At 41.4% G+C, this 72089-nt stretch overlaps 3 protein-coding genes across 4 annotated transcripts in view; all 3 read right to left on the bottom strand.

Moving 5' to 3' along the window:
* Positions 1-7093, bottom strand: part of LOC124275125 — an 8998-nt gene extending 1905 nt beyond the window's left edge. Inside the window, exons 1-4 of one of the 2 annotated variants that reach the window (XM_046710613.1) lie at positions 7055-7093; positions 3447-3483; positions 2444-2560; positions 1016-1135 (exon numbers count right to left, since the gene is read on the bottom strand). In XM_046710613.1, the coding sequence (XP_046566569.1) occupies positions 1016-1135; positions 2444-2560; positions 3447-3483; positions 7055-7090 (310 nt within the window). In that variant the 5' untranslated portion in view covers positions 7091-7093. The remainder of the gene's footprint in view (positions 1-1015; positions 1136-2443; positions 2561-3446; positions 3484-7054) is intronic. The other variant, XM_046710614.1, reaches the window with a different exon arrangement.
* Positions 7094-9827: 2734 nt separating this feature from the next.
* LOC124275175 lies at positions 9828-17398 on the bottom strand. Its single transcript, XM_046710673.1, has 6 exons — positions 17304-17398; positions 15432-15468; positions 13781-13897; positions 12339-12458; positions 10999-11124; positions 9828-9967 (listed from the first exon to the last, which is right to left on the bottom strand). The coding sequence occupies exons 1-6, from the start codon at positions 17358-17360 to the stop codon at positions 9828-9830; spliced, it is 597 nt and encodes a 198-aa protein (XP_046566629.1). The 5' UTR covers positions 17361-17398.
* A 7813-nt stretch (positions 17399-25211) lies between these two features.
* LOC124275174 (ras GTPase-activating protein nGAP-like) lies at positions 25212-59497 on the bottom strand. Its single transcript, XM_046710672.1, is given in 20 exon segments — positions 25212-27692; positions 30011-30213; positions 30712-31692; positions 31695-32060; positions 32417-32527; positions 32898-32988; positions 33364-33439; positions 33679-33827; positions 34148-34326; positions 34921-35000; positions 35133-35295; positions 35596-35728; positions 36279-36333; positions 38430-38515; positions 38932-39030; positions 46217-46318; positions 46813-47024; positions 54498-54602; positions 55018-55113; positions 59390-59497. Coding segments are annotated over 20 exon segments (3651 nt in total). The 3' UTR covers positions 25212-27436.
* Between the last annotated feature and the right edge of the window lie 12592 nt (positions 59498-72089).

Genomic DNA, 72089 nt, shown 5'->3' with positions numbered 1-72089 from the left:
CCATTTCTTGACGGAGTTTGGTTGCGTCCGTTTCCATGACGACATATGACGTTGTCAGACCACATAGAGCTCTCGTCGTCTCCGATGATGTCCGACGATAAAGCATAGGGACATTGGACTGGCCAGCTGACATGTCCCAAAACACAACATCTCTGAGATGCTCAAGGCCGGAGAGTGTACGCCAAAGGGCGCTCACCCGTCACCATGGGACAGTTTGAAATCCGTCTTCTGGCAGAATGATGGACAACAACCAGGACAGTTCCATACAACTCACTCAACAGTATGCCATCAAGTTGTCGTTCATCCAACATAATGGATACACCAAGTTCTTTCCTACACACCGGAAGTCAATGTTGACAAGTCATTTAAAGCCATTACACCTGTACTGTCACTTTAATCGGCTTCCTGGTTTTGTTTGTGACGACTGCATGTAAATAACGTACATATTTCCCGGTATGTTTAAAATAATTTTGATATAAAATGACATCACTTTAAAATCGGAATGCTACTCTATTTATTACTTCATGCAAACACAGCAAGTGGTGTTAGTGTTAGCCAACTGATGTGACTGTCGCAGGAACTACAAAATTAACGTTCTGGCAGATGTTTTGAACTTTTGGAAACCGGTGAATAAAAACTTTATAATGTCTGACATGGCGTGTCTACACATCGAATTTAGGGTTTGTAACCAGTCATAAAGAACATATTAATAAAACATGCAATTCTGAAAGTGTGCTTCGTATCTGAAGCAATGCAAAGAAAAATTCTGCCCGTTTCCCCACAAAACAATTCTCAATATTTGTTTTATAATCAAAGATCTATCTTTAATTTAGTTCAAACATAGGGAAAATACCTACTGCATGGTTAAACGATACTGGGAAATGTATCCCACAATTAAGCTGTCAGTCACCATTCAACAGTGAATAACGACAACTGATATGTTATAATGTCCACAATCACATTGAGATGAGAATTATATAGAGGCAACAAAAGCCAATGTATCAGAGGACTATACCTTGACCTTCCAGTTCACTTATAGCCTTCTCAGCGTAGTACCTGACGTTTTCGGCTTCGACTAGTAGGTCGTGACCCATGGTTCGCAGAGAATACAGCATGGTCGTCAGGACAGAGTCTCCTGAAATATCCAATAACGGTGGCACAAACAAGAGGAGCATAAAGTTTAATTCGTTATAACCGTAGTTTGTTCAAAGCATTTTGGAAAAAAAATAAGTGATCTAGACAAAAATAAATGAGTAAAGTAGACGTACTTTAATTCATTGCATTTAACTTATTTATAGTATATTCGTCCTCTGATGTACAATCAACCAGACGTGTAACTTATGTATAGTATAGTTGTCCTCTGATGTACAATCAACCAGACATGTAACTTAAGTATAGTATAGTTGTCCTCTGATGTACAATCAACCAGACATTTATCTTAAGCTTATGTAAAGTATAGTTGTCCTCTGATGTACAATAAAACCAGACATGTAACTTATGTATAGTATAGTCGTCCTCTGATGTACAATCAACCACCAGACATAACTTAACTTATGTATAGTATAGTCGTCCTCTGATGTACAATCAACCAGACATGTAACTTATGTATAGTATAGTTGTCCTCTGATGTACAATCAACCAGACATGTAACTTATGTAGAGTATAGTTGTCCTCTGATGTACAATCAACCAGACATGTAACTTATATATAGTATAGTCGTCCTCTGATGTACAATCAACCAGACATGTAACTTATGTATAGTATAGTCGACCTCTGATGTACAATCAACCAGACATGTAACTTATGTAGTATAGTATAGTTGTCCTCTGATGTACAATCAACCAGACATGTAACTTATATATAGTAGTATAGTCGTCCTCTGATGTACAATCAACCAGACATGTAACTTATGTATAGTATAGTCGTCCTCTGATGTACAATCAACCAGACATGTAACTTATGTATAGTATAGTTGTCCTCTGATGTACAATCAACCAGACATGTAACTTATGTATAGTATAGTTGTCCTCTGATGTACAATCAACCAGACATGTAACTTATGTATAGTATAGTTGTCCTCTGATGTACAATCAACCAGTGTGCTCAGTAGAGCTTCTGTAACCGGTTATTTACTGGACATTAAACAACACATTACAGAGTGGTGACTTCCTCTGGCTTCATCCATATACGGAACCACAAACATTGCAACATTTCTGTCTTTAAGTCAAAAGATGAACCCAGATTGATTTATGTAAAGCTCGGAAATATTGTCTCGATAGAGTATTGATTGATTCTTATTCAACACAAAGAGTGAAAATGGAAAACCATTGCATAATTATTTCCATCGACGACCATAATCGGCGGTACTATAGTTTTATTGTCGACGGCCAAGAGGAAGAGTATCTGTGCAAAAGACATTGTTTCGAACTGTCAAACCTTTTACCTGAAACATGTACGTCAAAATAGAGGGCGTCCTTGATAGCCCCTGATACACCCTTGAGCTCAGTACCCTCGTTTTTCAGACTTGTAACTGATGTCAGCAGCACGGAGTCAGACGGTCCTGAAATACAATAACCAGTTATGGCGAGTTGTTTCAACATACAGTATGAGAAAAACGTCTCTTAATATACAATCTACCATGAGTGAGTGAGTTTAAATCAACGTTGCATCAGCTATATTTTAGACATATGGCGACAAGGCCAAGTTAACACATACATACAAATTCATCATAAACATCTTTGTCCTAAAGCAGAATTTTATTTCATCCTTTCTTTTGGACATCTAAATCACTGTTATTGGTATATTTCGACATGGGCCAATATAGGACAAATAAACTTTTCTAAAAAGATGCATTTTACCTAAATATGAATGCATTTGAGAATTTTCTTTAGTAATCTGCATAAAGTAATTCATAAAGGTAAGAGGGTAACGTTTCTTTTGGCGTTTAGTGTATGCCTGGACGTGTGAAGCCTCTCCGAACTGAAAGTCCAGGTTCCCCTACCTGTATTTAACAGTATATGTTGGACATGCCCCCATATGAGACAATGCCCCGACAACCTGTGTTGGACATGCGAGGCGACCCCTTGATGATTCCTGGGTGACAACCTATGATGGACATGCGAGGCGACCCCTTGATGATTCCTGGGTGAGACTATGCCCCGCACAACCAATGATGGACATAAGTGGCGACCAGAATGACCCCTTGACCCCTAATCACGCACGGAGAGTATCAATCGCTCCCTTTCAGTCACCGATTTTTCTGGTCCAAGCTGCATTACTTACCATGACGACTCTAGCATGAAGAAAACTGACTCACAATAACAGATATTGTAGACTATGTACATGTGTACACAAGTATCAAGTGGAAGCTGGAATATAATTGTCCTCTGCTGTTGTTGAAGATGGAACTACGCATCTTTCACCCCAGAGTGAGAAGAAATACGTACTTGCGCCACCTTGTGCTGTTCCTCGTTGAACGGAGGCCTGTGACAGAAGAAACGGTCCTTTGATCTAATATACAGGAACATCACATACATCCTAGCTACATTGTACTTTTAGGGTCTTTAATTGCCGCTGCTATTTCATATTGTCCGACGGGCTGTTGTGTTCTGGTAACGGCCTTCTCGCTTTACGCAGAAGGTCCGGGTTCTATTCCCTTTGTGTCAATCAATCTTTATTCAGTACATAAAAAGGCCACAGAATTTACATTTAGAGTTTACATGAGTAGTTAGAAGTCATTTACAAATTATTTTCTATAACAAACCTTTTTCTTAAACTCATTGCGAAATAGATGTACATTGCCAGATTCTGCAATAATAATGTGGTAGAATCTGTTAACTATGAAATTAATTTTCATACACTTGTATGCTTTAGGTATTTCGTTCGTAGAGTCGTATAAACAGGACAGATTAGAAGGAAATGTAATTCATCCTCAACAGTATTCTTCTTACATAATTGACATATTCTGTTTTCTCTTTGTATACCTGTACACCTGCATTGTTTCATTAAAACATTCATGGGAAGAGCAACGAAAACGAGAGAGGGATATGCGTAACCTTTTTCGTCGATTTTTGCTAAATAGTCTTCAAAACGTATATCCGATTTCTATTGATTTTAATATAAACATTTTGTTGACAGAGGTAATGATTCCTACAAAGATTGGAAATACATATCTTTCATTCTTTGTGTAAATGATATGATAAAATTTGCATGGGACTGAACATTGTGATCACACCACACATAGCCATAACCTGTTTTGTACAACAACTCTCTAATATCAGTCACGCAATTTCTTTTCCCATTTTCGTCATACAATTTCATCATATCATAACAGTTTTCGGAAACCTGTGGCATGGTATATGCAGTAATCTTACCCAGTACTTTATGGCTTTAATAGAGGAATATATAAGCTATGGATATGTACCTAATTCTCCGTAAACCATAATATATATTACATGTGATCGGTTTTACACCAAGAAACCATTGCACGCATATAAATGAACTCTTTCAATAGTATCATACTGCTGTAATCCCCATATTTCAGAGCCATATAGAAGTATTGGTCTTATCTTCATATTGAATATTTTAAAGAATGTTTTTAAAGATATTTCACCTAAAGACCTCATATTTTCACAAACACAGATTAAAACGTTCAAGGCTTCAAGTACTGACGCTTGTGTTGTGTGTTTGGACCAGGAAAGATTATTAGAGAATATACGCCAAGGTACTTATAAACACTGGTACTTTGGAGTAGTTGCCCTTTATAACACTTTTTTTCTAATTTAGAAAGTTTTCCGCCTTTCTTAAAGACGATAATTTTGGTTTTGTCTCTGTTTACTCACAATCTATACTGGTCAGAAAATTTGTCTGATTTATCTATTTGTTTCTGCAAATCGCTAACAGCACTAGAGAATAATACAATATCATTGGCAAAGAGTAGCAGAAATAGCTGCCATGTGTGTATCTGGGTGTATTTGGACCCCATTCGTACACGTGTCACATATTTGCATGGCAAATTCATTCATGAAAAACGTAAAAAAGGAATGGGCTTAAAACACAGCCTTGTCTAACACCGAATTCACTAAAATAAGGTTCAGATAATTCATGCTTATTCCTTACACACATTTTAAAATTTTCGTATATACTGTTCAACTTTTTTTCATTTTACTACTAAGACTGTGCACAGAACCAAAAGCCTTTGCAAAATCCACGAATAATGCGTAGAAATGTCAACCTTTTGAGCTGAGATATATTTGTATTAGACTATGCAGTATAAAGAGAGTATCTGTTGTATATTCCTCCTAAAGCCCGCTTGACCCTCGTATATCTGATCCATGACATCAGCCCATGTAACATCTTTTGTTGATGATATAAGTAAATAAGTTGCCAAATGTACTAAGTACAGTTATTCCACGGTAGTTATTGGTATCATTCGGATCATCCTGTTTATAGATTGGAACAAGACTGACAACCAAGATTCAGGAAAGTTCCCAGTGTCGAGAATTATGATGAATATAAGCTCAAGGTATGGAAGTAAACGATCAGATGAATGTTTGAAACATTCCGGGAGGATGTTGTGTATTCCTGGTGATTTATTACACTTTAGATGTTGTATACTGTTTAATATTTCATCTCGGAGGCTACATCTGAAATGTTAATAGACTCAGTGTCGTTCACACAGTCTTGTCTATGTGGATCTGGGTTGTTATCAGAGGTAGAGAATAATGACTGAAAGTAGTTGAACCATTCGTCGATTTCAAGGTTGTTGTTTTGACTATTCTTATGAAATGGTGTTTTAAGTTCATTCCTGAGTGTGTGAAGTCTATTTATGGCGTTCCTGTCATGATATTGGAATAGCGCTGAAAGACATAAATAAAAGCTTTCTCAATGTTCATGGACAAGAGACCTTTTCACACTCATGACAAATCTCCGCTAAATGCAAAGTCGACTGCACAATTACAACAACATTATATACATGTATTTCGTTAGAACATGTTGGTGAGTGACTATCAAATAGTGATGACACCAGGTGTTCGCGACAAGCTGAAGGTAAAAAACCTTACTATTGTACTATTTGAAAATGCATAGCTACAAAAATACATAGCTACAAAAATACATAGCTACAAAAATACATAGGTACGAATACTGACACCTTGTCTGATGCTGATTTGGCACCGGCCTTCTTCCGACAGAGTGTTCAGAAAATATGTTCCTGTAAGGTTATTCTGGGTCATAAATAAGTCACTTTTAAGTAACCAACATATAGATTCCCTTGATCATGTTCGTTTATCTCTGCCTGATGCTATGTTAGTGCTGTACGGAAAGACTCCATTCGCTCGTTCTGGGAACGTTGACAGAAGCGCTTTCCTCAGTGTTGAGAGGGCCCTTTTATCGGTACTGGGAACGTTGACAGAAGCGCTTTCCTCAGTGTTGACAGGGGCCCTTTTCTCGGTACTGGGAACGTTTATAGAAGCCCTTTCCTCAGTGTTGACAGGGGCCCTTTTCTCGGTACTGGGAACGTTTACCCGTTCCTCAGTGTTGACAGGGGCCCTTTTCTCGGTACTGGGAACGCTGACAGAAGCCCTTTCCTCAGTGTTGACAGGGGCCCTTTTCTCGGTACTGGGAACGTTGATAGGAGCTATTTCCCTGTGCTGTTTAGGGGTTTTGTCTTTGTATTATGACCACTTTAAACTGCCTTATCAAACATCCTGGTGTCGGCTACCCCTACTGTAAACCGCCTAACTGAACAACACGGTGTCAGATACGCATGGTACAAAATCGCCGAATTAGAGTACATGGATACAGTTTTTGCCTAAAGGAGCCACAGCCGGGGATTATATAGTGTCAAACATAACAAATACTCTGAATACTCCAAACGGAACTACATTTAAACAGCCCCAGTTAATGGCACTACACATCAACAAATAGCTAGCTACTCCTGGCTCTCAGAATCGTTGAATGCATGTTGTAACGGAATGTCACCAACGTTTACCGTTCGGTTACCATGAGACTGATCACGTGTGAAGATAATACTAAGGTACACTGGTATACTTACAATAACACAGAGCAGAACACAGAGATGAGTACACATGCTGAATCTAAAAAACACTAGAGGTTTATCAGTACTTTGAGCCTTAATATAAGTGATCACGATAGCCATATGGCGGTCTCTCAGTCTAACTGCACAGTCCGTTGGAGACAAAATCATACCGATGAATTGCAATCTAACACAAAATCAAATAGACATAAAAGAATCAAACCAACGCGGACTGCAATAAAAACAACAGACCAACTCTTGAAAAAAATTGCATAATTTGTGTCACAAAATACAAAAGTTTAAGAAACTGTCATAATTTATTTGTGCGTTTTCCCAGTTTGTTACAAGGGCGCAGTGACAACTAAAGGAATTGCGGGGTCGTGCGAGGTCTGAGTATTGTACAGCCTGTGGTGATCAATACAGGAAGAAACATTATGGCTAGAATTAGCATTTTAGCATTTTATTTTAGCATTAAATGGGCTTCACGCATTGTATCCATGTAGGGAATCGAACCCGGGTCTTCGGCGAGACGAGTGAACGCTTTAACCACTAGGCTACCCCACCGCCTCTTGTTTCTATGGCGACAGTTCATGTAGTTCATGATAAATGTGTCAGGACAAGAGAGTTCAGGGTTCGAAAACAGTGCGTGTTGTGGTCTACTTTATCTCTTCTAACCTTTTTCTCATACGGCGATTGAACCTGCTATTTCACTGGTGTGCTTGATAATATGCGCATGGTAATGCACCAGTTATACACTCTTCAAAAAGAAACGCATAGGTGATTTAGAGAATATTTGACACATGTAGCTGCGGCAAAAACAATACAAATATACTATTTCTTTTTAAAACGACATGTTTGTGTGATTGTGAACAGCTTCAGCGCCAGAATGTTTGAAGAATAACGTCAAAACGTCACCAAGAAGTAAGCAGAAAAGCATGTGACACCGATCACTATAAAGGGCAAACGTTGTGTTTAATTTTGTCATTCGTTTTTGTCTGGAAAAGAGGAAATCATGATGCCACGACTGAGTGCCGCCAATCGAGACATCGCCATGAAGCTGGGGAGTTGCAGTCTGCAGATGCCCGACATTTCATCGTACATCACAGCACCAATCTCGCCTTTTGGGATCGTTCCCTGCAGACCAATTCCGACCGAGAATCGGCCGTCCAAGAGTTACCACTCAAGTCCAGGACTGCTACATGCATATTGTCATGGAGACTGCGCAACACATCCATGGTTTGAGAAGAATTTCCAACCAAACTGTCAGGAATCAATTGCGTGAAGTGGGGACTCGACCAAGAAGACGAATTATCGCCCCTGAGAGACTTCCATCGGAGCAATCGCTTGTGGTGATGTCGTAGAGTTCGGAACTGGAACCTTAGAAACTGGAGACGAGTCTGGTTCAGTGATGAATCACGATTTCTCCTTTAGATGGAACACAGATGTTTACCGTCGGAGAAATGAACGTTTTGCCCCTAAATGCATTCGACAGATTGACAGATTCGGTGGAGGTCATGTCATGGTGTGGGGCGCAATATCCAGCACTTAAAGATCTGATTTAGTGGTGCGCACTGGATTTTTACAACAAATCGGTACATCAACACCTTTGCACGTCACTTGCTTCCGATTCTGGACCGACAGAGGGAGTTGTTCCAGCATGAACACGTTACTGCACATTTAGCACGCGTCACGGTCACCTTGCCAATTCCAACGTCAATGTCTTGCCATGACTTCCCGATCATCAGATCTAAACCCGATAGAGCACCAATGGGATGTTGTTGCATTTGCGAACTCTTGTCTGTAGACGTGTGAATTTTCACCTTTATGCCATTAAAATTACATGAAATGATTGCTCTTAAACTAGCGCAATAAATTCTTCTAAAAATGGCTCATGCGTTTCTTTCCTTTTTTCTGAAGAATGTAGGTATTGTATTTACTGTGCCACGTCAGGGTACGCTGGTGACAGGCACTGACGTATATCCAGATCGATGGCAATGTATTCAGTTGTCAGTACCCAATTCCCCACAACGAGCACCTTCGGTGTCAGCAGCGAAAATAAGGTTTTTACTACTCGACGATTACTTGTGTTTTGTAAGATGTCATGAACGCGCGAATTTCAGCTATGTACATATGTACATATATCATTGACCGTGGACCAGTGGGAGAACCATTTCACTAATAGCTGTACTCCCAGGCGTGATTATGTAAACTAGCATGTTAGGATTTTATAAAGATTTGCTTGAAAGTCATTTAATAAAAGTGGTCAAACGTAAAATATTTTATATTTGGGATTCTAGTTTCTTGGTAAAGTACTGATTCTACTGAGTACTTTTGTTGGGTTGAGTCCCATGCAAGATGTTCTGTGTACAGTATACAACTAAAATTATTGTTTTAATCCTAATATCAAAAACCTCGTCGAAAATATCCCGAGTGTCAAGTTTTCAGGTTTGCCCAGTATAATAACTTAATTGTTGAGCAGCTCATCAAGTTGAAATATTTAGCTAGTTCCTTACAGCGTCTTTCATCATTGGGGTACCCACTTCACACATATTACTCGCGTTAACCAAATACCATATCACTAATCTGTGGTTTACAATCACCAAACTTAACCTTGTACAAATAACTACAAGATAAACTGCTGGCTTATAACTTTATTAATGCATGGTGGAATATGACATCTCCTTATTACCTTCTTTAAATCCTGTATTTCCTCTTTGCATAATTGAACTCATGAAGTGGTGTTATAGTTTAAGGTTGAACCCAACCAAACTTTTCCCACCAAATAACAAAGTTATCCAACGACCTTGCCACCTTGCAGTTGACTTGCAATGCCCTGAGCGTGAGTTACGACCGTTGCTGTTTGAGTGAGCAGTTCGTCACCGTAACCGGCTACTCTATTGAGCTCTGACATCAACGCATCGTTGGAGTGGCCTGAAATATCAATAATGGTAATAATGACTATATACAGAGCACCTGTATCCAGGCACGTGCATGCTCAAGGCGCTAACACAATATTTCCTGGTTAATCCAAGCTGCCTCTGAGACGCTAGAAGTTTAACAGTCATTGACTTATCCCACCGGGTACCCATTCGCTGCTGGGTGAACAGACGCGGTTTTGTTAACAAACTAAATTACCTAGGACGAGACCATATGTGTCACGTGTGAGTGATAATATGTTCAAGTTATGTATGACATGTCGTCTTTTATTGCACCTACCAGCAGAGTCTGTGTGTCTGAATATGGAAGACAGCGTACTTTACGGTCTCATATACACAACAGTCACGTGACAGATTAAAGAGATTAAGCGAGTGGAGATTAAAACATTTTCACCTCTATCACATATATGCTCAGAGGTTAAAATGTAACAAGGTAGAACTTGTATTTCTCTGCCTTCAGCTCGACAATACGGTATAGAGACGTGAGTATACGTCGGACTGTGGCGTGGTATCTCAGTAGGCTAGCCGCTATAGAACCATCAGTAGACCTGGCTAGCACAAGCTCCATCACACATTCGTGCATGCACGTCGTTCTATAAGTGGCATAATTTGAACCTGTAGTTAATTCCATATCATTTCACCTCGCGCATATCTACTGGAGAAATCATGACAATATCTTGATCCAACTTTCCAGGTAATCCGACTCGGGTGATACCGTTCTAATATTCTCTATAAGGTATATAATGATTTTAGATTTTGAGTGGTCAGGGCCATGTCTTATCGCACTCGTACTCAAGAGAGGGTTCATTTCTAGGGGTGGTACATTTTATACAAGGATTGTTTGTTCAGAAATTCGCCCGAAGTATGTAAATGTATTGTAAATATTAACCAAATGTAAAGATTTTGTGTTGCGAATTGAAACAGATCGTTTCATGGTGCCCAGTAAATAGATAGTCTCTTGGACACAGCCAGAAAATACATATTGGAAGAAATACTCTTTTTAAAAAGATGCCAAACGATACTTGCCTTCAGCTTTCGCTTTTTTAATAAAGTCTTGCATGGCGGCATTGAAAGAATTTATTTGAAGTTTGAATACACCAGCCTCGGATACCGTGTCAACCATGTCTTGCTGTATCGCAGAGTAAGATGGTGCTGAAATAGCCAGTTATAATGAGTTTTTAAATTTATATACGACATAGTAGTTGTTTCATATATCATCGACCTGTATCATCAGCGTCCATAGGTTGAGATGGGCTTGGCAATGCTGGGACGGACTACGCACAATTGGCGATACACCATTTTACACGAACCAATCACAATTTGGCCTTCGATTCAACAAGTGCAAAAAACGTTGTTGGCGACGTATCATCAATTAGTTTTTCAGATTAAGACCTGTTTTCCATGGTGGGGCCCTGGTGTAGGGCAGCAGTGCCACGTGACAAACGAACTTATCTGCCTATTGTCACCTGACGTTTGAGTAACCATTTCGTGACAGTTTTGTCGCGTCCGTTTCAATGACGACAGATGACGTTGTCAGACCACATAGTGCTTGGGTAGTCTCCGATTAGGTCCGACGATAAAGCACAGGGACATTGGACTGGCCAGCTGCATGTCCCCAAGGCCGGAGAGTGTATGCCAAGGGCCGAGCACCCGGCAACATGGCACAGTTTGAAATCCGTCTTCTGGCAAAATGGTGGCCAATACCCAGGACTGCTCCACACAACTCACTCAATGATCCACACAATCCACACTATGCCATTAAGTTGTCGTGCATGGATCTTCCAACATGGTGGCTACACCAGGTACCTCTTATACACCGGAAGTCAATGTTGACAGGGCGTTTAAAGTGATTACACCTTTACTGTCTGTTTAATCGGCTTCCTATTTCAGTGTGTGACGACTTCATGTAAATAACGTACATATTTTAATATACAAAATAATTTTTATATAACATGGCATCACTTTAAAATCTTTTATTTCTTCATACTGGAACATAGCAAGTGGTGTTAGTGTTCGAGGCGGGAGTCAGCCAACTGATGTGACTGTCGCAGGAACTACAAAATTAACGTTCTGGCAGATATTTTCACTTTGGAAAACTGGTGAAAAAAACCTTATGATGTCTGACATGGCGTGTCTACACAGCGCATTTAGGTTTTATAACCAGCTATTCAGAACCTATCAATAAAACATGCAATTCTGAAAAAAAATTCGTATAAATTTCTGCCCGGTTCCCCACCAAACAATTCTAAATATTTGTTTTATAATCAATGATCTATCTTACATTAACTTCAAACTTTGGGGATAGACAATTAGACAATACTGTGAAATGCATCATACAATTAAGCTAAGGTATTAGAGGACTTTACCTTGACCTTCTAGTTCACTTATAGCGCTCTCAGCGTAGGACCTGACCTTGTCGGCTTCGACTAGCAGGTCGTGACCCTTGGTTCGCAGAGGATACAGCATGGTCGTCAGGTCAGAGTCTCCTGAAATATCAAATGCTAAACCATGGTTACCGTAAACTATGGTTGTGATGAACTATATACTAGTTAGGACATTACAATGTATAAACAGGCTTTAGATCACCAACAACCTAAGGTAGATCACCATACTAGGGACCATGGGGACACTTCGCTACCTGCATGGACCCTACCTGCATTTACACCATCCCTTCAGCCACTAGTGATTGTAGTGAAATTTAGCCATTATTTAAAACAACAAATATTCTACGATTAAAATTTTGTAGGTCGAAATTGATTTTGAAAGTTTCGGGACATGTTTCCTCTCAGGAGGAAGACATAAGTGATATAGACAAGAAATACAGTTCGTCATATCCATCAGTTCGTAACAAGCGTGTTCGTTGTAGACGTACTTTAATGCATTACAGTTATGTACAGTCGTCCTGATGTACAGTCAACCAGTGTGCTCAGTACAGATTCTGTAACCGGTCATTTACAGGACATTAAACCATATGGACACAGTACAGATTAATGGCTTCGTCTGGCTTCATCTACATAGGGAACCACAAAGGCAAAGTCACTCCGATGCAACATTTCTGTTTTTAAGTTCAAAAGATGAACCCAGATGGATGTGTGTAAATCAGGGAAATATTGTCTTTGATCACGAAGCATGGTGAAATGTATTAATGTTTCTTATTGAACACAAGGCGTGAAAATGGAAAACCATTTCAGTATTCGAAAACAACTGGGATCTACTCTGGACTGACTGAATGACTGAGTTTTGGTTTTACGCCGCTTTTAGCAATATTCCAGCAACATCACGGCGGGGGACACCAGAAATGGGCTTCACACATTGTACCCATGTGGGGATTCGAACCCGGGTCTTCGGCGTGACGAGCCAACGCTTTAACCACTAGGCTACCCCACCGCCCCTCTACTCTGGACGTATGAAGGTGAAGTTTCGCCGAAATGTGAGCTAGTGTTTTGTTAGGACCTGTTTGAAAGGTATTTCTGTAACATCAAGACATATCAGCTCTATGTGGAGGACAGCACCGAAAACAAATGATACCAAAGGAGTTTACATCCGGTGTCTGCCTGAAGACCGGAAGTCGAGTCAAACCAAAAGGCGTTACAACATGGTACTTGTTGTCACCCTGCCTCGTGCCAAGGGAATATAACAAGGACTCTGTATACTTTGTCTGCTTGAGGCAACCATGTTTATGCACGGTATGATATATACATGTATTATAGAAAGTCATACTAGAGCATTTGGGTGTCTTGTATTGAACTCTCGTTCAAGAGAACGAGTCTCCGCACAACACACTGTGTCGTACTGTTGTGCGGTTTACCTGAAACATCCACGTCATAATAGACGGCGTCCTTGATGACCTTTGACACAACTTTCAGCTGAGTACCCTCGTTTTTCAGACTTGTAACTGATGTCAGTAGCACGGAGTCAGACGGTCCTGAAATACAATAACCAGTTATGGCGATGAGCGTTAACATGCAGTATGAGTAAACCGTCACTTAATGTGCAATCTACCATGAGTTGGTGAGTGAGTTCAAATTAACGTCGCAACAGCTTTACTTGAGGTGAGGTGAGGTGAAATTGGGTTCAACGTCGTGCTTGAGAATATTTCGCTCATATGACGACGTGCATGCGTGTGTATGTGTATGTGCGGCTGCTTGTACTAGCCCAGACTGAAGCTGGTTTTATAGTGCTAGCCCACTGAGATACCATGCCGCAGTGAAGCATGAATACCCCACTCAGACACATTATACTGACTCTGAGCCGACCAGTCCTTGTTGTACCCATTAATGCCGAAGGCCAGGCAGGGACCAACAAGTACCATATTCTAACGTCTTTTGGTATGACGCGGTCGGGGATCGAACCCGCGACCTTCCGCTCTCCGGGCGGACGCTCTAACCACTACACCACGGAGGCGGTCCAGCTTTACTTGAACCATATAGCGACGAGACCAAGTTAACACATACAATGTATATATACAAGTCCATCATACACATGGAGACACACTCAAAATTATTTCATCATATACAGAATTTACAGTTTACAACATGGGGTAAAATGAGTGAGTGAGGGAATTAAGTTTTACGCCGCACTCAGCAATATTCCAGCTATATGGCGGCGGTCTGTAAATAATCGAGTCTGGACCAGGCAATCCAGTGATCAACTGCATGAGCATCGACCTGCGCTATTGGGAACCGGTGACATGTGTCAACCAAGCCAGCGAGCATGACCACCCGATCCAGTTAGTCGCCTCTTACGACAAGCATGGGTTACTGAAGGTTCATTCTAGCCCGGACCTTCACGGGTCTGCCTCTGTACAGAGATATATGTATATCTTACAGTATGCATATTTCAGTGATTTTTCAGTGATTTTGCCTGGACGTGTACAGCGGTTGAAAACGCTATTTGTTGTTACCCCGGCTGGTGCTCGGCATTACCTGGAGGACAGGTAGAGACTTTTCACCGGTGTTTGCCTTAGTAATTTGACGTGCTAAATAGTCACAGAATAAGATTATCTGGTTGGCATATATCATATGTCCAGCAGGGAATCAGTGGTTATCGGTGAGATCCCACCTGTCAGGGGTTGTTCCAAGTTCAACCATCACTTTAGGGGTTAACTAAGGCGGCGCGGGTTACGCCTTGAGCTTCCCAGAAGCAATGTAACGAATCTCGACGAGAACGAAAGGCCCTACAGGTAGTTTAAATAGATGTGCAGGCTACCATCAACACCTTTGGGGGTGAGGGGTGGTATCAATCGCTCCCTTTCAGTCACCGGTTTATCTGGTCCAAGCTAAATTACTTACCATGACGACACAAGCATGAAAAATACTCACATACTACATATTTATTTTGTTATAGACTATATGCATGTGTACACAAATATCCAGTGGAAGCTGGAATATAAATGTTCTCTGTTGTTGTTGAAGATGGAACTACGCATCTTTTAAGCCAGAATGAGAAGAAATACGTACTTGCGCCACCTTGTGCTGTTCCTCGTTGAACGGAGGCCTGTGACAGAAGAAACGGTGCTTTGATCTAATATGCAGGTGACATCACATACATCCTAGCTACATTGTACTTTTAGGGTCTTTAGTTGCCGCTGCTATTTCATATTGTCCAACGGGCGGTTGTGTTCTGGTAACGGTCTTCTCGTTACATACAGAAGGTCCGGGTTATATTCCCTTAGTGTGTGAAATCTATTTATGGTGTTCCTGTCATGATATTGGAACAATGCCGATAATCCTTTAAAAGCTTTCTCCATATTCTGGATAAAGATCTTTTCACACTCATGATACATCCCATCTAAATGCAACTACAGCACTAGGTGTGAGTCGTTCGCGGGGTGGGAGGGTGGGGATGGGGGTCAGTGAGTTCGAACCACCATCACCACCCTACCCAACCCAACCCCAACCCCATCTTCGAAAATGCCTGGATCTGCCTATGGGCTATCTTTTCGTGTGCTCAGAAAATGTTTGTGTGTAAGGTTACAAACTCTAGGTCATAAGCGCCATTGTCGCTTCCATGTCACTTCTAAGATTCCTAATATGTAACCGTTTGCCACCAACATTTACCGTTCCGTGTACATTGTTCAGTTACCAAGAGACATTTGATGTGTGAAGATAATATTCAGACGCACAGGTATAGTTACAATAATAAAGAAAAGAACGCAGAGATGAGTACACATCTTGCCTCTACCAAAACACTAAAGGTTTATCAGTACATTGAGCTGTCATAGAAAATGTCGAAGTACCAGGATAGCAATATGGCGGTCTCTCAGTCAAACTGTACCGACACATCTTGTGTACTACTGATTTTGGTTTTCTTTGGACATGTTGTCAAAGCTGTTGAACTAATTTTGTTGGTTAAGTGTATAATTTGTCAAGGTGGAACTAATATGAGTACTGACTGACTGACTGAGTTTGGTTTTACGCCGCTTTTAGCAATATTCCAGCAAAATCACGGCGGGGGGACACCAGAAATGGGCTTCACACATTGTACCCATGTGGGGATTCGAACCCGGGTCTTCGGCGTGACGAGCCAACGCTTTATCCACTAGGCTACCCCACCGCCCCACTAATTTGAGTAAAGCATAGTAAACCTAAACATTTGGGTTAAAGCTGTTTGGGTGACTATCGTGGTATACTATAAGTTGTTCACTGGTCACGAGGGGACATGGGTTGATGTGCCCTCTATGTTTGTTTATGTTCCCTGAGCCCGAACATAGAGGGAACGTCAACCGATGGGACCCGAGGGACCAGTGAACAACTTATTTATCTTACCGAACACCTCGATGTTAATTTTGAACTGTTTGAAGCACGGTTATTGGATCATAATAAGGATTACCGGAGTTAGGGAACAACCCAAACACTACAAACACGAAGTGTCATTTAAACGAATTCCGACAGTTCGGCATTTCAAGCGGGTAACATCGAAAATGTATGGTTTTACGCCACTTTTAGCACTATTCCAGGAATATCATGGTGGGGGACTCTAGGAATGGGCTTCACACATTGTACCCATGTGGGTAGACGAACCCGGGCCTTCGACGTGACGAGCCAACGCTTTAACCACTAGGCTACCCCACCGCTCCTAACCAGGTTTCGAACCCTGATGAATAGGTTTCGGGGTTCCAACTTCGAACAGTGAATTGCGTCGCGTAAGACGACTGGTTCGCGTGTCTCCGCAAATTCAGTGAATTGTACGTCAGAAAAATTCAAACCTGTACGAATCTTGTCCTAAAACGATTTCTTCACGAAATATACATGTCTGAACTGAGTTGATATTTCTGCAATAGTTCAAGCAGCTGCGGAAACCAGCAGGTGTAGTTTCCGCATTCTACCTACCTCAGCCCTCGCTACAGCCTGACTCAGGACCACCAGCAGAATAGTTGTACGTAGCATGGCGATGTCGCACTGTCAAATGTTCCACTGCAAACCTGCGTCTATTTAAGTTACTAAGTAGTGTAAACATGTTAAAACCACATCTGTGCATAATTTATACATTTCTTCTACATTAAATATGATATCGTCTCAAGTTTCAGCAGCAGTCGCTCTGACTCAATAGAACCTACAATAAATGTGTAGTCAGCATATTTAGTCAATAAACTTGGCAAAACATTCAAGTATTGGCAGGTCACTGATCGGTGTTTGCACAACTAGTGCGGTCAAGTGTTTGGTTGTACGTAAGAGCTAAATCATATATTTGACATGTCTGACATATTTACATTTAATGTTCCCGACCAAGATTAGAATTTATCCTTGTTCGGTTAAGCCTGGACAGCTTAACATTCGCACCTGCAATTGCTTGTAATCCTATCTTAAATGGAGCGTTCACCATGCACTGACAGTCACAATGGCCAACCTGCAGAGGGCAGAGTTCAACTTGTCTCATCTTCATCTTTCTTTTATACACTGTTGCTTCCTTTTACAGTGTTCGATTCCCAAGAGCCCGCCTCTTATCTGGAAACAGCATGAAAACACGGGGCCCAGAACCAAATATCATTTGGGGTGTGTGTGTGTGTGTGTGTGTGTGTGTGTGTGTGTGTTCACAACGGCTTCAAGAAACTCGTCAGAAAACAACACCGAAACATTTATGCATTCGTCATTGCTATAAAGAAGTTTGAAACAGCGAACAGACTGGCACGAAGTGAGAATGGACATCCGCATAAGTAAATTTCCTTAACACTAATGTGTTATGATGTGATATGATGTGAATATCATTGTGATCGGAAAATTACAAATAACAGAACAAATAAATAACAGACAAATAACAGAAATAAATTCTTTAAAAACTGTCTTTCTGTCCTTCAACTACTTCAACTAGAAGAGTCCACTTTTAGATCATAGGGGTGCCACTAGTTTACCATTGCGTAATCAACAGTCAACAGACCATGAAATGTTGTTTTAAGACTGTAGGCGAATTGGGATGTAGGCGAAATGAGAACATGGCTGTACTGGCGTTTTAACTGTAAAGCATGAACCGGTATCCCGTGTTGCTGATACATGCTGTTTTTCGAAACCACACATATGTCTGTGAAAATAACCCAATGTTTCCATCTACATTACAACACATTTCATCAGGACGCACGTCTTTTTCGACAAGTATTTGTTTCTTCCCGAGGCATGTCGGTTACCATTCGTCACCACTCGCCCCTTTCCGTAACCTCCAAGAAGATCCGGCTTGTCCCGGAATAACACGAGTTGGTCTCGAATGGTGGGTTACCTGACCAACGAGGTTGTGAATTTCGGAGAGACGTTTTGGCTGGGTTAACGAGTCTATGCATAACTCAATCGACATCGGGTACATAAACTGGCATCTATTACAAAACTGTGTAGACAGTGCCAAGTCTGAAACCGTGATACTCACACCCAAGTCAGGAATCCAGTCGGTGTCTACTACTTGTTTCTCTCACACTTTGGATCTGTAAATCTGAACCACCAATCCCATTTAAACTGTGGGCCAGTTGCATTTAACTGGAGTCTCCCGGATAACCTTGCTTGCACTCACTCATTCTCACTCACTCACTCAGGTGTGTTTGGAAGAAGGTGAGCTACATGTCCTTTTACCTTCTGTGTCTGTTGTTATGGGACCACAGGGCACTTCACACGGGTAGGTTCTAGTTTTCATGGTTATTGAGCTGTCAAATATGAATATAACTACATATGTAAATGTTTTAAACATGTGTACAGTAAACTGAGCGACAAAAGATATTTTCGTGAACTGATCTTGTTTTAAATGAAGATGGACAAGAGTGAGTGAGTGAGTATGGTTTTACGCCGTTTTAGCAATATTGCAGCAATATGACGGCGGGGGACGAAGATGGACAAGAAAGCTGATGCACTTCGCGACACATATGACCACAATAGAGATCTTGATTATCGTCCTGACCGGGCGCCACTATTGCTTGAAGCTGATACAAGTAAAAGAATGATCGGAATCGGAGTAACTCGCAACAGCCACCAATGGCACTACGGCTGAAAAACAGAACAAAAGTGTACTTTTACTGTCAATTGACTGCCTTACCTCGGGAAAATGATGTTTCTGTGTCTAAATTGTTTTTTCTGTGTTTGCTGGAACACCTGATATTATTCGGAATAGTAGTATATAGGTATTGCTATTTGTCTGGCCTTCGTCTGTCTTCATGTTCCCTCCGCCCCTAGAGTTTTCTGTCACTTGAGAAACCTGGTTAACATTATGAAACTAGTGCTTACTTCCTTTGCATCTACAAACTGCTTCAAACTTGCGTGGTACCAATATCCCTAAACGTCTCGCAAGTCAACGTTAATCTTATGATTGATCAACAACTAGGTTTTGAAAATATTCCCTGTCACGTTGTTTCTTTGGAGTGAGTGAGTGAGCTTAGTTTTACGCCGCTTTTAGCAATATTCCAGCAATATCACGGCGGAGAACACCAGAAATAGGTTTCACACATTGAACCCATGTGTCGAATTAAACCCGGGTCTTCGGCGAGACGAGCGAACGCTTTAACCACCAGCTTACCCCACCGGCCATAGAGACGTTTTAACCACTAGGCTACCCCACAGGCCATAGAGACGCTTTAACCACTAGCCTACCCCCACCGCCCATTGTTTCTATGGAGACAGATTATCACGTAGTTCATGATAAATGTGTCAGGATTGAAAGTTATTTCAGGGTTCGAAAACAGTGCTTGTTGCATGTGATCTGCTTTAACTCGTCTAATCTTTTTCTAATACGGCGATTGGATCTGCTATCTCACCGGTGTGATTGATAACACGTGCATAGTAATGCTCCAGTATATCTGTAATTGTATTTACTGTGCCACGTCAGGGAACATCGGACATTGACGTATATGTAGATCGATGCCAATGTATTCAGCTGTCAGTACCCAATTCCCCACAAGCAGCACCTGCTCTGTCAGCAGCGAACATAAGGTTTTTACTACTCGACGTCTACTAGTGTTTTGTAAGATGTCATGAACGCGCGGATTTCAGCTATGTACATACGTACATATGTTATTGACCGTGGACCAGTGAGAGATGAACAATATAGGAGAACCATTTCACCGATATTTGGGCTGCCAGGCGGGATTCTGTAAAAACTCAACTGTTTGGATTCTTTTTAAGATTTGCTTGTGGTAGATAATAAAAAATAGAATACGTCCCAGAAAACGTTCAAACGTAGAATCTCTAAAGTCTTGTTTTAAATGCCGTAAACAGCAGTGTTCCAGCTATATGACGGACGTTGGTAAACAATCGGAACAAACAACCCAGTGAATGAAACCATAAGCCCCGATGTACGTAACTGGAATACAATGATATGTATCAAACAAGGCTATGAGCCTCACCACCCGATCCCGTTAGTCGCCTCAAACGACAATCAAGGTTGCTGGCATTTTAACAGGGATCTTCACAGTGACAGTCTGCCACTGCGCCATCTGTTTAGACAAGATGAGAAATAACCCATTGGGTTCGAACCTCACTCACTTCTGCGGGGAACATACCCCACAACAAAGCAGGCAGCCAGTGGCGACAAATTATCGGACTCATTATTTTGCAGAGCCCAGTCACCTGAATGTCAAATAAAAGTAAACTTTGTTTTCACTTTACAAATATGTCCAACGGATATCTGTATGTAATTATTCATTGTGTATGGAAGAATGTCCCGCAGATCGAGTGCACAGCTGAGTCCCTCGTGAATGCCCAACCTCTCTGATCGCGGTTTCGATTCCCTGTTTGTCGATTAGGAGGTTCGTCAGCACCTATGTCCCCCAAAGACCTTCACCACTTTGTTCTGTATTCCCACATGTCCCGACAGGCCGAGATATAACAGAAATAATATCCAGAGCTGTGTTTCATCCACCTCACTCACTTGAGCTGTTGGCATTCGAGTGAGTGAGTGAGTCTAGTTTTACGCCGCACTCAGCAATATTCCAGCTATATGGCAGCGGTCTGTAAATAATCGAGTCTGGACCAGACAATCCAGTGATAAGATGTTTATGAGTCACTATGAAACAGTGATGATACCAGGTGTTCGCGAACAGGTTAGCGTATCCTGCCTCATCGGTGGCACCCGTCATCAATATATACAAAGTCTAGTCAATTGTTCACCTGAAATAATTCGGGAACGTATGGTACAAGTCAAAATAGGGAATTGCATCGGTCATCATTTCTGTCACAGATGCATCAAATTCCGAAATGTCCTCCACATGTCTACCATAAACTTTTGGAAAGTTGTATGTGAGGTGAGGTGAAATTGGGTTTAACGTCGTGCTTGAGAATATTTCGCTCATATGACGACGTGCATGTGTGTGTATGTGTATGTGTACTAGCCCTAGACTGAAGCTGGTTGTATAGTGCTAGCACACTGAGATACCATGCCGCAGTGAAGCATGAATACCCCACTCAGACGCATTATACTGACTCAGAGCCGACCAGTCCTTGTTGTACCCATTAATGCCGAGCGCCAGGCAGGGAACAACAAGTACCATATTTTAACGTCTTTTGGTATGACGCGGTCGGGGATCGAACCCGCGACCTTCCGCTCTCCGGGCGGACGCTCTAACCACTACACCACGGAGGCGGTCGGAAAGTTGTATGTTGTAACATTAATCAAACAACTGCTGAGCAAGAGTGGTATCTTTGAAATCTTTATAAAACAGAGCATTCTCGATTGTATCTCAAACGTTGTGGAATGTAAACACCAAAGGCTGGAGCTGCTGGAATGTTGCTCGACATGAAAGGAAAGTAGACTATTTGGAAGTTGAAATCATCCCTTTAGTCATACAGTGTGAGTGAGTGAGTGAGTGAGTTGGGTTTTACGCCGATTTGGCAATATTCCACCAATATCACGGAAGGGGACACCAGAAATAGGCTTCACACATTGTACCCATGTTGAGAATCGAACCCGGCCCTTCGGCGTGACGAGCGAACGCTTTAACCACTGGGCTAACCCACCGCCCCTTTGTCATACAGCCTTGTGGAGAGTTTTAAAAGGCGTTGTCCACAACAATATATAGTCATGCAGTTGCTCATTCTTTAACAGTTAATCATTGCCACGGAGTTACCCAGGGTGGACGTGTACCCTGGAATGTGCAGGCTATTCCTTCCACAAGAGGCCAATTAATGCATGGTGAACGAGATCGGTACTGTGCACATATCCCACATGCGGTCACACTCATTGTCTATTGACTGACATATACCCTTGACTTATATGCAGATAAGATACCCAGGCTAATTTTGGTTGCTCTCAGTGTACATGGTTTTCGCAATCTCATTAATTGAAGTAGACCTGAGTCCTGGAACAGTGTCAGAAGAATTGATTGTCAGGTGTACATTGTTATCAAAGTTGGGGGCTACCAATGGATGTGATTGATTGGTGAACAAAATGCCACCCCAGGAGTTTAAGAACCGTATGTGTGCCTGTGACATACATTTATATTCACAATCAGCACTACACAAGATTTGCACACAGTTGTTCTCAGAATGAGTTGGTTGTTTACGGAACACTCATACAATGATTATAATCAGTTAACAAGGCCTGAACACTTGAAGTCCATCAGTTAGTTAGGTTTTAATGAGACGTCAGAAACGAGCCATAAGAACTCGATCTGCTGCAAGACCAATCCGACCAGTTGTCAGAGGTCGAATGTCAAAGAGTTTAGTTTTACCCCGCGCTAAGCAATATTCCAGCTATATGGCGGCGGTCTGTAAATAAGCAAGTTTGGACCAGACAATCCAGTGATCAACAGCATGACCATCGACCTGCGCACTTTGGAACCCATGACATGTGTCAACCAAGTCGGCGAGCCAGACCACCCGGTTAGTCAGCTCTTACCACAAGCATGGGTCGCTGAAGATCAATTCTAACCTGGACCTTCATGGGTATCAGGTCATTCAGCAAGTCAGTGAACCATACCACAAAGAAAAACACAAACACATAGCTGTTTATCAGTAATTTATTCACATTTCATCTTTCGTCTCTCACACCCAGCCACGACTGCCATAGGGCAGCTCTGGCGGCAAGAACTACACGCAATAAATTATTCGCTTTTGGTTCATAGTCAGCAATGAGTAAACGGTTATGTACACTTGACTGTACACAAACTGGGAAATGTACAATGGTGTGGTTATAAAGATGTTATAACATCAGTGGTGAATAACTGTTATACGACCGTAAATAACAGTTACAGCATCTGTGATGAATAACAGTTATATCAATGATCAAGTGAATAATACCTAGAGGAAAAACAGATATATTACTCCAGTGGTGAATACAAGTTATAACATCAGTGGTGATAATTGTAATGACATCAGTGGTTGGTAATGGTTATAACAACAGTGTATATGACTGTTATAACATCAGTAATGATAACTGCAGTAATCATCACTGATTTGTCTGACAGTCATATTATGGTGTTGTATAACTGTAATAACAATAATGGTGAATAACAGTTATAACAGTGCTGAATAACTGTAATAACACCATTGGTCTGTAACAGTTATAACAGTGCTGAATAACTGTAATAACACCATTGGTCTGTAAGTTATAACAGTGTTGAATAACTAATAACACCATTGGTCTGTAAACAGTTATAACAGTGTTGGTTAACTAAAATAACACCACTAACACCATTGGTCTGTAACAGTTATAACAGTGTTGAATAACTGTAATAACACCATTGGTTTATAACAGTGTTGAATAACTGTACTAACACCATTGGTCTGTAACAGTTATAACAGTGTTGAATAACTGTAATAACACAATTGGTCTATAACAGTGTTGAATAACTGTACTAACACCATTGGTCTGTAACAGTTATAACAGTGTTGAATAACTGTACTAACACCATTGATCTGTAACAGTGTTGAATAACTGTAGTAAAATCAGCGGTTGATAACAGTTATAACATCAGCGGTTGTGTACTTAACAAATGTACATAGTGGGGAGAAATGTAGGGGACAAGGAGTTGTCTCCCCTCCAGCCAAGGTCACATCATGCACAACATCCGTCCTATTATTTCACTCAATTGTCAAGAAGTTCTACCAATTCCTTAGCTGTCAACTTTCGCAAATGAATGCTTATAACATATTACACTGAGGAATCATCACTAAATATTGCTGTCCAATTGTGATAGTTATATGGTATTACATGAATGCTATCTCGTACCATATAATATATTGACATCAAAGAACACAACCAATTCAATTTCGATACATCCTTAATTTCTAGAATTAGAAAACATTAGTACTTGAAGATCAATGTGTGTGAGTAGTAATACTGTACTGATTGTACATGATGTGTACACTGACTGGAGACGCCCTGTCCGACAAGCTGGGTAAAGCTTGTGGTACATAACTCTAGTCACAAGATGATACACTTCCATCTAATACTGCAATGACATTCTCGGGGATAGCACAACACTGAGACAACAGACTTGTCAAACAAATGTCTTACTTCTGGAACTCAATACCAAGATTCAAAGTGTTTTAAATCTTTCTGTGGATGAGGCTGTCTATGACAAATATACTTGGGTATGTCTCCTGTTTGTTATCCTTCATGAAGTACTGACTTATCGTGTCGTGTATTGATACAAAACAAATATATTTTGAGTGCACTGTTAAATGACAAGAAACTTAATTGTAAAGTATAAAATAATATTTTCTGCTCATATATTCGCAAAAGATAATTTTTTCATTAATTAACTCAAATCCACTAAATATACTTGTGTTGGTCTTCTGTTTGCTATCATTCATGAAGGAATAACAATGTTCTTTGTTATTTTACCATGCACCTCAACACAAGTTTGCTATCAAGATATGTATGGTTACAAAATGTATTGCTCCAGCCGTTAGTATGGCCTTGTCAAGTTGTCTCCCCCTGCAAGCATTGGATCAATAAATGCTGATCAACTGACGTCTCAGTGTTGTACGCCCTGAACGTCCTCAGTGACTACCAAACAACCGTCGTGAATATAACAATCTCAGGTGATGAGGTACAAGGAGATATTGCACAGACTGGAACAAGTCTTGAGCAAGTAGCATCTCAAGTGTCAGCGTTACTGTAATACAAGCTACTAGCTCCGCAGGTAATGGAATGCCAGGTTATGTGTTACTACTACTCTACCCTTGAGGCAGGGGTACACCAGCAGCCCCACCGGACAAATATACAACATTCTTGTCAGGATCATTGTGGGGAAATATTTGTAAGATTTCATATTTTTGATTACTTTATTTAAGATCATTATCAGATTGGTCTCAAAATATGTACAGTGTCCATACTATTAATTCAAGAAATGCATTGTATTTGTATAAGGTATGCTACAACCATTCTGAAAATATAAACGATAATAAATTGGTTATCAATCTGAAAAGTTGCTTTCAAAATTGTCATCTCTTGAGCATTTTTTTTATCTAAATAAAAACATAGAACACTGTATATTTAGATAAATATATTAACTTAGCAAGACATTTGAGTGAAGATGTAAATACTACCCACTGAGTTACCAGGTCCTCCAGCCCAGGGCTCGATTTAAGAAATGTTAACCTACTTGCACCAGGTGCAACCTAAGATAAAAACCTAGTTGCACCAGCCAAATTCCAGTTGCACTGCTTTTATTGCAATATGTAATGTAAGAAATATGGTATTGAATTAGATGTTTTATTGAGAGTTTACCCATTCAAAAATTGAGTTGCACCAGGTGCAAGCTCAGCTAATAGCTAGATTGCACTGTGTAATATTTGGGTTGCACCAGTGCAAGTAACCAAGTACTAAATCGAGCCCTGCAGCCTCATATTACACTATGACCTATCAAGCATCCTTATTTCACATCTTGTGTGTTATACTGAATCTTGGCTATTAACCTATGTTGTTTGATATCACAATTACCCTGTGTTGGGGCTGCTGTGGTTTACAGAGAGCTAAAGGTGGCAGACGTGTAATGCCCAGCTTACACAAAATCACAAAGGAAAAGACATGACATTAGGAGCCACCCGAGCATGAGGCCGGAAATGGTGAATAACAAAAAAAAGTATTAGCACCAGTTTAAAACAAAAAATGCATCTTAAACCAATGAAACTTGGTCAGCTAAAAAGGCTCCATACTCATGCATGCCTTTTATTCATTGTCCCTTGCCGAGAGCTTCATCCAGAACCGAGGTACAGAAACTGATGACATCATATGGCAGTGATACATGAATTATACAAAATATACAACAACTTCAAGCTAACTAGTACGGAATCTCACAAAATCGTCGACACTCTTACACTGGCATGCTCATGAATTAACAGAGTTATAAGAATGTATTAAATCTTAACTTTTAAATTTAAACTTTTGATTGCAAAATAAAATGAATACGGATTATTCACAATGAATCACAGATTACAAGGTCACAAAGTCACTGTTCATGTTTATCCATTCGGCCAATCTTTCATGACTGTTCGCTTACATCCAGCCCGCCTGGTGTCAGACTAGAGTTCTCTCCCTTGAACACGTTTGTCCATCTAGCACCAGTCTTAGAGACTGAATCAGTCATAAAATCCCCAGTCCAAGCCCCGGCCTGAACATGAGAATATGGTTAAATATAGCACTAAAAGACACCTTCAGGAACACCATCAGCCATCAACAATATGAGTCTGCACTCCAGGTACAGATGAGTCACTGCTGTCAGATTGTCAGTCATAGCAATAGCACTATATATAGTCAGACTATTTACCTCAAAGCTAATCATAGCTTCGAGAACAGATCATGAGTCTTCAATGGATTTCTACTCATTTGTGAAAGACCCAATCAGGTATCCTGCATTCCAAATGCACTGTTTCTGTATGATGAACATCATAATAAGTCTCGTGCCATTTATACACATGTAATCCTGCAACGAAATTCCATAAAAAGCTTGAGAAGTTACTGCATGTCCCTAGCGAGTTCCAACCTCAGACAAGCCACTGCTGAGAGATCGAGGGCTACGTTCAAGCAACACCAATATCACAAACTTGCACAACTAACACGAACTGCTCTTGAATCCCCCGAGATCGGCGGCTGTGATCTTGGCCCGAGGAGGCCCCGAGATTCCGTTTCGACTCTGTGTAGTGTTGTAGCGTTCCTTGAGGTCGTTGAGCGCCTGCAGGAGTTTAGAGTTGGCACTGTCCAACGTGTTGATCCGCCGTTCCTGTGCTTCAATCACTTCTTGTTTCTTGGTAACTATCTTCTGCATCTGTTGCTGCTCGTGTTTTAACTCCTCCTCAATTGAGACGAGTCTGAGAAAACAAGTTCAGAAATAATAAACCACATGATTGTACATACCATTACATCCCCAAACAGGGGTCCATGTATTAAGTGGAGTGTGCTCATTCTAAAATTTGATCATAAAACCAGATTTACTGCTCCAATTGATGACCACATGACATGGAACATGCTGATGGACAAAATGGCTACTGTGTGCGACCATCGAGGGTATCATGGTGTCATCTAAACAAGTATACAAGTCTACCTCCTGCAGTTACCAGCAATTCGTTGATAGAAAGGTTGGATGGTTTGTACTTTGTTGTTTAACGCCACACTAAGCAATATTCCAGCTATATGGAGGCGTCTATAAATAATCAAGTCTGACCAGACAATCCAGTGATCAACAGCACAAGCATAGATCTATGTAATTGGGATACGATGGATGATATGTGTCAACCAAGTCAGCGAACCTGACCTCCCGATCCCGTTAGCTGCCTCTTAAGACAAGCATGGGTTGCTGAAGCCCAATCCTAACCTGGATTTTCATGAGTTACTGACAGAACGGGATTCAAGTACAGTGTACATATGGGCTGAGATGTTCAAGCCCATCTTCCTACATCTGACACAGAAAGGAAACCATTTTGTACTGACAGCATGCCCTGTGTCAAGTGATTAGCAACAGTTCAACTCATAGGGTGGAACATGGTGAGGTGAGGTGAAATTGGGTTTAACGTTGTGCTAGAGAATATTTCGCTCATATGACGATGTGCATGCGTGTGTATGTGTAAGTGCGGCTGCTTGTACTAGCCCAGACTGAACCTGGTTTTATAGTGCTAGACCACTGAGATACCATGCCGCAGTGAAGCATGAATACCCCACTCAGACACATTATACTGACTCCGAGCCAACCAGTCCTTGTTGTACCCATTAATGCCGAGCGCCAGGCAGGGACCAACAAGTACCATATTTTTACGTCTTTTGGTATGGCGCGGTCGGGGATCGAACCAGCGACCTTCGGCTTGATGCTCTACATGGATGGTCGGTGGAACATGTTGTAGTGAATACAAAATAAATAAATAAAGTGTTCCTTTCATCGTACAGGTACAAAATGCTGGTAACACAGGACTGTTCCTCCTTTACATGTACTCCACCATGTGCACCACTGATAAGGATGTGTGTTTATTACTGGGGCTGAAGCAACAGAACTGGTTGTCAGGCAATGGTTTGCTGATCCACCGTGTACACAGGCAGACTAACTACACGTGACTGTGGACTACCAAAGTGGCTGGAAGTCTGGTTTTCCAAAACACTCTATTCACTGTTTCTTAAGCGTGTCTACCTACTCAAAAATATGCATTGGTATTGTTGGTGATTTGAGAGTTCATGCTTCTCTGATTTTATCCGTAACAAAGCGCATTGAAACCTACGCTACTTCAAAAAACATCTAGATTTATTCTAAAGTGTATATTTACATTTGAGACCTGCTGTTAATGATGGCCTGCCTCTGCCCATGTTTCTGTTGTGAAGAAGCTACTCTACAAAAAACATCTAGAATTATCCCAATGTCTGCAAACCTACCAACTTCAGGGTACACATGTCTCATCGGTGATGGTGCCAAGTATGTTTAGTGGCCTTCTTGACAGTATTTAACGCTTCTCACGCTGCCACATTTGACGAACATCAAAAGTTGTACAGGTGGTTGTGGGAAAGGATAGACAAGCACAATAGTCTGAGACTTTTAGGCAGTGGGGTAGCCTAGTAGTTAAAACGTTCGCTTGTCTTGCTGAGGACCTGGGTTTCATTCCCCATATTGGATACAATGTGTGAAGCCAATTTCTGGTGTCCCCCGCCGTCTTATTGCTGGAATATTGCCAAAGTGGCGTAAAACTAAACTCACTCACTCACTCACTGAGACTAGTAGGACAAGTTGTCACAAAATTTGGCTGATTTACAATCAGGCCTACAAATGGTGTGAACAAGTTGTTTATAACCAATGATGTCTGTTCCCGTGCAGATGTTTTCCACTGTAGTGAACCAACAAGGAGCCGTCTGCTGTGTCTGCTGCTGCCAAATAAGTGGCAGCAAAGGGAAGCAACTGTGTCGGCACTCAATGGAGATTGCTATGATGGCAGGGTTGATTCCCGTGAATCGAGTGAATATAACCAACCACTGCAGAGCCAAATTTGTACATCTAAGGCAGGTACCTCACAGTAAACTTGTTTAAACATTCCGTAAGAGGTATCATTCCTGAGGCAGACACAGCAGGAAAAGGGAAAGTATGACAGTCACAGGAACACCTCCTGCACACATTAACCTATAGGATTATAAGAGTTGTACTTGCATTTCACACCTGTTAATAATGGCCTGCATTTGTCCGTCCTTCTCCTCCTGCTGTTTCTTCATCCTTTCCTCGCTCATCTCCAGCCGATGCTGCCACTCGTTGATGAGGTCACGTGTTCCCGCCTCATGGTCCTGCAGTCGGCCTTCCGCCTCTCGCAGCTGCACCTGAGCCTCTTGCAGCTGTGTGCGAAGAACTGCTACATCACTCTCAAACTGTGCACAGAAAACGGACCACTTTTAATTTGATTCAAGATTTACTGTTTCCCTTAAGAGTCCTCTTCTCAGAATGTATATCTAACCTGCAATATTGCTGAGAAGGCTGACATATGAACACAAATATTACCATAAGTTTTCATTTCTAACTTATCAATTAAATTAAATCAATGAGAAGGGACTTCATTTTTTAACCTTTATCCAAAAGGGCTGTAGGAGACATTTGTTTTGTTGTTGAACACCATACTCAGCAATATTCCAGCTACATGGCAGATGTGGAAAACAACAGTCAACAACATACTGATTGCCTGCACCTAGTTCGTAAAAGCGATCTTAGCGCTTAGTTTAAAAGTTTTACAAAGATTACTTTGCGGAGCCAGGACCTATTCCTGCAGGTGTGAATATTGAAGTCTTTAGTTAATAGTTGCATTCTCCTTCAAAGAAACACAACACCTGTACATAACATCCACACTGTACATGTTGGCAGAATGTGCGTACCTCTTGTTTGGTGCGTTCTTGCTCTTGTAGTTTCCTCTGTACAGAACTGATGCCCATGTGTACAGCACTCTGGGGTGACAGGCGCCGATTGCTCCAAGACAGGGTGTCGTCTCGAGAAAAATTGTGCCCTAGAGAGCCTGAACTACATGAGTGAGCCGGGGAAATGTTCTGAGATATCACAGAGTCTGTAGCTGTTCTGCGCAGCTGTTCACTGTACTGCTGCTGCTGCAGACAGCCGAAGTCCATGCTGTGGGACAGCTGATATGGTCTAACAGTCTGTCGGTCTTGGGGCATAGTGTCATAGTATGAACACGACCTCTCCGGGCGAGGACTGCTGGTTGCTTGCAAGGGACTAGAGCTTCGAGGGCCGAGAGAGAACGATACAGGGTTATTGCTTGAACTCGATTGAGATCCATTCATTAGAGGCTTGTCACTTAACGATTCATTACTGGTCGAACTAGAAAGTTGTGAGAGTTTGCGTAATGGGTCGTTTGACCGTGAACGTCTTTCCAGTTTGACTGGACTTCTGTGCTTCACCGTGCTCGCTTCGTCATCACTACTGTAGGAGTCAGAGCTCGAAACATGACGAAGCGACGGTGGGGTTGATCCACGACTAGACTTCTGCTGGTGTTTGTAAAGAGGGTTAGAGAAGGACAAAGGTTGCATCGGGTAATGAATGATGGGTGATTTGGTAATCTCCCGACAATATTCTGGATGATTGGCTGGGTCCACCGGAGAGTTGGATTGGCTGTACCCAAATGATTGATACCCTGACGAGGCAACCGTTGACATCTGGCTGATGGACATCTGGCTGCCATGGGTGATTGGCTCCAGCTCCATCGATGAGTTCTGCTGATCCTCGTCCATGAAGGGTATCAAGTCTATATATTCATGGTTTGCAGTAACAGTCTCAGCTGCATTCACAATCTGATTCCAAGATTCGTTAACTTTCTGTTCGTTGATTTCACTCTGAGGTCTCACAGACACATTAGCCACTGCACTCCGCGGTACGAGCGAGAGTACGAGTAGGTATTGTAATGTGTATAAGTTCCATTACTCCTAGGGACAGCTTCACTGCTGCTAGTTGAGTCGGTGCCACCATTTTGAGCTGCCTTACGACTGGCAAAGATTGGCAGGTCATCAGCACTTTCCCCACACTGTCGGAGCATGTCGCGGAGCACCTCGGTCGGCGAGGTGTTGATCTGACTGCTGGGCGTGCTCATCATGTTGTCGTACGCTTGACTCTTACGGTTGTTCTCTGGCTTTGTTTTGCCGACCTCAGGATTTTCAAGGGCATCACTGATAACAAGCAGGTATCCCTCCAGACGCTTTAACTTCAACCTTGTAGCCTGGGGAGTAAAAACAAGGATTTAACTATGGACCTAGTGTCAGGGAAAATACTTCGTTTCTGACAATTTAAGAAAAGTTGTGTTTCCATTCAAAACTCTCTCACTATCAGAACAGCTTGATCCAGCTGTGTTGATTGGTGGCATTTTGAGTTGAAGGTCAAGTTCATTCAGAGTTATGCATTGAAACCTGATGTTAGACAGAGTTTTGTTTCAATTCTTTTATTATTAGTTACCTTAAGAAAATCGGACATCTTCAGTGATGAAAATATTTATTTACAGAAAAACAAGTAAAACATCAAGTAACCCCTATCATTTATTGTTATTACAGGAATATCTTTCTCATTGGCAGAACTTACCTCTGGCTCCTTATCAAGATATTCCTTGAGCAAAGTATAAATAATCGAGAGCTCCTTGCCCAGGTCAATGAAGCCATCATACTCCAAGAACTGGTTGCCTCCATCCAGACTCTGAAGAAACAACATGTTATACTTTTAAGGCCGATATGAATGTTATACCATACCTAACATCCTCTAGACTTGGGGTGAAATAAATTGTCTGAGTGAGGCAATAAAATACCACAGCTATCATCTGTGTGTAGCACTGGAATTTATGGAGCCATAAATACCAGGATTATTTCTAAGAAAGCATTACACTTTCACATAATGATTCTACAAGCAAAACATTGCAACTTGTAGTGATACACCAAGTGGCTACTTCAGTAATCATCATCAATCATCACCATCATCATCAACCTAAACAACTTCATCCCCTAAATCACCATCCACAATTAACCTCACCACCATCAGCAATTAACCTCTTTGCTATGCAAAAACTTACTGATATTTTCTTGAGGAAGTTCTTCATATTGGTAGCCTCTCTCTCCACAAAACTGTTCATGAACGTCATAAACTCCTCCTTCCCTCCGAACCTGACAACAAACATGTCCGTTAGCTAGATGGACCAGATGAAAACACACAAAGACCTGTACACTGTCATGTGTATTCCAGAGCATTAAACAGCTTCCATTAGGTGAGAAGGAAACCTTGACATTTCAGATAGGTACAACAAAATCAAAGAGTATCTACGCTGTTAGGCGAGCTTGTCAAGTTTATATTAAAGCCCATGTGAAATGGTCTAACCAACTTCATACACATTCTTGTGACAATACTTACAGTTTGTTTGATAAAACAAAAGTGCTTTCCAAAATGAAAAATCCAATTTACATTATGAAATGTCCCGGGAATTTTTCAAATGCTCACTTACAAGAGGCATATTTAGATAATGAGAGTGACATCCTGCTTACTTGGTGAAGTTGGCGAGGGTCTGGATTGTCTTAGCGATGAGGGTGAGGTTCCGAGCAGCACGCTCCTGGGGATACTCTGAAACAACAATTCAAATATTTGAATTGAACTGAATTGTGTGAATCTGTATTCCACTTATACCACGGTGTGGCAGGTTAACGTAGGAGGAAAGCGATGCAGGTCTAACATGTCTACCATGTTACTGTGCCTTATGGGATGCTCAAGGACAACTTGGCACAGCAAATTGCATTACCTTATACACTGGACCAGTAGTGACCTCTGTCCCCTACTACCCCTCTGATGGAGCACGTGCTTACCTTGCGTGAGTTTGAACAGACTGGGAGACAAGATGGCTGGACACAGGAAGCGCAGGAAGATGGAGGCACTGATGAGGTTGTCGCTGAAGTCTTCCTTTCCTCGCTGACGACAGCGATCACGGAAACTCGCAAATACCTCCTTCAGTTCACTGGAAGACAATAAAGTAAGATCAAGTCTCAGACTCAGGACAGTCACTGTACTGACTGACTGAGTTTTGGTTTGAGAGACAATAGGGTCAGATCAAGACTCTAACTCAGGACAATCACTGGAAGACAATATGGTCAGATCAACACTCTAACTCAGGACAATCACTGGAAGACAATAGGGTCAGATCAAGACTCTAACTCAGGACAATCACTGGAAGTGTTGCAATGCGATGATGTTGGTTGGACTTGATGTTACCCTAGTGTAAAGACTCCAGGTTAGGAGGAGTGAGATGTCTGTTAGGGGAGTGGATGCAGTGTGTACCTGGGGAAGTAGCAGTAGGAGTTGATGATCTTCACCCAGGCCATCTGGCTGTACATATCCAGGTTCTTCTGGTGACACTGCAGCTGGGCGTTGTTCGGCACCTTGGTCGGGTCCACCTCGCAGTCGTCAGGGGACTCAATGATGGACTTGACAAACTCTCCCAAAGTGTCTTGTAGGTACTGTTGATAAAGTACTTCGTGTTAACATTCAAACAATTCATTCAGGAGAAATAAGTTGATCTTTGAGGTATGAATTTGACTACTGATAACTTTTGTTGTCTACAACTAGTATTACAACAGAATCTTACTTTATCAAGCAATAGTTTCTTCTTTTCAAGCACTGAAAGATCTTATAAGACACACATTCCTAGCGATTATCTCCCCTTGATCAGGCCTGTAGCCACCGTCAGTGGCTGACAGTTCATTGTAATGGTTTATTTAGAGCGAGTGAGTTTAGTTTTACACCGCACTCAGCTATATTCCAGCTATATGGTGGAGGTCTGTAAATAATCGAGTCTGGATCAGACAATCCAGTGATCAACAGCATGAGCATCGATCTACCCAACTGGGATACGATGACATGTGTCAACCAAGTCAGAGAGCCTGACCACCCGATCCCATTAGTACGCCTCTTACGAAAGCATGGGTTACTGAAGATCAATTCTAACCTGGATCTTCACGGGTGGTTTATTTAGAATTTGTAAATTCCCTCTAGAAGTTAACTGACTGATGGACTAGTGGCTGTGTGTACCCGTCAAGATCCCACACACTCACCTTCTCTCCCACCAGCTTCATGTATGCCTCCATGGCCTTTGTTGCAATACTGTTCCCTCTAAACGTCAGATGTTCATTGTCTGAAACAGATAACAAACATCTCTACTGACCAATGGGTACATGTATCACACTAAATAGACGAAAATTAAGAAAGTGGTTTTCAGGTAAATATAGTCATAAACTCTTGAGAGTTCATAGATAAATTTGCTCACCGAGTCGCGCTATTTCCGCCATAACAACATCAGACAGAAAGTTTTTAGCTCGATTGAGCTTCTGCATGATATGTACAAGAGTGGTGGCAAGGTCCTCCTTCTCCCGGACATTCATCAGCGGCTCCACGGCCTCACACAGCTGGCAGTAGTCCGTTGTCAGGTACTGTAACATAGGTCATTTATCATTGTATAATAATCTGAGCTCTCTGAGTAGTATGCAATCCAAGCCAGTTGTGAGATGTTAGAACAGTCACATTGCCATTTCATCCTACCGGGTACCCATTCACTGCTGAATAGATGCACACTTCAAACAAAGTTACAAAACAACAACAAGCACATATGAATGCAATATAAAGCCCTGAACAGTCACTGTGGAACACGGTCACCCATCTACCTTTTTTTGACTAATAAAGTTGCTTAACTCAATGTAACCTAGTGGCTGTACGCTGGGCCATGTTCCTACCTTGACTAGATCCTGGTAGAGCTCGATGGGTAAAATCTGCACTGTCTGGTACCGAGCCTTCAGCGGAAGTATGGGCAGGTCACTCTTGGTTTCCTTGCCAGCCTTCCCAACAGTGCCCGACGCTGCTGTGAACCTGTATCCATGAGTCGATGTTAGTTACATCATCACAGTCAACTGCTACAACTGTCATCTGTTATATAGCTGTCTGGGTGAGTGAGTATGTTTTTACATCGCTTTTAGCAATATTCCAGCAACATCACGGCGGGGGACACCAGAAATGGGCTTCACACATTGTACCCATGTGGGGATTCGAACCCGGGTCTTTGGCGTGACGAGCGAACGCTTTAACCACTAGGCTACCCCACTGCCCCTATAGCTGTCTGGTGTTTGCAATGTAAGGCAACTAATCTGACAGAGACCAAATGAATTTCACTTTTTAATTGAAGTCATGAAAATGGAAGTCAGACAATTGGTCACCTAGATTTTTGTGGAATCCACAATGGCTGAGTAGGTTAGATCGTTGACTTTGTGTGCTGGTGATTAAATGCTTGACTCTGAGAGTGTGGGTGGGACTCAAAAGTACTAGAATCTGTTCTTTACTGAGAAAGTGTAATCCCAAATAGGACATGTCACCCATCTTCAAGAACAACAAATGTATTTAATGCATGTTCCTTAATACTTACCATTTCTCTACAAACTGTCGGTTACTGATTTCTGTCACCGGAATATTTATGTAACCTGCAAGAGAAAACACAAACTTTATTATTCTAAAATTCTGCAAAAGACATATATGCTCTTCAATGATTGAAATCCCATCTAAGAATGATATTCCTTCAAATATTTGAGGAAAACCCCTGCTAAACCCCCGGTGTAATATGCTACCTGGCTTCAGCTGGGAGTGGCATCTCGCCATCACTGTCACCAGTAACTGTGCTGGGATGTTTTCTCACTCAGGTTATAATTTGAATGGATGGCAACTTGAAGTGTCCAGTTCTCAGATTCAGATCAGAGATGTAACAGAGACTGGGAACATGGTTACAAGATACAATGAAGACTGGATCAGTCACTGGATGACTGAACACTTATTCATTCAGTGTCAAACAAATCAAAGATGTGTTTCATTCTATCTGACACTAAGGTGAGTGAGTGAGTGAGTTTGGTTTAACGTCGCTTTTAGCAATATTCCAGCAATATCACGATGAGGAACACCAGAAATGGGCTCAACACATTGTACCCATGTGGGAAATCGAACCCGGGTCTTCGGCGTGACGAGAACGCCTTAACCACTAGGCTTCCCCACCGCCCGACACTAAGTTGAGGAATGAAGTGTAGACACTGATAGTAGGTCTCCTGATGCAATAATGAAGGAATGTGCCGTTAGAAACGATAACTTGACTCGTCATCTGCAGTTAAGGAATACTGAAAGACCTGCACGTTTCAAGTCAAATCATGAATTTACCAAACAAAATATGTTCCAAACACCAATAACCAGGAGATCAAACACTCATTTCCTTTCTATTTGCGGGTTGTGACCCCATGGTCAAACAAACAACAATATAAACAAAGGTGAATATAATTTGACAAACTCTTTCAGCAAACACATTCTGTACATGACACATCAGTTGTACCCTAGCTGGCTATTTACCAAACATTCTCATGGAATAACTGGCGTTGTTTGAAGGTGCAAATCGATCAAGTGTTTCAACAAAATTCAACACCAATTAAAAGTTGACACGGAAATGACACCCAGGTTTGTGAGAATGAGAAATACCTTGAACAAAATGATTTTACAATATGCCAGGACTTTGGGAGGAAGTAACAGTTTGCCAAGTCAACAGTTCCCAGGGTCTGTTTGTGGCCAGGAAATTACGAACCCCTCTCGCTGTTAATAGCCAAATATTATCAGATCCGCTAAATCGTGTGGAAAGGTCAGAGACATTATCAGCTTCAGCAAAGGGGTGTTATTCTCAAGATTGGTTAAACTTTCAGCTTATTTGAACTCTTCCAGTCAATTACTGTTAAAAGAACATTAGTCATTGGACAGACAAGCTCAGCATCATCCAGCTCTTCACAGCTATGTGATATTACTCTAGGCACTGAGATCAGTCTTGACATAATTCAGTTATAATATTTAATCTTCATTCAATCGGTGCATAATTTCAACATCAGGTCTCCATGTGCACAGCTGAAGGTTAATCAATGACTTCCTCCTGCACATGGTAAGACATGTTTGCAGACCATCCCATTAACGACTGTTGGTAAGTGCTCGGACCGTTTCAGTTGTTCAATACAGAAAACAGCTCTGTAGTGTTGCTGCCAGTCAACCTGATGTCAATATCAATCAGCTGAACAATCAACATTACCATTACTAGTGGATGTTTTATTCAAGCTCTGCATTCATTTGAAAATCTCAATTCAGTATGATTGGAGCATGGGCTAATGGTCTGTCTGCTCTGACAGAGTGACTTAATTTGACGATACCTGCAACACATTGTGACAGGTACAGATATATGGCTACAGGCACACATATATGGCTGCAGGTATAGATATATATCTGAAGGCAAAGATATATGGCAATGTAACCATCATTTGACCTAAGTGAGTGACATTTTTTAATGTCCAATGCAATTGCCTATTATTTGGCTCGGGTTTAGCGTCACACCAGAAATGGGCTTCACACACTGTACCCATGTGGGGAATCGAGCCCGGGCCTTTGGCGTGACGAGCGAACGCTTTAACCACTAGGTTACCCCTCTGCCCCTTCGACCAAAGTGGATGTACTGGGCTGTATGTAAGACATCAATATACTGGTCCCGAATCAACAGTTTACTCACCGACTAGAGTGTTTTTGTCTTTCTTTTTCTTCCGGTCCGCCTCCCGGAACAAGTTGACAGTGATGAACTCCACTGGTGGCAGATTACTGCAAGACAAATACATTGCAACTGATTCCATTTGATAGGCTAACCAAGTGTTTGCATTTATGTTTCCATAAACTGGAAACAAACAGGTCAAACCTTCAAACACATAACTGTTTCCTGATTGCCTGATAATGGAACGTGGAAGGGTGTTTATGGTATTATTGCACTGAACAATTTCACTGATTTCATATTGTTGTGTTCAGTTAATTTTGTGTTTTAAATGAGCAATTTGTAAAGTAATTATTGCTGTCTATTATTCTATTTAGAGAGTTATAGAGGTAAACAATTGGATTTCCAACTTTGTGTAAATCTGCAACATGCATTTACACTGTGTGCAGTCTGTGGACCAGAAAAGCCAGTGATCCATATTGTGAGCACTGACACAATTCCACCACTCAGTAACACGGGCTGCACTTACTTGAACTCAAAGTGTTCCCCCCAGAAGAGCATGTCGTTCTTGGGTTTACTGGACGTCCGGGCATACAGCGTCTTGTCCAGCAGAATTTCACAGAAATACCTGCAAACAAACACACAAACTAGAACACAAACAAACTGGGAAAAGTCACAAAAGCAAACATAAAAGTCAAGTTATATTCGTTAAGAAGGATAAAGTTCCTATGTCCTGATTCTGTGGATACGTGGAGTCAGGGGTTGTAGGGTAGGGGTGAGAGTTGGGAATTAGGGGTTAGGGCTTTGCTAGTTTGGGGGAGGTGGAGAGGAAGAGAGATTATATTTGTCTCTCTGATTCAGCATGTGTGGGTGGGGACCTCTGGGTGTTGTGGGCATGGGGGTGTTGGGGCCCTCTGGGTGTTGTGGGCATGGGGGTGTTGGGGGCCTCTGGGTGTTGTGGGCATGGGGTGTTGGGGGCCTTGGGTGTTGTGGGCATGGGGGTGTGGGTGGGTGTGTGGGCATGGGGGTGTTGGGGGCCTCTGGGTGTTGTGGGCATGGGGGTGTTGGGGGCCTCTGGGTGTTGTGGGCATGGGGGTGTTGGGGGCCTCTGGGTGTTGTGGGCATGGGGTGTTGGAGGACTCTGGGTGTTGTGGGCATGGGGGGTGTTGGGGCCTCTGGGTGTTGTGGGCATGGGGGTGTTGGGGCCTCTGGGTGTTGTGGGCATGGGGGTGTGGGCATGGGGGTGTTGGGGGTCCTCTGGGTGTTGTGGGCATGGGGGGTGTTGTGGGCATGGGGTGTTGGGGGCCTCTGGGGTGTTATGGGTGTGGGCATGGGGGTGTATGGTGTTGGGGCAGGGGTGCCTCTGGGTTGGGGTTGTGTTGTTATGAGGGTTATGTTGGAGTTGGGGTGTTGGAGCTTTGGGCGTGTTGGGGGACAATTACACTTAATTAAACAAGGAAGAAACATTTTGGTGCAGATGCTAGTGACAACAGTATTTAGCATCTACACCAAAACGTTGTGTATATTGTATTAAAGAAGTTGTATCTCCACAAAACTATCTCTCGTTCAGCCTAGATTAGGGAGTTGAGGGTGATGCACACCCTGAAGCTTGTGGTTGGGAGATGATTAGTAGAATGGTGATTAGTAACAAGGTTCATGCAGAGATGGCTTCCCCAGTTATCTGATAATGTGGGACAGTGATTCAGTGCATCCCAACGATGGTGGTCTCAGTGCTCGCCAATATATTGTGTAGGAGACAGTTAGATCCACATGTGTCAGCTACATACTGATAACATCAAACAACATGATTCATGGCACCAAGAAAGAACTCCCCTTAAGACAAATAGCAACAACAGGAAATACCGTAGTTGGATTCCGATAAGAATTAAAAACAAAACATTGCTCGATTGCTGCAATAGATCAAATCAAAGTTTTTTCTAAGGCAAAGTGAGTAAAAACATCAAACAGTGCCGGGACAAGATCTTCAACATTGAATCATTTGCAATAAAGTGTCCTTAAATTCAGTCCAGCACTTACAGTACATTGAATACAATATCAAACTCCAGATGCTCAATCATCATCTATTATGTTCAATTTAAAACTTTCAATGATATTTAACTGCTGCATCACTTAATCATTGTGAAAAGAAGTCTCTATTCCCACACATGAAGTGACAGTTAAGAATCCCAGCCGGTCCTGTGAGTGTCGAGGATGTACACCCGAGCTGGGAGACCCTCACTCTCTCTGACACTGATTGAAGCCAGCTCACAACTTGTATGTAATTATGTCTGCTTAGTGGTTAGGTAAATAGTACTGAGAGACACTATGGAGGCTGCTGAGGGAGATAATTTTCTTCCTTGAGACAATCATCAATGTAATTTGTGCTGAGAAAAAGTATGAAAGAACAGTTGTGACACAATGAAACTGTCCTTTTCTTCACACGTCAGGGCATTTAAACAGTCATTAAAACAGGAGACTTGGCAACAGACAACACACTTGGATAATTTGCTGAAACTCCAAAATATCTCACTGAGAAAATACAAATTTGAGGATGATCTTTTCAAAGCAGTTAATGAAATCTCAGTAGATGTCTACTATGAACTGGACAAGCCCAAAGGCCGTATAAAGACATTTCCTCTCAAGTGCATGTATGGATGCATGGATGCACACATACACCCTGCTCATGCATCTTGTGTCATGTGTAATTTGTTCTGCCACTTATGGGGGCGGCAGGTAGCCTAGTGATTAAAGTGGTCACTCCTCACGCCGAAGACCTAGGTTTGATTCCCCACATGGGTACAATGAGTGAAGCCCATTTCTGGTGTCCCCTGCCGCGATGTTGCTGGAATATTGCTAAAAGCGGGTAAAACCAAACTCACTCACTGTCACTTATGGATACAAAGGTTAAGAGTTACATGCCCTTGGTTAACAATTCGGCAAAACAAAACATAGTCCCACATAGACGGCTTAAAATGCTGAATACAGGAACCTGAAACACTACTTTCGACCATCTCAAATATGTCGGTAAAGGCTATGGCCTCGGAAGATTCAAGAAGTCATCACATGACAGTCATGTGACACAGACAACCATAAACCCTGCAGTAAAGATAGCAGCAGAGTTAACATGAAAGGCCTGCCATGATTTTCCTCACAGATGAGTAAGCTTTATTGGAATAATATTTACACCCCATACTGATAATCCCATAAAAGCTCACATGGCTTTGTTGACATTCCGAATCTATAATAACGTACTATCTTAGCTCATAAATTCAGAAATAAATTTCACATGTACATGCATGTGGCAGTTCAGAAAAAAAGTCGGTTAACTCTAAAAAAAATCTATGAGCTTATATAAATATTCAAATCAACTCTATACTGTTTGTCACCATTTAAAAATATCAATCGGGTTTAATTCTGTTAAAACAACAGTTCAATTCACAACACATGACACTCTTTTTTAAACCACTACAAATCCATGCCTTAAATTCACAAATTTTTCCATTCAAGTTACAATCAACAAGAAGACACGTGTAGCATTTGAAAGATTTAAAGAATTATGGGTAAATATGACACATAGGGACAACAAAACATGGTGGCGTGTCACGAGGAGTGATGTTTGCAGAGAGTGAGCGCCAGTCTTAATCTTGTAACCTCAACTTAGTCTTTCCGAGAACATGGCTGATGTCAGCACAAACAAAAAGGGCACATGTTCACCCAAAATCCATCATAATCGCCTCAACCCAAAAGAATTGTTTAATCTTGGCTTGAAGGCTCCAGGGCTTGGCTTAAGAACCATTGCAGAGCTTTGATGTCAATTGATTGGCTCTACACTATTTGTATGCCATATAAATTAACTATATGCCTCATGAGAAATATACCGGGGCCAAAACGACTTTTTTGAAATTTTTAATGTTAGAACATACTCTTTCCAAATAGGAAAAAGATTGATCCAAAGGATTAAAATGTGAGTTCATATTTAGTCTGTAACTGCCTATAAATCTCCTGGTTACCAAAAACTTTCAAAAGCAAGTTATATAATTAATATATGCACATATCTTCATTTTTAATCAAGAAATATGTTGGTGTACACAACACAAAACAAATTTATTAGGAAAAAATGCAATCCTCTTCATACTGCTAACCATACCCATGAGGCATATTTGATGAAAAACTTCATGAATCCAGAACAAATCCAACATAAGTTCTTCATGTAGCATATTTGTACACCATTACTTTTTTGGAATTCTACATATTACAGTGGCTAAATATTTTTCACTGTTTTTCTCTAGCATAAATAGCTGAAGTGTGTTACTAAGAACTGTAAATATACTTTGAGTCATCAAGATCTTGACAGCATGCACAACAATTACTCTGTCCACTGGTTGGAAAACCATAGGTTACAAGGTTACAGGGGCGGTGGGGTAGCCTAGTGGTTAAAGCGTTGGCTCGTCACGCCGAAGACCCGGGTTCAAATCCCCACATGGGTACAATATGTGAAGCCCATTTCTGGTGTCCCCCGCCGTGATGTTGCTGGAATATTGCTAAAAGCGGCGTAAAACGTAACTCAGTCAGTCAGTCAGTCAGTCAGTACAAGGTTACAAGGTTAGAAGGTTAATGAGTGAGTGAGCTGGGTTTACGTAGCTTTCAGCTAGGGATGCCACGACACATCGATACATCAGTGCATCGATACCTTTCCTAAGACGATACAATTATTGATACATTCAAAACTATCGCTATTTAGTTTTGCAATTGTATCAAGTTTTTTTTATGCTATGAGAGTTATAAATGATCATTTTTCATGCACAAAGATGGGAAATTAAAACTTATTAATCTCTGAGAATAAAAAATGTTGATCTTTTCATAGATAATTATAAAATATGAAATATTAATGTTCCAAATGTAACTAAATTTACGCAATAATGCTGCGAAAATAGGTATCGAATCATGACATGGGTATGGTGATACGTATCGATTCATGAAACTTATCTATCGTGACATCCCTACTTTTAGCAATATTCCAGCAACATTACGGCGGGTGACACCAGAAATAGGCCTCACACATTGCACCCATGTGGGGAATCGAACCTGGGTCTTTAGCGTGACGAGTGAACGCTTCAACCACTAGGTTACAAGACTAGATGACCTGTATCATTCAAACTCTTTACAGTGTTGTTGGGTAGAATACTTTGGCTAAATAGATGATTCATTTTAAAATTTTGCAACAGTTGCCACAGAAAAGTCCTCAATACAGACCATTGTTCAGAGAAGGAACAGACTTAACAAACAAGCAAAACAATTTGACATGTGTAACCTTCAGAGACACACAGAATACAAAATGTCGGTTCTGTGATGTGGAAAGTGAGTGGACTGACACAAGGAAACTACCCTGGGGGAACTAGAACTGTACTCATGATAGACAGGTTGATTGAACCTGGCACAGAATATACAGTGATACCATCTAACTGGCCTGGGGGTGGGTACCTTGCTGATGGAAGCTGTTCACCCCCCCCAGGCAACACTGAAACCCTGTTAAACCTTAGCTCAACTTCAATCTTCTCAAATCTGTTGTCTGGAGGTTTATGAACTATCAAAATGACTGTGACCTAAGTAAGTGACCTATCTATGGGTATACTTTTCTTTAGTTGAATTATCAATATATAGGATAGACTACTTATTTTGATAAAATAACTGGAACAGCATTTGAATTACAAAAGCAGAAGCAGCTCCATCTCTACCTTGCTGTGAAACACCTCACACTTTCCCACCAGAAACATACTGACAGTTGACCTCACAAACATCTATCTTTACACAAGGCTGCGGCTTCATAATGAAAAATATTATGAACTTTTTGTTGTTTGTTTCAGCAGTTTTAAATACTGTTGGTTAAAATTGTATTTATTTCAAACAGAAATGTAAAATATTTATTCCACCCCCTGAGTTGATGTGGTAGAATCTGAAGGTCAAGCCAGAGCTACACAAACTCCACCATCGGCTGCTGTACCGACACGTCCACATCATGCATGTTCCCCTCTTAGCGCCTTCCCTCTCTATCTCAGCTCCAAGTTTAAAACTTAACCTGTTTAAGTTTCACATATTAGTTTCAAACATGGCGCTCTACCAAGAAGGTTTTTACACTTCGGTTCTGCTGGCCAGGAATGAAGTATTCGGCACCAAAGTCTATCACGTGAACAAGCACAAGTTCATACCTACTTGCTATGTGATTTGGTGCATTATGTTGTTGATTTTCTTTCTAAAGGTTCTTTTTCAAAAGAAGTATCTTATGACCGTGATTATGCCTGATATTTCTTTATAATTGTTTTCATCACAATTTGTCAGCTTCATGTCGAAGTTTGTAAACGGATTTGTTAGATACATCACTGCAGCATCACACCAGATGCACGATATGCCACAAACTCGTGTTTGGGTCTCAGGGAACAGGTCTCTGTCAGCTTGTATGGACATGCTAATCTTCAAATATTTCATAACAGCTGCTGTGCATGTTCGTCATTCAAGAACGTTTCAACAAACATCAATTTCAAAAAGTCTGTGAAATGTTTGATTTCCAACTATATTTTCTAGGCTGAAAGTGAGTGAGTGAGTGAGTGAGTCTAGTAGTGACCCAAAAGTACTAGAGTGAGTGAGTTGAGTGAGTGAGTGAGTGAGTGAGTGAGTGAGTGAGTGAGTGAGTGAGTGAGTGAGTGAGTGAGTGAGTGAGTGAGTGAGTGAGTGAGTGAGTGAGTGAGTGAGTGAGTGAGTGAGTAAGCGAGCGTGCAGTCAGTAATTTCCAGCTGTAGACATTTTGCAGAGGTCCATGACTATTCAGGTCTGAAATATAGTGACACAGGACATGAGCCACTATCTACAAGGTGTACAGCATGATCAGTTGTGTCAAGGAGCCTTTCCAGTGACTGCATTTACAAATAATTGTGTACTACTCCACAGTTTCAGGAGATAACATCTAGTCCCCCAAGTATACTACTCTACCTGTGTCCTTGGTCCATTGGACACCGTGATCAAAGCCCTATGACAATCATAATTCGCATATTCTAACACTGACTATTAAAGTCTGGGCACTACATGAGCTTTGTGTAAGTGTTCCCAAGTCTTTAGTAAAATATTAACACATAATTTTTAAAGACACTTTTCAGATGCCAAATCTCACAACTTCTCTAACCTCCAAGGCCTCTGGCAAAATGCTCTCAGTCAACTCTTATGGACATGTTAATCTTTTAATCCCTACCCACAGAAAACCGTTTAATCTTTTCTCACATATAACACAACATTAGGCAGCAGAAGCTTCTCATAGAGGAAACGAGATTCGTTATGACCGAGTAGTGACTTGAGCCCCTGCCATTATGATAATCAGTTAGCAAAGAGCCGTTATCTACTGGTATTTAGACGGACGACTACATGCATCATTCATCCTCACAAGCTAAGCTACACGGAAGCCAATACATACAGACATGGATTAACTCTTAACCTCAAACAACCATTTCTTGAAAGTAAAAATGTTCAGATAATAGGACAACAGTGTTTCTGAGTAGAAGATGAGGCAACAGACACATCATATACCCCAACTACATAATTTCATAGGGAAGGCATCTTGAGATTCAAATTCTACTGATGACATGACTAGTGTCAACTCACTTGTGTCTGGTGCCTACAAACCAACAATCAATCACTAAGGGATTCAAACCCATGAACACCTCAGGTAGGCATGGCAAAAGATGCAAGTCTGTACATCTAGTTGTGTCTCCTTGAACAAATGGCCAGGTCTGCCTTAGAGAAACTTCAAAGCTATTTGAAACACTTACCTCTTTTTGGGAGAGACATTCTTTGCTTCTATCACCCAAAGTTTCATGGAGTTGTCCGTCCTTCGACATTCCTCCTGGTTGGGGCGAACAGTCCGCCGCAAACTGGGTGGAAAATAACAACTGGTTTTAGACTTACAAACATCTGTGACAACTAAGGAGCAACTCGTGGATGGTTGGTCTTATAATAGATCCATGGGTCTTTCTTGCAGTATAAAGCAATATGTCAAACAATCTATAGGTTGAATGAATGTATAAAAGAGCAGGAAGAATCACATATTCATAGTTTCCAATGATCATCAAGTGATTCTTTAAACCATGGAGAATGGAGAAACCCACAAGCTTTTGTATGGAGCTGACAAACCTATCTACATTATCAGGACAAACCAAACTTGGAACAATGAAGAAATGTTTCCAGCAGGTACAGGGGACACAACTCTGCCAAGGGAATTATGGACCCTTACACACTGCCATCCTTGTTCCAACAGAATGATGTTGATTGGCTGGCACATGACTGTTGAATTCTGGTCTTTCAGTCGCACGTCTACATTGTTCCACCTGTGAGAGTCCTACAACTATGGTTTACAAGAGTTACTTACCTTTCTATCCACTTGTCCCTCTCCTCTGCAGTGCGACAAGAGATGTACTTGCTGCCATGGCTGGTTGACACTTGGAAGCAGTGGTCCTGTCCCAGGACGCTACTGTGCAGCGGTTTGATCTCCAGGTCTGGCGCGGTCAGATCGATCGAGTGCATACTGGAGGGATTAGTCAGGAGAGATTCATGGGAACGGGAGGTCCGTATATGCGGGAACTAATCAGAGACCTGCAATGAAACAAAACAGGTTGAGGACATGGTAGCGCAATACTGAAATGGACGGCAGATCTACTACGAGAAATAGTTGGATGTTATTAGCATGGACAGTGTGCTGAAACGACAAGATGACAACAAAAGGAAACAACAAAAACACATAAATCTGCAATATCACAAACATTCAGTCCGTAAATTAAATATTAAGTTGTAGACGATGACTCTCCGCATTCTGATAAAAGATTAAACGTGGATTCGCAACATGTTTTCTGTTCTTTTCTTTTATTATTTTCCTTCAGTAACTCTGAGAAACTCTCAATGTCTGTCACGTAACAACATCACACAGTTCATCTAGCAAGCTTCTAGATGTTATTTACAAATCCTGCTTTCCTTCAACTATTCAGAAGTTTCTTGGAGACCAACCCAAGAGTGTCCTTCATGTAATATTTTAGCAAAGCTCCTTCTAGTTATCATTTCACTGTTATTTACAAATTCTATGTTCCTTCAACTACACATGTTGATAGCAAGAGCTTCACACCAATGTGTAAATCTGTATAGCCTTCAGAAGACAGATGTGTTGTTGTTTCATCAGGTATGTAAATGATACACATTCCAGAGTCCCAGCTGTGGCCGTTCATGGACATATTGACACCTGTATGTCATAATGAATATCTGGCCATATACCTCACACCTTCTGCTACGTTCCTCACAACTTGCTCAATCAATAATCACTGACCTAGATACAGAAGGCACGGATTTCATTTCCCATTAATGTCTTACTGGCATTCCTTTTGATTTCCCATGATCACAACGCTGATAGGAACAGCTGGAATCAGATTCTGTCTGATTGGAGAACACATCTCATGCATTGTTTAAAATCCTTGTAAAATTCCAGTTCAATTGTAATGAATAAATATATATTACCTCAAAGTAGTTGATCAACAGATCGTATCTCGTTGACAGTGATTTACTTGGATTTTGAACTGGTTAAAGTATGTGCGTCCGTGTAAAATGTGATTAAAACTGTAAATTATTAACACAGAAACACAGCAACAGAAAATTCTATTTGCTATCATCTTCACTGGCATGCACAAAGTCGAAACAACAACTAAAAAACAGAATTCAACGAAATAAATATTTTTAAGCCTTTTCAAAAGGAACAGGAAGGACATAATGAAAGCTTTCAAAGAAAATATTACAATGTGCCAATTGTTTATAAAACACCACCTGATTGGACAAAACAGTAATCCCAACCACACATCCATACTGTCTTCCTGAAAACTGGTAGTCACTAGTGTCAGCTGAATCCTTGTGGGAAGTACATCCGGATTGTAAAGGTGATAGCTCCCTCCAACTACTTCCACTCAAGTGGTTTACATCACACTACATCCTTTGAAAACATACAAGTTCCGTATGAGTTAGTAAGAATCACACTCAAGTTATCTTGAAAACACCACATTAAACCAACACAAAATCAAATTATCCATCTGCAACAATAACAAGTAAATTATCATTGTTTTCAAAAATGACCAAACCACCTGTTGTACCATAATCACTGAAGTGAGAAAAAACCCAAAGAAGAGAAGCTGTCTTACACTGACACTGTCAAGGACACCATCAGTTAATGCAAAACCATAAACTCAGTCCTAAGGAACACAGTCCCTATCCACAGATAAATATCAAACTAATTCAGGTCAATGTTCCACCTCAAAAATAATCAACTCAGCAGAAGGATTCATCTCCATCAGTGACAGCCATAGACACAGGTAGGTTTAGACTGATGACCAGTTTCAAGTGTTCATAGATCCGACACACCTATAAATAAAAGCGACAAAACCCTTTCCACATTCATAAGAAATCCCTGCCAAAATCAGAGTCGATTGTACATTGTGACTATATCATGAGCAGATGTTTGTTTCAGCAGTATTACAGCTGTATGATGTTGTTTGTAAACAAATCGGGTCTGAACCAGACAATCCAGTGATTGTCACTATGCGATACGATGACAGAACATGTGCTTATGAATCACTATGAAATAGTGATGACACCAGGTGTTCGCAAAGGTGAAAAGTCAAAAGAGTGACAATGGAACAAATTCCATGGTTTTCTGGGAGGCGGCTTGTGAATTACTACATGAGATTACTGGTATCTGAGGGACTTTACACTGTTGTGGGGAATAAAGTCACAGGGTTTTACATGACGCATGATTCCTGCGTATTTGATGCAACAATTTTGTAAACGACTCTCAAAATATTATCATACGGGTCAAGTTTGACGCAAGTTTTATGGGTGGCCCTCACAATTCAGGTCAATAAAATCGATTTGATAAGCAAAAAATGATATTGTTCGATGATAGTTTGACTTTTACAGGGCTGTCAGATTGTTCCAGGGAACTCAGAGGAGACAGTAATCCTGGCTGTTTGAATTGAACAATGCTGTAGTTTCATTTGGTGGTGTGACATACACAGTTACATACTGAGAATGATTAACATAAAGAAATAATGAAATTTTCATGACTCCCAAACATTGAAAATGACTCCCAAAAATAAATATTGTGAGTCACCATGACTCCCATTTTTATAAGTCTGTGTAAAACCCTGAAGTCACACAGATCTGTGTCACATGTGCTAGAGGAATGAATGAGAATCAATGAGAAACCTCCAGCCCCAGCAGCTGAGAGAAGTATCTGGTTTGGTATATCAGCCAAGACTAAAAGCTGGCAGGTATAATATTTTTCTCAAAAACAGCAGAAAGTCAGTCCGGGTCTGTAGTGATGTAATAGTATGTATCACAAAAATTACACTTGATGGTGTAACTCAGAGAATTCCTCAGAAAATTCTCATCCCTGTATGCAAGAAGCACATCGTCAACATTTGTCCCTGATTCAGTGGAGGATTGACGAGGCTCTGTAACATCCGCCCCAGGAAGGAAGTGCATCAAATCTAGGTCTCCATACACAATCACGATAATAAAGTCCTGGTTCAGATAGCCACGAATGACACATCACAACAAGTTGGTAGGTTTGACACAACGTCAAGCTATAGAACACCCTTAACTACAGATATAAGACTCCCCAATGTAAACAGTTTACTAAAACCACTGACTACTGACACAAAGTGGAAAACGCAGTGACTGAACGGGTTAGGCGGCTGACTTGGTATGCTGGCAATTAGGTGCCTGACTCTGAGGGTGTGGGTTCGAATCCCAGATGGGACTCAACCCTAACAATCTGTACTTTACTAAGAAAGTGTTATCCCAAATATAACATGTTACTGACATGAAACCACTAACTACTGACATGAAACCACTAACTACTGACATGAAACCACTAACTATTGACATGAAACCACTAACTACCGACATGAAACCACTAACTACCGACTAGAAACCACTAACTACCGACATGAACATGAAACCACTAACTACCGACATGAAACCACTAACTACTGACATGAAACCACTAACTACCGACATGAAACCACTAACTACCGACATGAAACCACTAACTACTGACATGAAACCACTAACCACTTCTCTGCCAACACCTTCACCACATCCATGAACACAGCAGCCCCATCCCTGGTCCAGCACCACCAGTTGAACACCATCGCAGAAGTGTCAAACACACACAGCATCAAACAACGACCCAGACACATGAATCAGACCACAGTTCTTGCCCCAGTGAACAAACTGCATCATCATCATGCAAGGCTGCAGTTACCAATTCCACAGCAGCAGTTACCGATTCCATGCAGCTGCATTATACCATGGTAAAATACCATTAATTCCTGCTACATGTGTTGTTTCCAAGTCAGTCCTGTGTAAACACTGGCTGGTCAGCTGACTGGATTCCTGCAATACATGTCTGGCACTGACAGATGGCAGGTCTAACCTTGCCTGACCCGGGTCAGCTGACCTAGAACACCGGTAGGTCACGTGTGTCACAACTGCATTCTAACCTTACTCAAAATTACAGCTTTCAATGACCAAAGGTGAGTGGGAGTTCAGACGGTTGATAAATTAAATCTTATCTCAGAAATCATTTAAATGATCACAAACAGAGTCAGTGGTGCCTATGATGGTTGATGGGTATCGTCTTTACCCATCTTAAATACACAGACCAAATACTCTGCATCTTGGTTTTATTCTGAAGTAAATGTGGGACACAATGATGCAGCCATGCGACATCCTCATCAACAGCCTCATTCACATCAACCTCAGTATCAACACTAACATCAACATCAACCTCTGGATCAACACACATCAACAGCCTCACCAGCTTCACTACCATCAATCTTGGCATCTGCAATTTCATCATCAACAGACACATCCATACCAAACATCAATATCACCAACTTTACCAACATCAACCTCGGCATCCGCAACTCCATATGAAATACACAATGCCATTTAGAAAGTGATCAAATGTAACACGTTATTTTTGGGGTTACACTTTCTTAGTAAAGTACAGATGTGTGCTGGAGATTAGGTGCATGACTCTTAGGGTGTGGGTTTGAACCCCGGATGGGACTCAACCCAACAAAAGTATCAGAATTTGTACTTTACTGAGAAAGTGTAACCCCAAACATAACATGCGTAACAACTCCATCTTTTTACACAACATCCTACTGAAACTGATGTTGACAGACAAGTTCAGGCTAGTGGGGTCCAGTGGAACATTTGACACAGACTGCAAGCTTTTTACTGAGAGCTCTGAAACCATCAAAAATATCCTTATTGTTGATAAATAACCAATCCATTCTGATAACAATCTCCTCATTACACACTGTATTCCCCTATATCTCTCTATTGGAGTACCGCACACTACCACTGCCCGGCAACATCCCCATCTGGGATCTGGCTCTGTAACTCAGGTCATCCAGTTCCATCAGGGGTACCTCATACACCGTCACCATCTATCCCTGCCTGCCTGTTACCATCTAACCCTGCCTGTCTGTCACCATCTAACCCTGCCTGTCTGTCCCAAAGCCTGACTCGGTCAAACCTATCTGTGACCACCACACCATAATGGCCAGCGTCACACCTTGGTCAACTATGGACAGATGTTATGTTAAGTCACAGCAGTACTGTAACAAATGCCTAGAGTGATAACAGGGACAGGGACTATCTGGGGGGGGAATCATGGTCAAGCTAGCTGATTCACGGGTGGACATGGGGGTTGTGTCCAGTGTGTGGGAAGATGTGATGTCAAGATTAATAGCATTCCCTCCTGCATCAGTGTCATGGCAACCATATCCAGCACTTGGTGACGAAACATTGACAGTCACAGATAAGGATAATAGCCTTTGAAGGAGAGTATCACAGGCAAGGTAATGCGGTGTGCAGGTGACAATATACTGACAGTCTGGGATGACAATAATGTCTGGGTTTTCTGTGAAATGTAAATGATCCGTCTCAGGGGGAACATGTACCATTTCACAAAAAATATATATCAAAAACTTATATAACAAGATTTCATACCATTTGTTTTGAGAGTGAGTAAGTGTGGTTTAATTACAAACTCCATAAAATTCCAGCTGTGATGGCCTATCAGACCAAACAATCCTGTGATTGACATGACCACCAGTCTGTGCACCATCAGGACACAATGGCATGCCGAGTCAGCGACATCCAATACAGTCTGCTGTCTCTATCCAATCTGATGAAATTTGTAACAAAACACAAAGTACACGGTACTAAGGCAAGGAAAAAATAACTGATGATGGGATGACCCATTTGCAGAGAGCTGAGAGTCCATCAGGGATGCAGTTGAGCCAACATAAAGCATCACTTCCATTGAAGCAATGTGTACAATATTGTTCAAGTACCCTCATCAATCTGTTAAACCCTTTCTAACAGCAACACACATCCTCTAGGGCATTATGTCACGTATTACATGGTCATCTTCATCCCAGCAAACAACAGCATCTCCATACTGACAGTCTAATTGGATGGAAGAAGAAGGATCCCTAGGGCTGAGACTGTGTATAACTTGGTTACCCTAGCACCCCATACAACATGCTCTTAATATTGCTGATGTCAGCGGATCTGTTTCTATGCAGCAGACTCCCTAGGGCTCTGGGTCGTATATCACACGTACATCCCACTCTCCCTGCCCACAGGAGCCTAGCAACAAGCTGTTACAGACCCATGACATCACAGTTATGTGGAGCCACTAGGAGCCCTAGGGAGCCACTAATGTTATGGCAAGTCACACGTTACATGGACAGAATTAATGCGAGGCAAGTTAGTGAATGTTTTCCCCATGCTGTTAAAGGCAGGATCAATCTGATACCAGTATGCCCATGGTGTAACACAAAGCCATATCAGCATCACTTGAAAGTACAACAATGTATATAACAGTCACAGCAGGGAGCGGCAGATATGGGATTTATAACATGGAAAGTCCATCTAACATAGAACCTAACATTAAACATGTTTAACCTGATCATAATGGGGAGAGAAAGTGCAGACTGGAACAAAAGGTGATATACATGTCAACAATCGGTGGATAATGTCCCTGTAAACAAGTGATACGGGGAGATAAGGTCCCCCCTCACTATCTAGATTCCTACTCTAAATCAAGGACTGACCGGATGCTGGGGCTGCTTGGCGGTTTCAGAAGTTCAGTAGGTTATGGTGGAGGCACAGGAAGAGGAACAACAGACACTCAAGTAGCAGCAGATCAACCACATCAAGGTGGGGGATGTAAGGCTAGTTCTTAGGGAAGTAGTACTTGACCAATTTTACTGGTCACTCATAATAGGTAATTAAGGTATTTCAGGAAATAAGTATTTCAAATTTGGAATTTAACATTTAAGTAATAAATGGTCCGTAATGCTTACAGTCCTACACCTACATCTCTGTATAACCAGTGATGAGAGTGGGACATGTAGAAACTTGGGAAAGACTTCCGCCCGTATCCCCCCTTAAATTTAATTCTAGTCAAATCATATCACCTGAGTATCTATTCCTCATCTGATAAGGATGAGTTTTAACATGTTAATTTTAAACATTTAACATGCTAATTGTATATGAACATACGGTACTGAAACATGCCACTCAAAGAAATGTTTCCTCATCGTTAAAATTTAGGGGGGCTACGGGCGGAAGTCTTACCGAAACGTGTACAGGTTTTCAAGATTACCTTACATGGTCCAAAAAGCCCACTAAAATATGCACTCAACACTTGGCTCCATATGTTACTACCAGGGCAAACCTCCTTCCCCCCATGATTGCATAGAGCGATGATCCAAGGCACCCCCTCTCTAGTGAAAGTCCTGTGACTGAACCCCCACCCCCTCTCCAGTGAAAGTCCCGTGAATGAACACCTTTCACAATGTGCAACAGGGAGGGTCTGGGGCTGCCTCCCCCCAACTATCTGCTATGGGGAGGGTCTGAGACTGAACCTCCCTAAACTATCTGCTGGAGGGAGGGTCTGTGATTGACCTGCTACCAAGTGGTCACAAGACAAACCCTGACTGTCTTCAAGGAGGGGTGAAGACTGACCCCTTGACTGGCTGCCACTGAGTCTGCTGGCCAGGCCATGCTGTCCCTCACTGAGTCCTCAAGTGTCTCACCCTATTATCATTATAGAAAGCTTGTTAAGTACTTGAGCCCCAGAGGGTGTCCAGCAGTTTAATGACCGGCCTGCTTTAACTAGTAACATTCCTGTCCAGCGTCTTGCTTTCAACAAGTGGCAATAATGGGGTTTGAAGAAGATGTTATGGCAAGTTTAGAGCCCCATGTATTTAACTGCTGAAAGTCAAATACCGCTCCCTATGGGGTGAGGTTTATGACAGTCAGATGGGAACATCCCCCATGTAGACATGCTGACAGACAATACCGTAATACAGCCTATGTTATATAGTATTCACATTGAGCAGATCTTGGCCATGGTGTGTGGCCTGACATGGAGCAGAAACCAGACTGAGATACAGAGGACTGTCATGACTGGGGCAGTGTGCACAATAGCTGGATTCAACAACAAGCCCACCAATCCACCAGCCCCATTGTTCTGCCTGATTGCTCCCTTGATATAGATGACAGGGACTCTTGCCTGGGGCCTCTGTATACCCACACAGTCACAGAGCTGACAGAGCAGTCAGGGCAGTCACATAACCCTCAGAGGTCACAAAGTTGACAGAACAGTCACAGAACCCTCACAGAAGTTACAAAGCTGACAGGACAGTCACAGAACCCTCACAGAAGTCAGAGCTGATAGAACGGTCATGGAACCCTTACAGTGGTTACAGAGCTGACAGTTGTTAGAACAATCACAAGGCTGTCATATGTCATCAGAGGGTATTCACAGTGAAGACATACCAAGGTCACAGAAGAGTCAGGAGCTGAATTATGTCTAAAGCTCATATTGGACATCACTTGCCCTGTTTACCATATAACGAAGTGGACAGGTGATGTTTTTGCAGGTGTAACCACTATCTCCAGAAGAAACCGTGTAGATCACCTAGTGTAAGTGGGGAGCCATGAAATAATATAGTAATGTGATTGTCCACATCACCCCAGGGGACAGGGGACAGGGGACATTCACAACATGTAATTCTGGCCCTTAACTTTCAATAACCTATGACAAATTGATGACAGGACAGATGACTGATGGACCTATGGAAGACAGGCAGATCACTTCAATAAATGTGAACTTTCACTTATCTCAGACAAGGCACATCACATAAAACATTATTTTACATACCTACATTTATGGTAAAAACAATTCAGGCCTTAAGAGACAAACAAGGTTTTTGTTGACATCTGACCCCACCCTAAACACAAGCTTGACTGTAGAAACACATGTGAGAATGCCGACACACTAGGCCTGGCAACAATCACACAATAAGTTGTACACTATGTCCCCTGGGACAGGCCATGAAACATGACGGACACATGTTGGTAAAAGCTCTCCAATAAAAGTGCAATAGATCTGCCCCCATAACCAAGAACTGAATGCACCCATGTGGGTATGGAATGTCTGGGCTTAAGTAGAAAATGGTCTTGTGATGAAAACAGAGGCATAGGTCACTGGCAAAATATGTGACATCTGACAATGTAAACACTACACTGTTGGGCTTTTGTTGGGTAGCACAGCGGGTATGGGTTCACTTGTCCCCATCGGGAGTTCAGCATCATAGTCAGGGTGCCTTGTCATAGCCTTGTCATAGCTGCTATGTTAGATATTTGTTGCATAGCATTCCATGAAGGAACAGTGGCAATATTCTATAAACTACACTATAAACGTTAGGATTAAGGAATAAGGACCACAGAAATTTAAATGCTCGTGTTTTGAGAACACAAGGACCCTATTATTTTAAGCACAGCCATGACTGTACCGGTTTAAACAATGACAGATATTTATAAACAAGTCACTCACCAGCCTGTGGGTTATGTACATCTACTGTGTTGCTATGTTTGATACATCTGGTGCGAAGAAGTGAAGCGACATATTTCCTTAAATCTAATTTCAACTTCCCTGACTCTACAAGTATCTGTGTACTCATCCATCTGGTCAGCCTCCTTGAGACTCAATACACATCCAAATGCTCACATTCACTCTAATGTTAAGTAAGAATTCTATTCAGTCAATCATTGTGTCGATTCCATGATGTCTTGCTGGCCACACTTAATTCAAAACGTGCTTGTTTCAAGCACAAGACACCAATAAATTCTAAAGAAAGTTTCTAGTCCCCCATCATAGTTGTGTGTACACTGACATCAGACAGACTAGACTAATGCTTAGTGTCTGAATATATATAACTTTGATAGTAACAAATGAACCCATTTAAATTGAAAAGGAGCCCAGTGAGTTGGGAGACTCAGAACCTGAGGAAATCTAGACTTGCTTCATTCAGGGCTTTAGTATTGCAGGGTAGGCTGAGCAGTAGGGAAAATAATGGGGTTTAGGGACTGAGACTACAGCCGGTTTAGGGACCGGAGACTACAGAGACTACAGCCGGTTTAGGGACTGAGACTACAGCCGCTACAGAGGGACTGAGACTACAGACCTACGAGACTACAGCAGTTTAGGGACTGAGACTACAGAGGGTTTAGGGACCGAGACTACAGCGGTTTTAGGGACCGAGACTACAGACTACAGCCAGTTTACCTACAGCCGGTTTAGGGACTGAGACTACAGCCGTTTAGGGACCAGACTACAGCCTGAGACTTAGGGACCTACAGCCGGTTTAGACTACAGCCGGTTTAGGGACCGAGACTACAGCCGGTTTAGGGACTGAGACTACAGCAGGACCAGCAACTGCAGCTCCTTTCTACATCATCTCTCTGACCTCTGACCGCTCACACTGACCTCAGCTGTCAGTCATCAATGATTCTGTAGATCTGCAGCAGCTGGTACCCCCTGTCTACACCTCCCTAGGGCACTGCCCCCACTTGGTGGGTGGGTGGGTGAGGTGGGGTGGTCATCATGAGGGGGTAATGTCATTCACCACATGACATCATCTACACACTACCAACAACTCAGAACCTAGCTGTATCTAGACTTATCTAGACTTGCCTCTTTAGGTTAGAATTACTATACATCCATGGGCTTAGTATTCAGTACAGCCTTGGAGCAAGGCTACAAGAACACCTACAAGGGTACAACAAAGGAGAGAGGCGAGAGAGAGCTATTAAACATATTGTGAACTAATCTGATTTAGTAAACATTAACAGCAGCTAATAACTCAGAAAGACACTGTTGAAGGAGGCACACAATTCAGTGGAGCCTTAACAGAACAGGTAGCATGTGTGTTCCTGAAGGAGACACTGACGAGCCTTTACAGAGCTAATGTGTAGCAAGATATATATCACATTTTAAATTATGATATATGAGGTTAATTTGTCAGTAAATTATGCCCAGTTTATTGAGACAGCTAGAATCCTTTGAGGATGGCAGCAGGTCAGACCACAACACCACCAGGTCTCCACACACATGCATGCTATTGACTCTCTGTAATGATAACCTTCTGATAACTCTGTCAAATTTGCCACAGCAAATCTCCCCAGTCCTCCTCCTCTAATCTGAACCCCTGTATGTTATCTGCCTCTCCTGAATCCTCCCCAGATGGAGCTGCTATCTCCTGTAGTTTGTTGACTTTCTGTACACCTGAATGATCAAAGGCCTACACGTCCGATACAAGCAGCACCGGGCGGATTACTCGCTCCAACATTGTTATCAGCCTACAGACCTTGATTAAACCAGGACTTCCAAATGTAGAATGTGGAAAAGTCCACAAACAAATATGCAACACATATCCCGTGGCTAAGTCATCCCTCTTCATCCTGAACGCTTAATCCATCAGGTTTATCAACCATCTTGCCTTGAGGTATGAAGGATGTATGTTCTCTGGCATTGTTAACGGATCAGCTCAGATGTACAGTGTGTGTGTGCCACAGATGAGCGAAGACAGGACAAGGGCTAACATCAAGTTCCAACAACACTCGGCTATCCGTCCCAACACAAAACTGTAATACATACAGTGCTAATGCCATTTTTCTGGGAAAAACAACAGATTCAACAGATATGATTTCATGATAAAACATTTGATGGGGTGAAGCAGAGGTGAAGTAGGGGTGTTTGGTTGGATGGTTGTTAGTGATCTCTAAGGGCGAAGGGTTGGGGGTTGGGCTGGGGTCGGTGATGGTATGGTGAGCTGGGAGTTATTAATGTCCTCCAGGAGAGAGAGGTAGGGGCATTAGGCATGGTGGTTATTACTGATCTCTGAAATCAAGTCCCATTTTTCTACATCCTAATTCCTTGCTAAATCCTTCTATCAGGGTTGTAATCTGAGCTGCAAGATCCCAATTAGCTTCTCATTTCAGCAGCTAAGTCTGAGGTAGGAAGTATGTTGATGAGGTCCATCTATCACCTCCAACTGCCTGGTGATGACAAGCTGTAAATTGAGACAGATATTCAGGCAGGGAAGCCCTGATCTTGACATCTCATTGATCAGGTGAACTTGCATGTATTGAACTGCATGTCTGGCTTAAAGACTGCCGCGATAATAAGGCAGGGTCTGCTCCAGGTCTTGTAAACTGCTGCAGCAATTGACTCTACAAGAAAGATCAATCAGCTCAACAGCAACCATGCCTGTATCGAAACACCAACAACGTCTGCATCTGAGCAGCAACAACATCTGCATCTGAGCAAACAACGTCTGCAGCTGAATAGCAACTCAACTGCATCTAAACAGCAATTTTGAATGCATCCAAATGCCAATCTTGCTTGCATGGAGCCAAAACCACATTAACTTGACTCGGAAATACATTTTTGCAACTCTGAACCCTTGAAATACAAGTGTTAACCGAACTGACTAGCATTATGTCCACAGTAAACTGTTGTTGAATGTTGCCATTACCTGCCATGGGTCAAAGCAGTGAGTCACCACCATCCCACTAGCACTACGGAGATCAATGCGGAACACAATTAAGTACTCTCTGCGACACTCCCTTGGTGGGCGGACCATGTCGACTGACTAACACAGCTGACACTACACAACTGCCTCGGCTGTATCACCACCAACTCCATTCAGCTGTCACACAACCACTACCCTCAACAACTGCCTCACATGCAGGAAACAGAACAACACAATCATTTAGGAAAATAGGACAATTGATTAGTGTACACAAACTTCTGACTACTACATGATAAACAATGTTTTCAAATTCATTATAGAACATGAACATATATGTCAACAAATACAACCAAAAAGTGACCAGTAGATTAAGACATCATCAACTACAACCGAGTAGATTGAAGCTTCATCAACTACAACTGAATAGATTGACACATGTTGAACTACAACTGAAGAGAACAAAAGATCCCTAAGTACAATGAAGGAAACCAATGTATGTTACAATTATGGAAGCCTATCTGTAACACCATATAACATTCACTAGAGATCAATTACTTGAAATTCATTTTTCATTTTAAGTTTGTGGGCTTTAAGAGGAAAAGAATCTTGCTTAGAGCCATGAGCAAAATGACCTGGTGGTTTAAATACCAGCATTCCTTCAGTATCGCAGGACTAGACAACTTGTCCTCTCCCAGAAACAAAGGATAAGACTGTCTTCAATACTTCAATGTACCAATGATAACAAACAACGTAGTATATCCCACCTTGACGAGAACAGCCGATCACATCTCAACACTAAACTCCTCATCTTATCCCTGCCACGCGAATACCGCTTCATCATCCGTCTCATCGTGAAGGAATCACTGGAATACATGGCTACACCTACATCCAATGACATCGGTGCCACAACAAGAAATCGGTCACCACAAACACATCAATGTATACTGTCCAGAACCAACATCATGGACTGACCACACCAACAGCGCTGTGACAATGGCTGCAGTGTTGATGAAGACCTACACCACTCATCAGTGATTCACTGATCATCTGAGTCACTGCCTCCGTACATTCACCGTCATGCTGCCATCAAAGGCCTGTGTTGACAATCCTCACTGTCTGTCAACAATTAACATGTACCTGGACAGGTGAGACAATAGGTGTTCACAACAACAATGGAAACAAATCAATGTCTGTGAAACATGTTCATAGTATTGTTTGGTAGCAGGAAGATGGGAATCGTATGAAATCTATTTTGCTTTAGGAGGTTGGAACATCAAATAATTTTTGGAATGGAATGAAAAAACATAACATCTTGTTACCATCAAAATATTTACATTCAGTTATTTTTGTGATAACCCCAATATGTCATGCTTACCACAACTTGAACATGATTGGATGAGAATAGTTTGGACCAGCCACTATTTTACGACAGGCATTCTCTAACAGCATATGAGGAAATCCCCTGGTTACGAGGAACAGGAAAATCATATCAGTCATCGAGACCAACCATTTACAAATTTTGATATTCTTGCTGTGATCACTGGGGACAGAAATTCAAAACCATGCAACTCACATACAAACCCCACGACTGCGACTGCCATCGACAGTAGACACAAATCCAAACCTGACACACACAAGTCCAACTGCCACTGATGTCAAACACATATCCACATGTCCTACTTCTATCACCACTGCCACCACAGAAGCAGCTGGGTCACATTACCCCACATGTACAGACACTGTACCCATACACAACCCGGATCAACCGGCCAGCAGGTTCCTCGACCAGCGTGTTCACCTGCTGCCATCCAGATTCTCACTCCGATATTGAGGAAATTTGTCAATAATGTTGCGTTTTCAAGGACCTTGCTGATTTGTGGTGGAATTTCCCGATCAATAGCCACAAGCATGTTGCATTGAGCCGCGTTCCGTAATGTTATCAACAGTGCCTGAGAGAGCTGGCTGCGAAGGATGTGTCACACGCAAGGAGTGCCGTCATTAATTATGAAACCACACTGTCTAGGGACCTGCTTCCTTAAACAATACATAGTGGCAGGAAAGAATTAGAATTTATATTGTTAAAAACTGGGCTGGAATCCGCCACGACAGGTGGTCATCAAGGAGGAGGAGACTTCTGTTACCTCCATCCCTGGACATCCTGTGTAAGCCTCATCTCAGGCAGGGGGATTGGGGGAAATGAGAGTCGAAACATTCATTTGTCAAACATATTTCTTGAAGCTTTGATGACCCATAAAGGGCTGATGATGTTTCAGAGAAATTTAAGCAATTAGCTGCCCTGTAATGTATATAAGACTGACTGGACCAATCATGGTGAGCTAGCAGACACATGGATGGACATTGATAGGTTCAGTTATTCAATCTCACAACTATGTTTTCCAAACATCATCTTTGAGACCCTTTATCGGTAGTTGGTCAGCACTGCCGGCCTCCAATTGGGTAAACTGGATTACGTAGACTGATAAATGTCAATACATCTTCCCCAACTCCATCACATTACTTTTTAATGCTGCATGGAGTAAATTGGATTATTTTGATATAATGCCAGACAGAAGTCTACAGGGGAATAGCATCCACAGTGGACAAGGTGTGAACAGTACATAATCCATTATCAGGGAATAACCATATTATCACATATCAAACCATGTTATCACACATCAAACCATGTTATCACATAATGGTAGCCTATAAGGAATGGAGTATATTTCTCCAAGATTCAAAGATTACCTTACAAAGAAACCAGCCCCAACATCTTCCCTTTTGTTGGACAACCCCACAAGTGTTGTAGCAAACAATGGTCAAGTGTTACCAGCTAAATGCCCCCAGTCTATAGTGTCCCTCTGACCAATCTGTGACAATACTGCGTAAACAAAAACAGTTGGTGTCCACCTGATCATATATCACAGACCTCAGTCGCCATCACTTGAACGACTTTCTCCATGTCCTGTACGTAATCGAAGTAATGGAGCCACTGCACTAATGACTCACCGCCTCCGTCAAGTGTCACCTTCGCTATTATCAACTGTGAAATTGACCCCATTGACCAGGGCTAGAACCCAGGGCCGCCACCATTGGACTCCCTAATGACTAGTATCAAATGTATGATCAGTCGCTTGTAACTTCAGGCGATTACTGAGCGGAATTCTCCTTGTGAAGGCTGTGAACTGAGTTCACTCATGCCTGTGAAGCCGTCACAGGGATAAGTTATCACATATCTCAACATAATTACCAAGGTTAGGTTGTAACTCGTGGAGTACAACAGCTCTAACCACTCAACAGGATTACAGGTATACTTATACAACGCTTGAGGTCTATCATGAAATAACTATTGTCACAACACCTCTAGATCTAATAATACTTAATTAAAACAAGGACGAAAACATTTTCTTGCTCCTTACCAGAAGAAAGTGTCTTAAAGTTACTGGAGACAAAACCTGTTTCTGAAACTGATGTAATTAAAACACAATGTAACAGAAACAAATACAAAAATGAAGTTATTTACCAGAATTTCCCAACCATCTTGAAGTAGTGCTGGTCAATATACAAGAGCTACTTGGTCCACACGATGTCAGTTAATCCACCACAATCACACTAAATGAGACTCCATGTTCTGGTAAGTTTGCTTCTGGTGCACAGATTCATCTGTCATCAATGTGACCGTGGTATAAAAAGTACAGCCTTGTTGAAGGTATGTCCAACTTTACGTTACAGGAAACATCCAGGTACGTCGTCATCAAACACACAGCTCTTCCAACAGAAAGAAACCTCCGAATGTGAAGCCTTCACACAGACCAGATGTGACCAGTACCACAAACACCTCTGTTGTGGACACATGGGATATACTGTGTATATCTGACCAGTATATCACAGCCAGTGGTGAGTTGACAGGTGACTTACACCAACCAAGACAGCATCAATCATATCCACATGACAACCGTGAGATGGCTAAATTACCCACAGCAGCTACACACCATCAGTGAACACCAGCGGTGACAGTGCAGAGATGTTGTCAACTATCACAAACAAGTCTACTGTGACAGTCACAAACAAGTCTACTGTGACAGTCTAAACTTGTAATAAAGTCACCAAGTAGTCACAATGTTCTTTCACTGACAGAAGAAGGTTAGAGCAGATTGATAGATAGATATCTGCTGAAGCTAGTATGGGCAGTGTAAGAGGAGACTGAAACATAACCTGCCTCTCTGCTGTACAACACTGAGTGGCCCTTGTGTGTAGCCTACAGCCGAGCTGTTCAGCCAGGTCAGTGAGGTTTGATCTCGTTGTATAAACAACACTGTTTCCTCTCTCTACAATTCTAAAACAATCGCTGGCCCGGTCCTGCTATCTGATTGGCTGGGAGGTTAATCCAACCCCCCATTGGCTTCGGGGCACGACTTAAACACAGCTTTGTGTAATTGTTGAAAATTATTCTTTATTATGAGTGTGCCTATTCAGCTAAATCAAGATTAAATTTCTCTTTAACTCAGCTGTTCTTGTTCACGTTTGTAATAATTCGTTAACAACTCAGTGTATTCAAACTTGTGAATGTATTTTCCCAATAACACATGAAATGAAGACAATTAGCAATCAATACCTGGATATTGGATTACTTGTAGCAGTTTCTTATGTACAAAACCTTGCTAAAAAACAAACATAAATTGAAAGCAGGTACTTGAACCCCTCAATATTTTCAAAAGTCCTTTTATGATTTAGCTGATGATGATGAATTAGAGATTTAATGTGTGTATGCCAACATAATGCATATTTCACACACAGATGTGATTAAGCAAACTTTATAACTATATATATAACCTTTGTATAATACTGTGAGTATTCGTTTTAAACCTAAAGAAATTCTCTTAGAGTATAAGTTTCCAAAAAGATCCTGAGATACAATTCATTTTGAAAGTTCAAACAAATTTGAGAGCATATATTTGTAAAGTTTAAAAGTTAAAACAATCAGCCATGTATAGATAGCAACTTGTGTTGATAGCAATATCCTTGGAGACACAGACACTTAACCAGATTGGGTGAGGGGGTGAGTGGGAGAGCTTGTTGACGGCTATTGTTCTTCAGTCAACTCACGGTCGTGTTATCAACAATGGCAACCCAAGCAGATACTGTGATCACATTTGTTAATCCTCTCCCGAGTTAATCTTTGGCTTTTGATGTGCAGGACTCAGGTAAACAAAGCAATGAGTTAATTGAGACTGGCACCTTCCTATACACTTACATCTCACAGCAGGGGATTATCACAGCTAAGGGCCCAGTTTACACTGGGCTAAAACAACTGTTTATGGCCATGACTACATCTCTCATCTACAGCCAACATCAAAGCTTGGAATGTATATCTCGGTTAATCCTATTACAAGATTACAGATTTTTTCTAAAACAACATCAACATTGAGCATAAACAGACACGTGTTGTCTGTCCTAAACAAGAAGATCATTGCAAAAATATGAAATATTTGTATCCTTTATATTCATCAGTTCCTTGAAAGGACTTCCACTTATGAACTGTTATATTCATTTGAAATATTTTAAACATTTTAAACATACAAGAAGGCAGTATATAACATACAGCATAAAATGCTTGACTTCTGAAACATCCTGTAAGATAACTTCTGTCAGTGTCATTTAAAGAAGTTGGGAAGTGCAATATATACCAACTTTTATTGATAATGTTTGTATATATTATCTTGCAAGATTCCAGCAGATTATTTGAAAGTTCCATAAATATTTGTGTTATAATCTGAATGTAAATTAAACCAATAACATCTACACAGTTAAAACATACAGACAGGATTCTCCTTAACAGACAGCATCACCAAGACAACAAATCCCCATATCACCTTCCATCGTCTCAACACAACCAACACCAAAGCACCAGGAAGCAGATGCCAGGAACTGAAGGATCAATTGCTAATTACTCTAATTATCCTGGAGCTCCAAATTAGCAAGTGTAATCATCGTTATGAAAGGTAAGATTACCTGTATGGCTTGGCGCCAGCTGACACTACCTCTACAGGGGAAGAGGGAGGTTTATTGGCAGGAGGCCTTGTGGCGTGGCAGCGAGAGGTCATAAAAATGTCAGATATCCATGCCAACATTGATTTTGGAAAAAAGTTCAAAAAGACCCAGTTTGACATTTGACTATTTTCAATGCCAGGAGAGGCTATTTTGGAGATGTCCGATCTGTGGAGTTAGTTGGATGTGTCTGTGGTGGGAATGATACGGAGGTAACAGAATGCTGGCATTGATGTCAGTAATACTGAAGTGTAGTACTATCAAGACACAGAGACCAATCGGCTCAAGGCTCGCCCCTTAACAACACAAAACATGTTGCACGGATTTCATTCATTCTTAGGTCTTAACACCAGTTTCATCTTGATCCAGATCCAAAGTGCAGTTTCTTCTAATGAACTGTTGCTGAATTAACATCTGACACAAAACTATTGATATCTTCGTATTTTGTTACAGTTAATAATTTGCCATGACAAGTTACATATACAACAGCAATATTCCACCTGAGGATTGTTTTTGCTGATGGAATTCCATACATTTTATCTGATGTACTCATGCTGTGTTTTTTATTACTAAAAACAATTAATGTGTTGATAATCCAGCTCTCCATCACCGCTGTGCCGTGGACAGTTTGACTGGTGCCTACCACCACATTACCGGCATATCTATCATGGTTGACCCCGGTCAAGTTTACACTGACCTGACAACCAACACATTAACCCTGTAATTACCAAAACAACGCCATTATTCCCAGCAGCGCTGTAACTTATTAAACAAACAATGGCAACTACTTCCTGTTCAAGCATCAATATAGACAACCAACACAAGACAATGTCGATCCCTGTATCATTCCTCCATGATGACAATGTCAAAACACTGAGCCATTACAAAGTCTGTCAATCAAACATTAATAAATGAAATATGTAAGTCTTCAACAGATAAATGTTGTCATTAAGGCTGACAATAGCTGCAACCCAGTATGGTTGTATGGACCATGAAGTGTCCCAGACCCCAGAGAATAAATTTAAAAAGATGTCCACCTGAAGCCTTGAATGACTGACTGGGCCAGTCTATATTACCGTATCTCTACTGAAATTAAGCATTGCTCTAGGGTCCAACTCGATATAATTTTTTTTCAGTTTAGATATTTAGATGTTTTCAAATAAGTTCAATGTATCATTAAGGACTAAATGTCAGTGTAAATCAACCACGTCTAGCATGCTAACTCAAACCTCATCTTTCAATCAAAATTCAATGTACAACATTCATAACCATTAAAAATTATTTCCTTCGAAGCTGTCAGCTTTGTGATTGCCAGTTGAACTTTTACATCTCCTTCAACATTAGGTCAGTCCCCCCAGTCAACATTTACCTAAATGGCTATGACATAACAATTATTTGTCAATCCTTCCAACATCAGGGATGTGAGTCTCTCCAATGAGGGTTGGATACATACACAAACATAACTTGTACAGAACCCTTAATAGGTTGTCTATTGAATCCTGTCCCCATGGTGTAGTGGGGGGTGCTTTGAACCCCAGCCATGTCATCCAAGAAGATGTTAAAAGATGGAAGTTGTTGTTACTCCTCTACCTGGCACGCGACATTAAGGGGATTAAACAAAGACTGATGACCTCGGAGTAAGTGTACCGTGTGAGCTGGGTATCCATGTTGCATGTCAGCAAGGTATTGCAGGGGGCAGCTATATAAAAGTGCCATGAGTCCGCACTAGTACAAACACACAGACACGGTGACCTGACAAAATCCACCCGGACAAAATCCACCCCAAAATTGCCACCCCAGACAAAATCCACCTCTTCTTAACAAAATAATGGACAAAATCCACCCTTCTCAAATTGCTATTGTTAAAAGTTTGGTGGATTTTGTCCGGTGGATTTTGTCCTGGATTCCACAGACATACATATGCATCTCGGTACAACATGCTTCAGCGAGGTGTTAAATCATATTTCACCTTAGAGATCTAACCAAAGTCAAGACGTTTACTGTGATCAAACACTAGAAGTATTTAATTGCCTCAAACACCACTTGCACATAGATGCCAAAGTTGGAAGCATCTGATCACGATAATATTGATAAACACGCTGGTGTCAATTTCTATCCAAGGGCATCACTGACTATACCACCCATGGTGATATGAGCATTGTTCCCAGGATATCACATTGATATCACCTAGGTGGGATATATCTATCATAACAAGCATCTCACACAGCAGTACAAGCTGAGTCCTGGTTTTGTTTAACATGGGATAATCTTGTCTATATCATGTCCATCACTGGATGGACGTCATTCATCATGTGATCAGCTGGTGGAGTGATGTAGGCGTGACGCGTCAGTGTCATCTGCCATAAATACCACACAGTTGTCCATTCATGACAATACAAGCAATGTCACATCGAGTCCTGGGTGTTGCCAGTTCATTTTACCAAACAGTCAACTCTTGTTTCTCTGCAACCACAGACAGAGCAAGACTGGAATAAGAGGGAGCTTGCCTGACAGTTCAGGGTTTATACCAAAGTTCTAAGACTGTTCCTGCAAGTCAATCTACCTAACCCCGTGAATATACTTCTTATACCATACATCTACATATGGATGAACAGTATACTCTGCAACAGGGTCAATATACTTATCTTAGTGAATACAGTGGACTCTGTCAATACCGGCCTCTGTAAACACCGGCACTCTGTCTACATCGGCACAAAGTTTCAGTCCCGGCAGAAATGCACGTTATTATCATTTAGAAACTTCTGTAAACATCGGCATCTGTCTATTCAGGATATCGGCATTGTTTTTCAGTCCCAACGAACAAGTTGTTATGAAAACGGATCTGTAAAAACCGGCACATGAAAGACGGCGTAACCCTTTGATGCAATTAGGTCCAAATGATGTAACAACACAATTCGCTGTGACTGAGATTATTCAGAAACGGGAAGTGTTAATCAGTATCCTGTTAATCGGTGAGTGGTGCAGTAACACTTACCCTGAGTAATTAATACATGTTGTGGGCAGTTTGACTGTATAAACAAGCAAGTGTTTACATTTTGTTGATTGGGTATTGACCTCTGAACATCAACAATATCACTGTACTCTTGCCGAGAGTATTTTCACATTTGTAAGAAGCGATTTTATTGGATAAAATTTGGTTTCTAACGACGCTTTTTCACTAGACTCTGCTTATAAGGGTCGTGATTGGTCAAAATCAGACACATGACCTAAGCAGCCAATCATATTATGGAAATGGATACCGGTTTTGGGTAAAATAATGCTATTCTGAACATATTAAGAAAGACATCGCTACCTATACGTAAATTATGGAACGTATTGGACATATCGTGCTAGGTTATGGCCTATGACAAAAATGCTTCAGGCATATATTTTCACATTAAGCATCGTGTCCGGGCGTCAAGACAGAGGCGGTGAAAGCCGAGATGTAACTTGTCAGTGACTTGACAAAAGTATGGAAATAGTAATTTTATATGTACGTTTGACAACTTTTATGAATGTTATTGTTGATTTCAATTTATTTAATGATTTCCTCGATGTTTGAAACATCGTTACTTCGCTCTTTGCTCTTTGCTCTATTGTAGACCCGCTGCTGAAGCATAAACAAGAATCGTTGTTTTTAATAACATTGCGAAAAATAGTTTACAATTTTAATTCTGCCGATAATATATGATCAGTTGAAATTTAATAAGAGATTTCAGACATTTTTATTTGATTTAAACAACATGAATGTGCATTCAGACACTGCCTTGTTTCTTAATCAAACATCTTGATAATGCTAAAGTGACAGTACGACAGCGAACTTCCGTGTGCGCAGGCGTCATAAGCGAACCTAGCTAAACCGGCACTCTGTCAAAACCGGCATTTTTATTTGGTCCCGACTGATGCCGGTATTGACAGAGTACACTGTATACTACGTATACCATACATCTACATATGGATGACCAATGGAGAGAGGAAGTGACCTTAGATTTATGCTGCTTTTAGCAATATTCCAGCACAGAACTATTCAATCTTGTAATCAGAAACCACTGCAATCAACATTCCCTTACACATAAACAAGAACCATATATTATTTATTCACCAGTTCAATATAAAATTTATTCATCCAAGTTATATGAATTATACCTCAGAACTATATTGATATATATATATATATACCAGAACTATATATATAACATTTTTCAATGTCAAAAGATTGAGCCAATGAAGAAGAAAGCTATCACTGAATTAACGGATATGGTGAATTAGCACAAGACCCAGGTGAAACCCAGCATGTAATGTAATTAGTGCTCAGATAGACATCACCACAGATACAGGAAGTAATATCAGATAAAATGCGTTGCCATGGAGATAGGCAATCAATATCACCTTCCCTAGGGAGAATCAGACAAAGCTTTATCTGTAGGTAAAACTATTTCTTTACCTGTACGTTGCCATAGCAACACTGTGAAATTTAGACATTAAGATGGACATTCCTTTAATCAACTTTATATCAACCATCAAATGGTTGCTGTGATTTATGTGGAATTCCACAGTAACCTGGCACATTGTATCTTTCATATGATGTGCACCATCTTGATGTGATAAGATGACAATGATATAATTAGATTCCCCACAAGGTTGGGGCTGGCTCGGTGTTATCAGCTAATAAGCAGAATGGACAAGGGTCAGCTGATGGCCAATACTGCATAATTGATTCACTTAGCCTGTGGTCAGTCCATCTAGGTGTCAGTCTTGTCGTTTCGTTACTGTAACAACAATCTGTTTGGCCTCTATTTGGTGACAACACCCCTTGATGTGAGTGGCCGCCAAGTCATTTGTTGGCCTGAGTTACATCAGTCCATCGGGCAGCAATCCCTTGGGATTTGATGTAAGAATGGTCCCTAGTAACCGATGTTGGTTGTTAGATCGGATGGTCAGAATACGTAACTTGGTTGACACTATTGTTCGCAATATCAATCACTGGAGTGTCTGGTTCAAACTTGATTCTTTAAAATATAAGGCACCATCAAATGGTTGGTGTTCGTGTGGGGTCAAACAGCCAAGTATCTTATGTATGGCAGTAACCTTCTTTCCTTCATTCCTGAAACAAACATCTCCCAAATAGCCCCACCCCCCATGAATACATACTGCATATACCACAATGCTGTATACATACTGCATATACCACAACTCTGTATACATACTGCATATACCACAACTCTGTATACATACAAACATCATACCCATATACCACAACTCTGTATACATACTGCATATACCACAACTCTGTATACATACTGCATATACCACACCTCTGTATACATACTGCATATACCACAACTCTGTATACATACTCCATACCACAACTCTGTATACATACTGCATATACCACACCTCTGTATACATACTGCATATACCACAACTCTGTATACATACTGCATATACCACAACTCTGTATACATACTGCATATACCACACTTCCACACAAGTGTCACACTACCTGGAGACAACTTTCACCTGGTTATCTCCCAGGTGACAGGTAATTAGCTGGGAATTCCTGGAATGTTCATGGATTGATTGGGGCATTAGTTCCAGATGGACGGACATCGTCTACTTTCATCAATACGTGCCGCCATCGCCCCGACATTCACGTTCAAGCTGTACCATTTACCTGATCAGGACAAATCTCATCTTGTTCAGTAATTGGATCCTTACATTATCGCTGTGACCAGTTCATTATACACACAATTTGTAACAAGGTGCTACAGTTGGTCAACTTTGTACAACACACTATGTTCACATGGATGGTGGAGAGTATCTCCATATATTCCTTCTGACATATAACACAGTTAAACTATCATTTCCTTCCAAACAATGATAACTGTATATACCCATGATGTTTAAGCTGTACCAGAATACGTGTTATAGGTATGTAGATAATTGAGATAAACAGGAATAAGTCACATACTTTATACATTGTTAAAATATAGCAATATTCAAGAGAAAAAAGAAGAAGTTATTTTCACACTGCATATGGGTTGTGTGGCAATGGCTTTCTAATTCATCAGTGAATACAGAGTGAGTGAGTGATGAGTGAGTGAGTGAGTGAGTGAGTGAGTGAGTGAGTGAGTGAGTGAGTGAGTGAGTGAGTGAGTGAGTGAGTGAGTGAGTGAGTGAGTGAGTGAGTGAGTGAGTGAGTGAGTGAGTGAGTGAGTGAGTGAGTGAGTGAGTGAGTGTTAACGCTTCTTCCAACAATATTTCGTTATATCACTGCACTTCATCTCTATGTGACCGGAAAGCCAGAATTGATGCTTGTTTCGGATGTTTCCCACTTCGGTAAAGCCCACCAATATATGAATATAGAGCACCTTGACAGAGTGTTTTGAAATACCAAACACTGGCAGCTGTACATACATGCCCTTATTGACAGACAGATTGTACACACAGCATCTTACATAACAGTAGAGCAGTACTGTGTACAACAACAACCTGCTTACATCACATACCGTATCACATGACTGTATCATGTACCGTATCACACCCCTATATCCTACAGCTGTATCACATGCTTGTATCACATTTGTACACAATACACTGTTGGCTGCACTATGGGATGAGTGAGTGAGTAAGGTTTTACCCCAATTTCATTTATATT

This window comes from Haliotis rubra, unplaced genomic scaffold (assembly GCF_003918875.1).
Source record: "Haliotis rubra isolate DU_JTF1 unplaced genomic scaffold, ASM391887v1 Scf199, whole genome shotgun sequence".
Taxonomy (NCBI): domain Eukaryota; kingdom Metazoa; phylum Mollusca; class Gastropoda; order Lepetellida; family Haliotidae; genus Haliotis; species Haliotis rubra.
Note: the sequence above shows the minus strand (reverse complement) of the source record. Positions and strands in the feature narration are given on the sequence as shown.

Bases quoted from the DNA above. Each gene is read 5' to 3' on its own strand.
- LOC124275175 (XM_046710673.1), bottom strand. From the start codon at position 17,360: ATGCTACGTACAACTATTCTGCTGGTGGTCCTGAGTCAGGCTGTAGCG. The intron at 12,459-13,780 runs GTAAACCGCACA...TTGATATTTCAG, and splicing joins TTATGACGTGGATGTTTCAG to GAGACTCTGACCTGACGACC. The intron at 9,968-10,998 runs GCAAGTATCGTT...TTGATATTTCAG, and splicing joins TAAAAAAGCGAAAGCTGAAG to GCCACTCCAACGATGCGTTG.